At 33.7% G+C, this 70,968-nt stretch overlaps 7 protein-coding genes and 2 long non-coding RNA genes across 11 annotated transcripts; 4 read left to right on the top strand and 5 right to left on the bottom strand.

The window, feature by feature from the left end:
• Positions 1-5,162: 5,162 nt before the first annotated feature.
• Positions 5,163-11,013, bottom strand: LOC105317496 (MORN repeat-containing protein 2). 2 transcript variants are annotated; one of them, XM_011414148.4, is made up of 4 exons: positions 10,938-11,013; positions 8,233-8,313; positions 5,875-6,118; positions 5,163-5,424 (listed from the first exon to the last, which is right to left on the bottom strand). In XM_011414148.4, the coding sequence occupies exons 1-4, from the start codon at positions 10,945-10,947 to the stop codon at positions 5,319-5,321; spliced, it is 441 nt and encodes a 146-aa protein (XP_011412450.1). In that variant the 5' UTR covers positions 10,948-11,013; the 3' UTR covers positions 5,163-5,318. The 2 variants fall into 2 exon arrangements, with proteins under 2 accessions (XP_011412450.1, XP_065941212.1); XM_066085140.1 differs by lacking the exon at positions 10,938-11,013 and adding an exon at positions 8,848-8,965.
• A 144-nt stretch (positions 11,014-11,157) lies between these two features.
• On the top strand, positions 11,158-17,702 carry LOC105317497 (dihydrolipoyllysine-residue acetyltransferase component of pyruvate dehydrogenase complex). The gene is made up of 12 exons (XM_011414149.4): positions 11,158-11,341; positions 13,737-13,828; positions 14,052-14,275; positions 14,569-14,874; positions 15,010-15,144; positions 15,303-15,388; positions 15,580-15,720; positions 15,956-16,037; positions 16,433-16,513; positions 16,717-16,791; positions 16,931-16,995; positions 17,201-17,702. The coding sequence occupies exons 1-12, from the start codon at positions 11,232-11,234 to the stop codon at positions 17,328-17,330; spliced, it is 1,527 nt and encodes a 508-aa protein (XP_011412451.3). The 5' UTR covers positions 11,158-11,231; the 3' UTR covers positions 17,331-17,702.
• A 1,681-nt stretch (positions 17,703-19,383) lies between these two features.
• LOC105317498 (uncharacterized) lies at positions 19,384-23,992 on the bottom strand. The gene is made up of 2 exons (XM_011414150.4): positions 23,710-23,992; positions 19,384-20,903 (listed from the first exon to the last, which is right to left on the bottom strand). Exons 1-2 carry the CDS (start codon positions 23,786-23,788, stop codon positions 19,606-19,608), a joined length of 1,377 nt encoding a protein of 458 aa, XP_011412452.3. The 5' UTR covers positions 23,789-23,992; the 3' UTR covers positions 19,384-19,605.
• Positions 23,993-26,748: 2,756 nt separating this feature from the next.
• Positions 26,749-33,654, bottom strand: LOC105317501 (transmembrane 7 superfamily member 3). Its single transcript, XM_011414152.4, has 10 exons — positions 33,420-33,654; positions 32,096-32,389; positions 31,653-31,948; positions 30,637-30,826; positions 29,391-29,474; positions 28,858-28,938; positions 28,305-28,457; positions 27,885-27,982; positions 27,513-27,675; positions 26,749-27,376 (listed from the first exon to the last, which is right to left on the bottom strand). The coding sequence occupies exons 1-10, from the start codon at positions 33,622-33,624 to the stop codon at positions 27,114-27,116; spliced, it is 1,827 nt and encodes a 608-aa protein (XP_011412454.3). The 5' UTR covers positions 33,625-33,654; the 3' UTR covers positions 26,749-27,113.
• A 62-nt stretch (positions 33,655-33,716) lies between these two features.
• On the top strand, positions 33,717-42,147 carry LOC105317500 (uridine 5'-monophosphate synthase). 2 transcript variants are annotated; one of them, XM_011414151.4, is made up of 11 exons: positions 33,717-33,918; positions 34,307-34,405; positions 34,849-35,010; positions 35,927-36,030; positions 36,467-36,626; positions 37,661-37,792; positions 38,120-38,253; positions 38,445-38,574; positions 39,113-39,197; positions 39,293-39,391; positions 41,813-42,147. In XM_011414151.4, the coding sequence occupies exons 1-11, from the start codon at positions 33,748-33,750 to the stop codon at positions 41,995-41,997; spliced, it is 1,461 nt and encodes a 486-aa protein (XP_011412453.3). In that variant the 5' UTR covers positions 33,717-33,747; the 3' UTR covers positions 41,998-42,147. The 2 variants fall into 2 exon arrangements, with proteins under 2 accessions (XP_011412453.3, XP_065942162.1); XM_066086090.1 differs by lacking the exon at positions 33,717-33,918 and adding an exon at positions 34,050-34,183.
• A 525-nt stretch (positions 42,148-42,672) lies between these two features.
• LOC105317502 (DNA-directed RNA polymerase II subunit RPB4) lies at positions 42,673-50,444 on the bottom strand. The gene is made up of 5 exons (XM_011414153.4): positions 50,147-50,444; positions 45,289-45,346; positions 44,937-45,059; positions 44,657-44,752; positions 42,673-43,108 (listed from the first exon to the last, which is right to left on the bottom strand). The coding sequence occupies exons 1-5, from the start codon at positions 50,229-50,231 to the stop codon at positions 43,030-43,032; spliced, it is 441 nt and encodes a 146-aa protein (XP_011412455.1). The 5' UTR covers positions 50,232-50,444; the 3' UTR covers positions 42,673-43,029.
• A 1,183-nt stretch (positions 50,445-51,627) lies between these two features.
• Positions 51,628-57,153, top strand: LOC136275885 (uncharacterized). The gene is made up of 2 exons (XR_010714391.1): positions 51,628-51,830; positions 54,476-57,153. It is a non-coding gene; the product is annotated as an uncharacterized lncRNA (long non-coding RNA).
• Positions 57,154-59,615: 2,462 nt separating this feature from the next.
• On the top strand, positions 59,616-64,297 carry LOC105317504 (uncharacterized). The gene is made up of 2 exons (XR_010714188.1): positions 59,616-59,857; positions 63,364-64,297. It is a non-coding gene; the product is annotated as an uncharacterized lncRNA (long non-coding RNA).
• On the bottom strand, positions 63,796-68,935 carry LOC105317526 (kelch domain-containing protein 10). The gene is made up of 12 exons (XM_020062871.3): positions 68,647-68,935; positions 68,231-68,375; positions 68,061-68,096; positions 67,802-67,959; positions 67,409-67,526; positions 66,741-66,839; positions 66,430-66,523; positions 66,129-66,209; positions 65,922-66,007; positions 65,575-65,794; positions 64,329-64,468; positions 63,796-64,242 (listed from the first exon to the last, which is right to left on the bottom strand). The coding sequence occupies exons 1-12, from the start codon at positions 68,882-68,884 to the stop codon at positions 63,918-63,920; spliced, it is 1,740 nt and encodes a 579-aa protein (XP_019918430.3). The 5' UTR covers positions 68,885-68,935; the 3' UTR covers positions 63,796-63,917.
• Positions 68,936-70,968: the final 2,033 nt, after the last annotated feature.

Raw genomic sequence — 70,968 nt, forward strand, 5'->3', positions numbered from 1 at the left:
GGGCGTCACTATATCATCGAGGTCGTCCAATAATTAGTTCAGCCAGTCCATCACTAAGTGTCGTAAGTCAGGTAAAACGAATTTCCAAAGCCATGTAAACAAAAATGTGCATTTTTCATAATGCAAGGGTCAATCAAAACTACGAAAACTTTTGCCATAGCTTGTTTAGTAAACATTATATCATCATATAATTGGTAGACGTGATTATTAAATAATTTCGATTAATTTGAATTTTAAAAAATTAAATGTATCCTTTAAAGGGACTTGGACATGATTTTAGATCAAAATTTTCTTTTTCTTTTTTATGTATAAAATAGTGTACTTGGTCATTTTGAATGATTGATCAACATTTGAAAAATTTGAATGTTAGAAGTCAAGTAATAAGAGAGATACAGAGGTAAGAAATCATTGTTATGTAAACAAAGCTCGAGTCTTATATTTGTTTACAAATAATGTAAAGTATAGAACTACCATCTCATTGACCAAATGACTCGTGGCAAACAAGGTAAACTGATTCAATGTGTTCATAGATAATATGATCAACAGAAAAAGGAACATTTGATTGAGACTTATACCAATAAAACACATATGTAAACCATAACAAAGCTCGATCTTTGTTTACAAAACAAAAGATTTTCAAACTCTGTATCTTGCTTATAACTCAATATTTGACTTTCAAATTTTGACAAAGCATTATCAGTACCCATATCAACCATTTTAAACATTAAAATTGGAAAAATAAATTTCCAAATTTTGAGCTCAAATCGTGTCCAAGTCCCTTTAATATCGGAAATCATTTCAAATTTGAGCCTGCGAAAAATGATCAATGTAAATGCGAATGTAATACATACATGTATCTACAAATTGGGCCTAAGACCCAATTGGGTAGTGTAATGATAATATATGAGCCAAATAAAGGAGGAATATTTTGTTTCGTTAAACAGAAATCATTTACTAAGGATAGGTAGTCTTCATTGAAATTGATTAAGAAGATGAAGTCACTGGACGTCATCAACCAGCGAAATGTGACAACAGTTAAGGTTCAACGGGGATACAATTTGTAATCAAAGTACTGAAGTACTGACGGGAGTTGATTTTATCGATTATTTATTTTAAAATCAATTTATCTTGCATGGCAATTAGTTTCTAGTCTGTATTTGAATTACGCACTTTTTTATTATATGAATTTTAGACTTTTCCGACAAGAATTTCGAGAAACTCCATATGAATCATGTTGTGTAATATTTAAAGATAGATTTCAAACTATGTATAAGTAATCGAAGCAATTCTAAAATTTCTATGGATCAAAGCACTATTGATATCGAACTCTAGTCTCGTTCAACCAGACGCTCGGCTGTCTCCGTTAATCTCCGACAAGCAAGAGAGCCTTTCTGCTTGTCGGAGATTTACGAAGACAGCCGAGCGTTTGGTTGAACGAGGCTATATTAAACTCTGGCGTAGGAATACATGTGATATAAAAATATCTTAGTTGTTCGTATTATATAAAATCTGACTATTTTCAAAGTGTTTATTGATAAGTTTTCTTGAAAACAATGCTTCAGCAAACATTACTTTGAATTTTTCTATTATTTTCAAAAACTAAGTCTTGTCAGCGGTGATGATTTGTGCTTAGGTCCAAACACTTTTTCACTTTCGGTTTGCCAGAGTAACTGCATAGGAGAGCTGATTAAAATCAACTCCCAAAAATGCAAGATGTTGCAAACAATTGTAATCTGCGTAAATGTGTTTGGGGTTTTTTTTTTATAAAATGCATTTTGAGGATGGTAAAAACTGTAGTTTGGGCATCAAGCAGCCCGAAAGATGATATATCACCAGTAAATATTTTATATCTCTTATTCAAAACGATATTTTTCAATGTCTGTACAACATAAAAATGTTCCAATATTTTAAGGGTTATTATGTCGTTTAAAGCTTAGATATGAAATTTTAAAAATGTGTTGCATGCGCAATCAAAACTCTTCTTAAGATAAACATAGTGGTATAGATGGTTTGTTTGTAACATTTAACCTCAATACCTATACTTATTTCATTTGTATCAGCTTGAAATTTTCTTTTTGTACAGAATTGTGTTTATTAGATCATAGCATGTGTGTGTTTATGTGTGCGTGAATGCATGTATAATATTGTAAAAAAAAAAAAACATACTTAGTCGAAATATTTAGTAAATATATTTATTCAATGATCTAGACCCTGTATGTTTTGAATATCTATAAATTACAGAATGAGATCAAATAAATGGGTCATTATCAAAATATGCAGACTTTTGAAAAATGTAAAACATGAGAAAATTATTGCTGAAAAAATTACTTTGATTGCAAAAAACACATTAAATTTTAACAAACAATGAAGTATAACATCTAAAAATTTGCAAACGTTGGAATCTACCATTTGGTTGATAATTAGACTGAAATTTAATGAACTGTGAAAATTTTGTCAGTGGTGTAAAAGGCATATAGTATAGAAAAATATTCTTAAATAAAATAAAATAATTCTTTTAGAATGATGGACATAAAGTTTATATCAACAAACTTCATTTAAAGTTATCAGAATTAAATAACAGAAAATATTTGACACATTTACATAGTGACCAACATAACATTTGAGACAAAGTCTTGATGTTACTCAACAAATTTTTAATTTGAGCATTAAAAAGAACACAACTGGATTTTTCTTTTAATGGAGCATAAAAAAGACATTACTATAAATGCACTGGTGTTTTCAAATATACAAGTATTATTGTCAGTTAATTTCATTTGGAGAAAAATGTACATGTTACACCACTGATTATTATGTTTTACCACTGACATAAAAGTTGCACCACTGACCTAGCGATAATAAATAAGAGATAGGCGTGTTAAATTTTGTAAAATAAACTAATTTCTATTTTTGTTTGCATTTAAAACATGATAAATTTCTGATCTGAAATAAAAGTTTTCGTGCCTCATTCTTTCATAATCTGAAGATAGACACACTGCTTCACCACTTATAATCAGTGTTACACCACTGACAGACAAATGGCATGCAGATGGTTTTTTTTTTTACATGAATTCACTCATTCTTTGTGTGAAGATATTGTAGGTTAAAGACGTTGGAAAAATTTAATGACAACATAAATTCACTGAAATCTCATAACAAATAATATTTTTTTATACTTTAAGCAGTAAAATTGTCAATTTATTTGTTAAAAAATAAAGGTTAAAGTTTCTAAAATCCAATGGTACTGTATATATTCCCCAGAACATTATTTTCCCCCCTTTAAATTGACACTGACGCAAAAGGCTGCATATTTTGATAATGACCCCATTATACACAACAATAGGATCCCCTCGAGCTTTATCGATACGCTGTAACTGATCATATAGAATTTATTATAATAGAACGTGTATATCATTCATCGCGTGCACAGTCTGGTCCCATCAGGGGCTGTCTATTGTTTTCTTCATGTTTTCTTGGCTTTCTAAAGATAAAACGACAGAATAAACACTCTGTCAATAACGCCCATATAGTGTATTGTGGTTGTAGAATGCTGTGTAGAGGCATTAGGTATTTGATAACATCTGGTGCAGAAACTGAAGCTGCTAATGGTTTTAAGCACGAATAGAATCAGCAACCATTCACAGTGTCTGGACAGGAAGCTACGTATTTGATTTCAAAATGTATTGATTATTGGTCGATATACATGTAAGGAGAATTCTCCCATAACTGATATTGAAGTAAGTAAAATCATTAAAAATAATGGGAGTTCAATACCTTTGGTTAATATAAAAAAGAACAGAGCTATGATGATCGTTTATACAAACTGATAATTTTCGTATCAATCTTAAATACCCTGATATTATTCTGACAGATAATTATTGCTGAGTTTCATTTTTTAGATTTCAATTTCACTGTTCGGCTGACAGCTGGCAAGCAAGCATCTTGGTCTGTATCCCTTGTCCTACGATTTAGACGGGGCATCCAGTGCTCTCCTTTGATTGTGGAAGGTGTGTAATTATAAGCTAAAGCTAATAATCCCAACGGCATCGTGCTGACAAAGCTATGTCTATTGACGAGGCGTAAAGAACGACTACACTAAAATGTGACAGCATATAGTTCTGTGTTACACTAAAATGTGACAGCATATAGTTCTGTGTAAAGTTTACACAGAACTATATGCTGTCACATTTTAGTGTAGTCGTTCTTTACACTGTAAACAGATGACTGTTTCTATGACGACAGTCCCTCATTTCATACTTTCAGCTATTTGGCAACGAACGCTTTATCCGAGTTAGTCGGGTCCCCTTTGCGGTGATGTTCCTTAAATAGGAAGATAATGACCTCTCTCATCTTTAATTTTTGTACCATCTAATATGACATGTTCATATTACATTTCGTATTGACCTTCATGTCCTTAACTTTGGTGGAATTGGTTTTGACCAAAAAAAAAACCTTTGGCTTGCACTACACTGTGAAACATCTAAAGATCAGCAAAGATCACCATAAATAAACACCAATATCAAGATTTTAGAGTAGTGTCCTTTCTGATATATTTCATTTATTCAAATCAAATATACAACATGACAAGTAGTCATGATGTATATTTGATTTGATATATGAAATATATCAGAAAGGACAGTGGTGTGCTTGGGGCCATCCTACATGGTACTAAATTTCTATTTCAAGCAATCTAGATACATTAAATTTCTCGTTTCTACCCAAATTTCATCATAAGGAGTCTGAAATTGAATCGTTTCCGTTGATATTTACAACGGACTGAAAAAAGCGTTGTCTATGTTTAATCTCAACCAAACTATCTAGGTGATCTAAAACATGGCATCATAAAGTAAGTATAATTATTTCGAAGTTGAGATGTTTTAGTTTCAGAGAAGACGCTATTTTCAGCCCAATGCATTAATAGCAACGAAAAGACCATTTAAGGAGGTGCGTTTGTATTGAATTATCTCTGTCGTTTAAATAAAACAGATCAGCAGAAGTCAATCAAATAAAAAGTGTTACCCCGACTGGTTACACTCTCTTTCCAAGAAGTCAACTGAGCCGAAAGTAGAACTGTCAATCTTTTCTTCAATTTAATAAAATGACTCATTTCCGTTACATATTCGTCTAATTAGATAGCATGTATAACTCAGATTAAAGTATGCATGTACATGTATATTGTTTATTTTCTGTAAACTATCTTTCCAATCTAACACATTCACACAACATTTAACATAATAATGAAATATTCATATATATCAATAAACCTCAAACAATAAATGAGTAGGAGTGATCAAGCCTTTCATACACACACAGCGGTAGAGTTAGTTCATCTTGAGTTCAAATCTGAGCCCCGGGGCGGCCTTGTAGCGGAACGTCCCTGTCCACATCTGTCCCTCGGTGTCCGTAAACTGACCGGTCCCTTCCATTCTGAAGCAGAGAAAATACGGACGTCTCAACGGATGGAGATATGGTCAACGACCCTTAACTCGTGTACAAGTCATGATGTGATCTACTTAGAACAGCTCATCAATGTTCGACCTTAACATGTGCTTCGATTTGCTACATGTAATAGTCTCTAAGAGATACTTTAATTTAATTGTTAAAAGATATTTTCTCTCTATTTTCCTATATGTTGATTCTAGATGTTTTTAATTAAGTGTTACGTTAACGTTGCATGTAGCTTTTCATAAATGTTGATGATTTTTTCGTTACGTTCATAGTGTCTGCTAAAGATAAGTTTAATTTTTTCATATAGATTCATTTGATATCGCTTATATATTTGTGATGTAAGTAAGAAATTCAATGAATTTTTAATGCGACAAATGTTGGGCTTGTTCAGTGAAATTGGAATTTTTTTTTTTAAAAATCACATCTTACTTATTTTCGTTGAACTGTCCTTCGTAAAATGAATTGTTCTTCCAAGTGTATTTTCCTTGGCCGTGAAACTGATTGTTGACAAACTCTCCCTCGTACAGCGCGCCTGACGGGTGGGTGAGCTTGCCCCTCCCATTCATCTTGTCCCCTTTCCACTCCCCCTCATACACGGACCCGTCCGTCGTGGTGTGGACACCGTAACCGTTCCGCTCCAGTGAACCGTCACTACCATGCTGGTATTCTCCATCTGTAACAGGCAAAATAGAAACACAAATGAATCGTTCTGAAAAACAGTAACTTGCCTATTTTAATTAAAGCTTAGGTATCACGGGTAATTGTTAACTATTCTCAACATGGAAGTTACATTTCATAGTTGATTACGGGGTAAGTAGTTTTATCGATCGTAAACTACCGTAAATTATATCTAACAATTAAAAACTGTGTCCGAATACCATAATCTACATTTCTTTTCCTGTAAAACTATGCAAATGTTTTTGATATCAGTTTTGCTGATTCATTTAGATTCAAACACGTAATTAACTAAAATTTATGTTTCTTAATTAACTTCAGTTGTAGGTTGTTTATAAAGGTTTCTGAAACTGTTAAACTATATTTATCAGTTTTACGTTTCTTAATTATAGTTTTCGGTCATACTATAGATAGTTGTCATATACTTTACAATGCAATTTATGTTTCACAATTGTTAACTATACTTCGCGGGGGTGTTAAGGAAGCATATGGGCAATTTAGCGTCTTATTTTGACTGTAATATTCAAAATCGTGGAATAAAATAATTATTTTGAATAAGGTCAAAAACTTAGTATTATCCTTTAAAATAGATGTCAGTGCAATAAAATCGGGTAGTACATTACTGCCACATTAGTGCATTATCACGTGACAACTATAAATAGCTTACGTATATTCCTTAACATAAAATGAGATGGAACAACACTACCCCGCAGTTTCCAAAATAAAATAAACATACCAAGCGAAAGCAAAACATATCAGTGTAATCAAAACCGCTGCTAGAATCCTATGTTTTTCCTTATTAAAAAGTTATTCATCCGGTTCTTGTAAAACCTTCCCAACTTTTATATAGTTTGCACGGAAAACGGCAAATTGCATCAAAACAACACACAACATGGGATTCTAGCAGCACTTTTCAATTTAAGCATTGATCAAACTAACGATACGTATAAAATTTCAAGTTCAATATATACGGGGTAGTGTTGTTCTAGTCGGATTTTTATATCGTAAACAACGACAGAGGAAAGCCTGGCCGAGAAAGAAAAGCAAATTTACATACCTTTTAAAGAATGATTGATAAAACTAACATCTCCCCCAGTATTCTTATGTTCAATTTTCAATAAATCACACCACAATACTTTATCAGATTTCTTAGGTAAGTTATATTTTGAATATGTTTACAATGCTTTCCGATCAAATTCACACGACATTCAACTTTTAGTCATGACGTCATCAATGTGTAAATCTACGTAATACAAACTAATTTCTGGAAAAAATTGTCTTCAGTATTTTTTATTTGTTTTTGATCTACGTTTCGTTGCTTAGATATTTGAATATGTACATAATAATAAAGATTTGTGATTTCACAGAATTACATGCAACACAGATTCCATATGCTTCCTTAACACCCCCGCGTTTGAAAACAAACATTTTCAACTTCAAGCATATTACCCGGTAGTTTATCTGATAGTTATCACGATTTATTGGGTATGATTAACGAATGTAACCTAAAGTTTTTGACTAAAGACTTTTAGGCGGTGAATTCACAAAAGGGATAAACTGCGGTAAAATGGTTTATTAATGAAAACTGTAAGACTTAGTGACGATCTTGAAGTACGGTTTATACATGTAGTTTGTTAATTACATGTATAGTTTAATTATACGCACGGATGATGTGAACTGTTGATTAACGTCATAGAATAATATAACAGTTACGGTCCGTAAACTGTAGTTTACAGTCGGTAAACCTTACCACCATACGAAGAGGGTATTTTGAGGATCTTGAAACATGTTCAAATAAACTATTCTTATTGATGGTTAATACAGTATACGTACTGGCTATTTCACGTTTCATTTCATGTATCTGAGATTACAAATTTAGGTAATATGTAATGAATATGTAATGAAACTACACATTTATATATATAATATATAGATACAGTTTGTTCAGCTATAAACTATTATTTAGTGAAGAAAAAATTCATAAATTTATATTTTTATTTTGGGAATTTTCCTATGTTTTTAACAAAGAGCTCTTCTTTCAAAGGAGATCAATACAGCCTAAATATGGCCAAGATTACCGAGCCCTCTTAAGTAAACTTGTACAATACTAACCATATCTGTCTCCATTGGGGAAGATGTAAACCCCTTTGGTAGGGGGTGGGGGTGCTTCTTCTTTCTTCTTGTCTTTTTTATCTGCAATGAATACTCAGAAGCTATAATTTATCCATCCATTGTTTGGAAAAAAGAAATTGCTTTCCGTTATTAAAAATTTCACATATGAAAATCTTATTGTATCTCTTTTATATGGTGATGAAATTCTCTCTCTCTCTCTCTCTCTCTCTCTCTCTCTCTCTCTCTCTCTCTCTCTCTCTCTCTCTCTCTCTCTCTCTCTCTCTCTCTCTCTCTCTCTCTCTCTCTGTTTCTTCATTTACACACACACCAAGTACCAAAATACCAAAAAACAAACCCAACAATTTCTACGACTATCTACTGTGTTAATGACTTGGTTTCAAAGCTGCGGAACCTTATCATGTTTTACCAACAAAGCCTTCATACATATGCACTCTATGATAAATAAGCACGGCAAAATGCCGACTTCAGATCCGTATACAAAGCAATTAAACAAACAGCACCAAAGACCTAAGAATCATGTTTCATCTAATAAAAGATGAGTGCTTTATCTCCCTTATATAGGTCATTGTTATGACGTCAAATCAAATCCCTTACCACTCTGATCACTGTCTAAAGACTCTGCAAAGTACAAAACAGATTGACATTTTTGACTGAATAACAGAAAAAATGAAAAAGATTTTTGCCATCTTGATATCATTTGCTAGGCTTTTATAAACCAATCTCAAAAAGAAGTTTTGAACTGTTCATATATCTCACTCAGTATTTTATACGTAATATTGCTACAGTGCACCCCTCAAAACTTTTCAAATTAATTTTTGTACAAGCTAAGAGCCTGTGGATTTTTCTTCCAATACATCTACATTCAACTGTTCTGTGTATGGTGCATTGCCAACATAACACAATTGGCACATTGCCGTAAATTTATATTTATGTAAAAGCGGGTGTCAAAAAAAGATTGTGTGACATTTAGAAGACCTTCCCAGAGGACAATTCACCGGAGACAACATCACCCACACATTGAGTTTACAACAGTCATAACGAGTACCAGGGCGTGGATTTAGGTCAAAGGTCACAGTCTTAGCTCCTTTTGAGTGGGACTCATTGACTACAAAAATGAAATGCTAATATATTACTTTACAGATATGACAAGACTTGGAATAAACAGGATTAGTCTCTTCAAATCACATGTGAGTCAGATCTTGTTAAAGTTTGATCAAGGGCTGATCATTGCTGGTATTGGGGAATAAGTTTTAAATGATATTAAGGTTAGAAATGTTTGTTCCAGTGCATACGTTTTTCAAGGACATAAAGTCAATACCAGTAAATTGTAGTCATGTTTATGTTCCTGCAAGCGCATCCAAATCAATAGCTAACTTGAAAATTCTTATATCAATAATATTTAATCAAGTTGCAAATAGCTCAATAGAATGTAAGGCTAATCCTATTTTCAGACAATATTACATTAGAAAAAATTACAAAAGTTATTAAGTCAACAACTACATATACACTTACATGATGACCTATCTATATTACGGTACATGTTTTGAAATGATAAATAATAGCCAAATAACACAAAAATGATCATTTCCAAATGATGAATTGTTCAGTATTACTGCTTATCATGTAGTTTAATCAAGTAGAAAAAAAAGCAGTAAGGAATAAAAGCAGAAACTAAATAATGCCATTTAGTAATTTGAAGAAGGTGAGCTGGAGTCAACAATTCAATAAATCCAGATAATAAAAAAAGGTTTTATAGATCTGTATTAAATACAAAAGCCCAGTTAATGAATTAGAAGAATGTCATAATTTCAAAAAAATATTAATTTTATTTCTTCATGTGTTAATTAAGCTGCCCAAACAACCCTGATAGCAATATCCTATATACAAAGCTTTTATTTGAGAGAAAAAAAATAAATTTAGAAAATATACATCAAGAAGTCAACAAATCTTTCAACAACTTAAACCTGAGAGAAAAAAAAATGTTTATGAATGTTTCTTGTGTGCCAAAAAATAGAATTTTTATCTTCAGATTGTTTTTTTTTTTCATATACAAAAACCAGAAATCTTTCTTTGTTAATCATAAGAAAAGAGTCCATCATGTCATATTTATGACAATCCTTGCTATAAAGTAACATACTTAAAAGATTTTGTCAAAAAGACTTGGTCAATTATCACAAATGTACATGTAAATCAAATTTGACTGCCTATCAAATGCACTCATGTATGCTACTAAATCATGCATACATGTCTTGTTTGCTCAAGAAGTCACATTAGTTAGGAAGAGTTAAACCCAAACATATTTTATTATTCTTACCAGCTAAATTTTCTGCAAAACAATGTTAGAAAAATATGTTCACATATAAAGATAAGTTCCTGTCTACACTTAAGGCCTACATATACATAAATACATTTAAGACGCCTTTTTAGAATGACACTTTTTAAAACATGTGTTTCTACTTTTAAGAAATCTATGGTATCTATTATATATCGAAAATTTTCTAGCAGCTCGATATTTTGATTGTTAAAGAAAAAGAAATTCATTAATGTATCAAATAATGAGGCTATGTACGATGCCTTTCCCGTTATAATGATAAATCAACATGCGTCTTTGTTATAATTTTAACAAAAACACGATCAAATAAATAAGTTATTGTTGATCATAACAATAAAAAGCTAATGCATACCAGTCGGCATTTTCAGTGTTTACGTTATATGGAGGCGGCCATTAATTTATTGGTGACTATGGATACCATATTGGCTGCACATTTTCGGATTTCAAAATTGATCTCAAATTTATTGAATTTTTAATGAATAAATTATCTGATTGTTTTATCTGATATTATTTGGAAATTATTACTGAACAATTTTATAGCATTATAAATCAGTCATTAATTCGAAACCTTCGTATCAGAACAACTTCCGCTGACATTGAGTATCTTCTGAGTTTGACGGCGCTGAGACGGCAATCCGAACTTGCCATGCTTCGTCCACAGAACCTTACACGGGTGTTAACAAAATGCAGGCGATCAAGTTCGTTGCCGTTAAGGACGCTCTCTTCAAGATCGGTTGTTTTCACAAGGGGCATTAGGTAATAAATGTAAAAAGTCAACGGTAGCTGGGTGCAGTGGAAAGTTATATGTTATCAGGTTATGGGTTAGGGCTATCGTTAGGATCGTTATTTCAAATGAATGAAGATTGATAGCTTGTAACCGAAGTACATTGTAACAGTTTGTAGAATAATATTTATTCTAACTTTAAATAGAAAGTGCTCAGTACCAAAGTCTTGGGGCTGATCTCTGTGGAGGTCACACATGCAGGCACTGGTTTCTGTAAAAAGAAAACAAAAAAAGTACCCTAAAGTACCAGTATAATAACGGAAGAGGCGAGTTAGTAGAACGAGTGCCTGTGAGCGCTTGCCGAAATTTGTGTTGTGGGTATAGGGAATTTAGAAGAGCGCTCGCGTTCACCTGCTCTGCCGAAAAATGTCAGGTGTCTATATTTCTGAGTTCTGTGATTTAAGTGCCTTCCGCCCATGTTTAAATTATCATAAAAGAGAATGGGACTAAAAACTTGTTCGTTGCTTTACCATTGAAAATGAAAATGATTGCAAATCACAGAAGGAAAACCGCAATCCACTTAATACCTTGTGTTATTATTAGACTATGGGGTAAACTTTACCACAGGCACCAGTGCCTATAGAAAGTCTTTGAGCCATGTGATGTAAGACCTATCAAGTATCAAGTATCAATAAGATACTCAGAGTATCTGGTTTAAAACTTCTTATTAAAATCTTGGTAGGGATTTGATTTGGCTATATTCACCTTCATTGAATCTCCAGATGGTCCATATAAGAAAATTCTAACCAAACATTGATCACTTGAAGTTGTTGCAGTTTAAAACATCATATCTAAGAGTCTTGCCTGCTACAGTTTTGCAGGCCAGTCTTCCTTCTGACAAGTTTAACGATTTTTTTTTAAATTTTCTCCATTATATAAGGTGATTCCAAGAATTTATCCAGCTGATGGGTGTTTTTTTTAAAAGGAACTTCTGTTTTTGTAACTTTTGAAATCAACGGGTTCCACTTAAGTCATTTTAAAGTTATATATCAATATACACTTCTGTGCACCAGCATCAAGCTTCCTGAGAATGACAAGTGAATATACAAACTCTATAGGTTTTAGGAGAATCACTGTGGATAAGAAATGCAGATTATATTTCATAAAATAATTTAAATGATGTTTTTATTGGAAAAGTGGAAGCTGGTGAGACACAAAAACATGGCAATTTTATCTTTGACAAGTGGGTGAAATGGGGCAGAAATTCCTGACATAAATTATGAAGAACTAACATTAAATTCATGAAGGATCAGCCCAAAAATCAAGCTTAGTGAAGATTACAAAGTTTATCTGAGTGTAATGCACATTATATTATTGGGTGTAATGTCAGGGCATGTCATTAGAAAAAAAAGAAGTTTCCTTTGACACCAGTTGACATGTTATATTCCTCCACTTAATCATGTTTATGTTATGATTATTGGTTGTTTGTCACCAAGAAGTTCTATTCTAAAAATAAATATGCATCCTGGTGAACATTTTATTAAGGAAATAGCCACATCCCTGTCAAATTTAAGTTAAGAAATGATATGACGAGATGCTATAAGATTTCAACCTTGACAGAAAGTTGGTTGGTTGGATTTTGAAACATGCTTGTCAATGTCCTTCATGGTGCTTTTAGAAATGATGAATACATCTCAAGTTTTCAACAATAACATCATAATTTGAGGGTGAATTAATTACACCAGGGGTGTGGAGAATTTTAACTTTTCATTTGGGCATGCTCTTGGAACACTTCAAAATATTAAATAATTTTTCAACAAATAGTTTAAGCACCAGGTGACCTGGTAGATGCATTTTGATGTTCATCACTTATCTTATAATTACTTAAAAATATTAGTAGATGACTTTGTGTAAAAGATTTATTGTTACATACGTGATGGTTGTGGAGTAACAACTAGTATAAATATTTCTCCCTGAGACTTGCATTCTGATCTTGCTGATACTTTTCTAATCCATTGAGGATTAAATGTTTTCTTTTTACTACAAAGTTTATCTATGGTATTAACTGTATAGCAGATTAAATTTGTTTGTTGCATCTTTTGATTCCTTTCTAGTCTTCTGTTTATTTTCTTTCTGTATTAGATCTTCCACAGAGCAGATTACAAGATGAGGTGCTTTATATTTTTATCAAACCTACATTACTGGTACTTGTGATGTCTCGCACATCATCAAATTTAATAATACCATGTACGTTTGATACCGATAAAATGGTGATTGTCAATTAGTCATGTTTGCTTCTGGGTTGTTTGAATGCATTTGTTTATTTCATAGACTTATTCAACACGCTTTTTGTAATAAGACTAGATTCTAATCCATCTTGAATGTAAACAACTAAGTAAATTCTATCTTATTTTCCCTTATTTCCAGCAAACTGAGGGGTTGTTCTCAAATTTCAAAAGGAAGTAATCTTTTAAGAATATCAGAGAGCAATGTATTCAACAGATATTACAGCTCCGAAGGTAAATAGTGTTTTCTACAAATCCTATTCTCTTTCATTAATCTTTTACCTAGTGATAAGCATGGCGGTGCATCTGTTTCATGTACATGCATATGTATTGTATTGATAGTAGATACTGGATTGTATTATCTGGAAGGTAAACAAAGAATATACAGAGTACTTGTTCTTTAATTTTAATGTATATATCTGATTACGAGATGTACTAGCATGTTAAACTCTTGTAGATTTACCTAGCCATGTTAAAGTAGTGCTCCCTGCCCTGTCCCCCACTATGGAGACAGGGACGATCAGTAAATGGCAGAAGAAGGTGGGGGACAAGGTGTCAGAGGGGGACCTGCTGGCTGATATAGAAACAGACAAGGCCACAATGGGGTTCGAGGCATCTGAGGAGGGATACATTGCCAGGATCTTTGTAGAGGAAGGAACTAAGGATATTCCTATTGGAAAGGTATTATAAATGAACTGATAAATCATACTTATGAAATATTACAATTATACAATCAATATTCCAAGCAAATTGTTTTAATCAATCTTTGCAGATAATTTTTATTAAAGAAAGAAAAGATAGATATTAATTCTTTAGCACCATTCCAGAGCTCTTTTTAAGGGCTACTTGACCATTTGAAGTATATTGTACCAGTAAACAAGTGCTAAATATTGTTGCATTAATTTTGATATCTATTATTTTAGTTTTTGGATTTCTATGTTACACATACCTTCAAACATGATATATATTTTTAGCTACTGTGCATAATAGTGGAAGAGGAAGGTGACGTGGAAGCCTTCAAGGACTACGTACCAAAACCAGAAGATGACCAGCCACCAGGTGGCCTTCCAGAAGCTTCTAAACCTGCCCCCACACCACCCCCTCCTCCAAAGGCAGCACCCCCTCCACAACCCCCCAAGGCAGCAGCCCCACCCCCTCTCCCTCCCACCCCCCAACCACCAGCCCCGGCAGCAGCTTCTGCACAACCAGTGTCAGGGGGTGGCATTCCAGCGACACCATTTGCTAAAACACTGGCCGCTGAGCGAGGGGTGGATCTTGCTGTAAGATAGTTTTTTGTCTCTTAATAAATTGTCATGGTTGTATTTTTGTGTTTATTGTAATGTTTGTAATTGATAAATCTTTACAGGACAACTTCTTATTTCCCCTTATCTGATTGTTGACTGTGATTGTTGTAGATGGTTACAGGAACTGGTCCAAATGGAGTCATTCAGGCGGACGATGTCCTGCGATTCCAAGCACCTGCCGTACCCTCTGTTGTAGTCACACCTGGGGCAGAGTACACAGACATTGAACTCACCGGCATGAGAAAGGTAATGGGTATAGCCTGTGTGGGAAATTGAAATGGAGAATGAAATTTAATAGCTTTCGGGAGTAAAGAGTCTTAAACTGGTAAAATTACCAGCCGTAGAAAATACCTGTTTTACAATTAATCATTGTCTGAAAGGTTCACATTCATTTTCATTTTCAGACAATAGCCAAGCGGTTGTTGGAATCTAAACAAACTATTCCTCACTATTACCTCACAATAGATGTCAACATGGAAAATGTCATACAGTAAGTTAACATGCCAAATATTTCTTTTTTGCAATTGATTATTTCTGCTTTAGGAGAGGTCACAAAATATCTGTTTCTAATACATTCATTGAATACCAAAATAAAAGAAATCCAAAAGAATACCATAATGTATAAATGAAATGTATTTATGAAGGATTTGTTGTATTACATTCTCTTTTTTTTTTTTACAGATTAAGAAAAGAACTAAATGAGGTTCTTTCGGGAGATAAAATTAAGCTTTCTGTAAATGACTTTATAATCAAAGCCTCGGCACTGGCATGTAAGAAAGTACCGGAGGCAAACTCCGCCTGGCAAGGGGATTTCATCAGGCAGTAAGTAACACCAAGCTTTCTCAGGCTGCTCCCATATAACGGGCAAAGTTCATTATCATGATATCTTCTTTTGTCTCAACTAAACAATTGTAAACACTTTAAAAAGAAATATCATTAATGATTTTAAAAAATGAAGAGAACAGTGCAAGCTTACTGTATATACATGAAAAGTTTATCATCCACTGTTGTATTGAGATTATATGGCAACTTTTGAGTTTCACTTTCTCTCTAACAGATATAACTCTGTGGACGTCAATGTTGCCGTAGCTACTGATGCTGGCCTAATTACCCCAATAGTTAGCAGAGCTGATATAAAAGTAGGTCACTTAGTATAAAATAGTTTAAAGTTTTCTAGAATACAAACTTTACTTAGTTATTTAATTAAGCTCTAGATGACCTCTTGATCTATTAGAAAACTGAAGTTTGCTCTTCAGTAGACTCATTTAAGAACTATCTACAATGATCTTTCAATGATAATTAAAACCTGAACAATCAAAGTTATTATTGAGCATTTATACCAATCCATGATAAGATAAAGTCATAAAGCAAAGGGAAGTGAAGAGCACAGATAACTGTTCAGGCAAAAGAATTCTTGACTCCCATTTGTGGTGATATAAAATGTATCTACACACATGTGTCCAGGACATACACAGGAACTTTGGAATTTTCCACCAGACTTTTGATTACATGTAACTATTGAGTTCTCTTTTAGGGACTTTCCAATATCAACCAGGATGTCTTATTATTAGCTGCTAAAGCAAAAGAGGGAAGGTTACAGCCACATGAATTTCAGGTAAAGTCAAATATATAGATTTAGAATACATAAAACTCTATTGAGCAGTATATATTAAAATATATCATTCTAGTACTGGTAGTTCATTTGCTAGCACGCACATCATTTTTGTCATTATATTAAAAAGACTTCGTAATAGGGATATTTCCTCCCAGTATAATTAGCTAACATTTTATCACTGATAATATTTTCTTTTGAGACAGGGTGGAACCTTCACAATCTCTAACCTAGGAATGTTTGGCATTAAATCTTTTTCGGCAGTCATCAATCCTCCACAGGTAAATGAAACAGTTTGTTTTCAAGAAACAAAGTGCCAGATTAGTACCTGCAGCTGGTACAGATGGATATTCCTAGATATGAAGCAAAATATTTCTATGTCTACTAGGATATAAACTGCTTTTTCAATTCTATCAACAGGCATGCATTTTGGCTGTTGGTGGAGCAGAAAAGAGACTCATTGTTGATGAAGACAGCAATACAGGGTGAGTTGCTAACACATTTTCAATATAGTTTCAATTAATTGATTAAAAACATTTCTCTCTCCTGAAATTTTTTAAGAAATAATTGAAATTTTTCATGCCACAAACCAGATATCTTTATTTGTGTATTAATTAAATCTTGCGATAGACCATGTTATTCTCTTATTTACATGTACTGATGGGTATTGACTGTATTTTGCTACCACAGGTACCGCGCGGCCAGCATGATGTCAGTAACCCTCAGCTGTGACCACCGCGTGGTAGATGGTGCAGTTGGAGCTCAGTGGCTAGCAGAGTTTAAGAAATTCATGGAGAAACCAGAAACCATGCTGTTATAGCTGCCATTAGTGAGAGGACTGGAAGAATCATTGTAGTGCTAGGGCCCCCTACATCTAGGAGTCCTTAATACTCTAACAAATTTTCCTGGTGACAGAGATTTAACATGCTGTACACAATCCGTGAAGGAATCTCAAATGAAAAGAAATTGTTGTTGAACTATGTTAAGAGTTTTTGTTTTGTTTTTTAATCAAGTGCTGTTGGAGACCTATATATACATTTACGTGTATTTATTTCATTTTTGTGTCTAAGGATGAATAATGAGTTTGAGCCATACAAAGTTGAGTTATGGTCAAGCCATATAGTATTTACTCTGCATTGTTTTTATGTAAAATTCATGGATAAGTAGAAATTAATAAATGTACAAAATTGTTGTTCTTATCTTATGAATTTTTAAAATCCTTTTATCTTTTTGAAAGAAGAACCATTCTAAATATGACTTGAATAGAGCTATAGAAGTATTATTCTATAATGTTATTCATAGTTAAAATGAATATGATATATTGTTGATGGCTATAATATATTGATAAATACATATCAGTGGTAATAAGCTTCCCTAATTGTCATTGGAGCTCACTGAAAGATTTGAATAGCGGTTTATTTTTGGAAACTTCACCTGAATCTCTTAAAGATGACGTGAATTCATAAGAGGATAAGGTAACAAATTTATTTTCCACCACTCCTCAACTGCTACTAGGGTTTATATGCAGGTCCAGAAAGCTTTCCAATGACGCATTCAGGTTGCGTAATCTTTAATTTCATAGGTATTTAAATTATCTGGTACTGATAGTGTTGCCTTACTTCACGTGTATATCGAAAACGTGTATCGTTCATGCAGAGTGCACATCGTCTGCACCATGGCATAGTGCAGACCCCGGCACAACATCCAACATAGTAAACAAACGATAGTCAATCCTAAAGTAACAGCGTGTTGTCATTTTCATTGGTTTCTACATAACTCCCTTACAAGAAAATCACGAACTATAAAAAACATTTTTTACAACGTCTCTTAATTAACTATCTCAAAGTAAGCAACGCAGACTAGCAATTGAAAATATGGGTTTGGTTAGAAAGAATTTAAGGTGGTATGGGACATTTGTCAATATTAATGTGGATTAATTAAAGTACATTATAGTTAAAATACTTTCAACATTTTAGAATTTTCAAATTTTACAAAATTTCACAAAAAATACGTTTTAAAAATTTTTGGTAGAAAGGTAGAAATTTTAATATTCGAACTCCAGAGTGAAACCTCTAACCCACTGCGTTTATAGCTATAAATATCATATCTAAAAAATTAAGAAAGATTCGATGGCTATTATTGTTGACTACTCAGCCCCCTTAATTACTTATGTTCTAGTACTTTATAAGTTCCTACCATGTTTATGTTACAAATCCTTGTTTTATCCTTGTCACAATATTGTAATTTTTCAAGTTACATTCTGAAGTCGGTAGACCAACAAAAACAGGTCACCCGATACTACTTTTAATAAGGTTCATTAAAACTAGGACTAGGGAAGTTCAGGGACGATTTCTTCCCCCGGGTACATGACAGAAGAATGTCCCCTCCCAAATAGTTCTGTAGCGAGACGTATTTAACCAGATAGCCTCCTCAATTACCGTAATAAATGATAGTATACGCAATTTGAATGATTTATAAAATTGAAGCTTTGAGACATATTGACAGACAAACAACCAATGATGACTTGTTAGGGCATCAATCTCTCATTTACTTGACTGTTACTAATATTTGTCAGGGATACAGATTTGATATTGCTTTCTTTCTCTTTAATTCGTATGTTTTGGAGATTGAAATCATTGGCACAGTCAAGCTTAATTTGTATTTTTTTCTGCAACATCCCTACCTGAAAAACTCAAATTTATTAAATTAACGTATTAAAATTTTCGAAAATAGGCATCATACCCCCACCCATGGAACACAAGATTATCCCCCCTCCGGAAAAATTTTTCTGGATCCGCGCATGATACCCTGATTAACCTTATTAAAATCATTTAATATCTAAATAAATATATCAAGAATTAATTTCAAATAAAAACATGCAGAAATCATTTATTCTTTAAAATCTCGCTAAAAAAACAAGGCAATTTAAAATATTTACAGTAGAACAAATTAAAGGGAAAGTGCCATTCTAAAACTCTACATATAATTTTCATATATCAAATTCTTAAAATATACAAAATTTCAAATGTACAATTCTGTAAAATATAAAAATTTAAGCACTGTTTTCCAAACCAAAACAAATTTGCCATATAGCACTACAAACAGTATTCTTGAGAGCCTCCCGAATCAGTTAGAAAGCCGTACTGATATAATGGAGGTAATCCGAAAGGAAAACCAGTCTCTTCTGTTAATGCTGGGTATGTATAAGGGGAGCTGTGATAAAACGTAGACGACTGTGGCATCACTGCTGCTGTGTACGCAGGCGCCATCCGGTAACTCTCCGGGGTCGAATATGCAGCGTTCATGGGTACCTTTAAAAACTGGGGGGACATTTCAGATGATTCACCCGACAAGATCGGAGATAAATTTAGAGGACTGACATTTCTCAAGTCCGGTAATTCTGGAGTTTTGCGATCATCCTGGTAATCGTTGACGCCGGTATATAAGACATTTGTAATTGGGGATGACGTATGCGTGAGATCACTTCTGCTGAGAAGGTTGAGAGAGTGTTCGATGATGTTTGCGTCCGTCAGCGATAGATCGGAACTGGTGTTGGAAACGAACACGTCAGAGACGATACCACTGTCATCCCTAGTACCACTACTATTGTTCGAACGGTCATCGATCAAATGCTCAGTTTTTGAACTCTGGGACTCATCAATGTTTCCGGGAATTTGTGTTTCTGGCTGTTTGTTTTGGTCTTCTTCTATGGAGACAGTACCAGTTTTCGGCATAGAGATTGCATTCATTTCCAGATTTCGGGCGTCGAAGAAATTCCCTCTTTGACATGCTTCCTCGTGTCTTGGGATTTCACAGAGCTGTTCCTCGAAAATCTCTCCTGGCTGATTACACCTTGAGAGAGATCCTCTGAATCCCGCCATTTTCTTTTCCAGGTAGATCGCCACTTGTCCCCAGAATTGCCCGGCGTTGACGCTGTAGTAGCCGTACTGCAGTGTATTCACCCCACTGCCTCGGTCAGACGACGGCCGATAGTCGCCCCGCGCAAAACTAATGATGCTGGAGGGGACGAGACACCACAGGTAAGTGGCTTTGTGGAGTTTCTTGGTCACCGCGACGCCTCGCCCCACGGAGATCTTAGAGAAACACTTGGTTTTAGACAAGCTGTGCCGCACGGCGTTCTTCCAGTGCTGTCGGCTGGACGTCCGGAAGAAGGAGAAGCGACTCTGGATGTACTTGTAGATCTCTCCGATCGGCAGACAGAAGTTGGGCGACCGTAGGATGGCCAGGAACACCAGCTCGCTGTAGGAGTAGTTGGGTTTGGTGCCGGGGTCGTCGTCCGGACTCAGACGCTCATACAGACGGACAAAGTCCCCTAACACCTGACGTAGCTGTAGCTCGGCGGCCATGAACATCTCTTTGCCGCAGTCGGCATCTGAAAGGACAGGTTAGAACTTAAGCAGTAATTTATGAATCTTGGTGATCCATTTTAAATAAACAAAACTAAACGAATTCGATTCTTAAATTTGACTCGGAAATTTCTGTTCATCTCCCCTAACTGTGAGACAATTTGTCCAGTTAGAGTATTTTTTAACAATACTATTTATTTAAGGTGGCTCTACACACCCACAGTTTATTCCAATTTTCAATAGAAGACCACAAAACATATACTTATCAAATATTAAAATGACGATAGGGATACTATAGGTATTTTTAAAGAATTTTTTAATGTTTTTTCGTGTTTTTGTAAAATATTTTTTAAAAAGACAGCTATCAACAAATTGAGAGAAATTATTTTGTCATATGATGGATATTTCCTTCGGACACATAAAAAAAAATATAACACTTCTTAACATTCAAAAATGTTATTATTGCAATTTTTTTTTAGTATTTCCCCAAAACATATTTTTTCATATTTTCTTACTCTGTTGACAAATCATCTGAAAAAGTTGCTTGATGTTATAAGAAAATGTATTTTAATAAATGTGAAATAAAAAATTGAATGAAAACAATTGCAAATAAACACAAAAAATATTTTATTTGGTATGAAAGTTCCTCATGTAAGGGTTATCGTTCCTAAATCGCAAGGCCCAAACACCTTGGGGACTTTTCATCTCTAAGTTGAAGAAAATTTCCTAAATATAATGTTGGAATGATTAATACATGCATATTTCATAATAGACTTTGCCCTGTATAAGTGAATATATTCGCTTTAGTGCAAAACTAAGTCAAATAAATAAAGGGGAACATTGACTAGGCTAATAGGATTTATGTATCCCAACCTGAGAGAAATTCAAAGCAACCCTCTCATCCCCGTTAGGTGTCGATATTAATGTGCATTAAAGTATATTATAATTGAAATATTTTCACCTATTTAGAATTTTCTTTCACGGTATTCAACCAAAAAATACGTTTTAGAAATTTTTGGAAAGTTAAAAAATTTATTGTTCTCAACGGGAATCGAACTCATGACCTACTGGTTTGTAGTGAACCCACTAACCCACTGCGCTACGGTGTAACATATCGATGATGCTAAAAAAACTCTTTAAAAATTTATACTTGATTTTATTGTTTATTTCGATAAATAATACCACACAACGTGAAGGTGTCACATACCACATTACTTGTAAGTAATGAATTTTCCAATTATCAAATTAAATCTATCCATTTAACAAATTTTTCAAAATAGCGGTTCCCATACAATTCACCTCAGTTTAAATCAGCCAGTACCGGAAATGCATGTTTCCAGATTTACTTTTTTGCGTACTGCGTCATCAAAAAGTGGTGTATAGAGCCACCTTAACAATAAAATCATTAAATATCCGTGCATTCTACATAGTATACAAAAAGAGTTCAAGCAGACTCGCTTCAAAATGTGTAATGATCCCTCACTTGAATTTTCACGAAATAGTTGAAGCAGAGAAAACTGACTTTACACAAGGAATTGGGCATATTGTAGCCACCTAAATAAAAGATCGTATTTAATTTTAATTGTGGTTTAATCTGTACAAACATTGTCTTTGAAGTTTATTTTTAATTTTCAAAACCGTCCAGGTCCCACCAAATAAGGTAAAAAAAAAAAGGCTGAATTTTAACTCCTTAATTTGTTAGCAAAAATATCGTCATTTCTCACGTCAAAAATATACTGCCGGTGATGCAAACAAATGAACCACATATCGTACGTTTTTTTTAAATAACACAAATCAACCCAACTGACCAAGCGGCCGAAACACTCTTAAAACGTGTGATTTACTTGGGTCAAAATTGACTCTTATCATGTACATAGTCCTTTGAATCAGCAATGTATAGACGCGGGAATCGTTTAAACTTACGATCTTTCGAAACTGTAGAGATGCGTTATGACGTTGTGTCTCGGTATTAAAAAATATTTTTTTAAACAAATTTTGTGTAATTTTTAGACGAACTTTCTTTGATGCTATTATTTGAACGAATACATTAGCCATATGACCACAAGACGGGTTTTTCAAGCACTGAAATATGTATTTCAGCAATAAAAATACTTTTGTAATGATTTATACACCATTACAATTTTTAAAAGAGTGCTTTTTGACACTTCTTATTATGTACAGATGTGAATAATTTTTTTCCACATCAAGTGTTAGAGAATGATCTATGAAATATAAACTTACATATACATATACACTGTCATTTACACACAAAAATGAGTTAAAAACAGAAAAAATATATAAAACTGAGTTATGATCTTTCACGTTGATACTTTCTATAGTAAACAGGTACGTATACTTAGTGTGATAAAATTACATGTACAAGCAATATTAATCTGTTATATCTTAGAAATCATTAACCAATTTTCGGATATAAAAAATTAGTGCGAAGGGAAAACACTGTACAGGAAAGTACCGTAGTGTAATTAATGAAAAAAATGGTTTTTACTATAAATCTTCGAAGGAATGACTTTGAATTTTATACAGTTAACATTTTTTCATCATTGTGACGGCACACAAGATTACACATTACATTTTGAACTAGATCACAACTGTATGATAAAAACACACATTTACTTATTTTCTGTAGAGTATCGATATTTCACCAAAAAAAAAAATTAACCTAAATAAAGGTTAAACAGATGTAACATCATTCGCGAACTTTTTGTTGGCATTCACGCATTTTAAACTACCTATCACAATTCATTGAATTCAATATTTCTTCCCCAAAATACTACTTTTTTAATATGAGTAAATATATGGGCTGACGGGTACCTTGTAGTGTGTTGGCGTGTTTGGTAGCGGGTCCCTCAGAATTCCCCAGATCTTGCTCCTCTCTTTTCCGTTTCACCATCGTCTCAAAATGTTCACTCAAATCTAGCAGGCTTTGGCAGAATTCTAGCGTCCGCACATGTCACGGGAAAATTAGATTTTGATTCTCGTTTGAAATTTCTCAAAATATAAGATAAGAATGTCAGTTTTGTTTTCTTTCTGGCCTGAGCTTTTGTTGACACTGTGAGCTCAAATCACGTGGGGGTTACCGGAGCGTGTCAGAATCGTGAGTTGGTCATCTCTTACTCGGTCCCCGCTAACACACTGTACCCTGCTATTGACCAATTAAGAAAACAAAGACGAATTGGCGATTTAATGACAAACAACTTAAACGGCGGTGTATATTATCACTGTTTGGTGCGAAATAGATGATTATTGAAAACAATACCGAAATGTGCGTTTCTATGTATGGTGTTTGTGATAAAAAATCAAAGTGTGGAATGGCACTTGTTAAAATATATGAGAAAAAGTCGACACAATAGCATTTTGAACCTTTAGCTATTGTACTAAGCAATGATCTTATATATGACATTTTTTACTCAAATGACAAATTAATTAAAATAACCACAAAAAGTTCTTCGAGTACTAGAAAGATTTTGTATGATAAATATTTTATATGAATAATTTATAATAAAGGTTTATATTAAATTTGATATAAATATTTATATTAAAGTAAATAAAAAAAACCAAACTAATATAAGTTGTAGAAATTGTTTATCAATCTTTGTAAAAAAAAAAAAGTTCAGTACGAGAAACAAATTGAGACGACAATATATAAATTATATATTTTCTATGCGATTTCTGTGTTAAATAAATTATTTTAATTTTTTTTTAAATATTAATTAAAAATCCTTAGACATAGTTTCTCTCAGATTTATACAGATGCATAATCAATTCAACGCAGGAGTAAAATTTAATGACAAGATTTCGGATAATCTTCCCTTTCAAAAACGGTGCTACGTGCCTTTAGTTATTGCTACAGAAAAATGTAAAGTACTAGTAATTTAAACTCATGGAGTTTTTTTTTTTTATCACGAAATAGTATTCACTCAAACAATGTAATAGATTCTTTGGTGATTTATACTGGAACGAAGACAGCGACATTGCACCCCCCCCCCCCAAAAAAAAATCCCAAAACTACATCAACAAACAAACATAAAACGTATCCATGTTTGCGGGTTACACGTATGTTGTTTTTTTCTGCAATGATCGCTACCTGTTCATAGCCTGCGTGAATCATCTTTCTTTTTAAAAAAAAATGTTGAATTAAGTATAGACAGTAAGTAAAAGTAATTAAATTATTGTTAATATCCATCTGTATGTTAGATAGAAGAAATAGCCTATTCTTTATCAAAATTCAAAAAATTATAATTTCAATGACATGTAAATCATTAGTTTCTATCTATCAGTTTCTATCGAGCATTGAATCATCACTTTTCCTAAGAAATAAAGGAGAAAATACTAAGTGGATGTAAATATGCATATTGTAATTGATTGGTCAGCGATTTTCTGTGATTATATACAATATACAAGGTACATGTACAAAGTTCTACTGAAATCTAAGGAAGGGAAAAAATGTCATAGAACGAGAAAATTATAAATGACAGATTTCTATAGGTATACCTTAATCATAAAACAGCTCAATTAGATTAATTGACTTGAGTGAGTGAGTCAAAGATGTCTTAAATTCAGTTACTGAAAAGTTGTGAAAATGTTAGTCTTTTAAAAAATATTAACTTTAGACATTCTGAATCATTTCTGAATAACTATCTGGCTATTTCTCTTGAAATATGAATAAATTGAAATAGAATTGCTGACTAAAAATATGTGCCCAGTAATTTCAAATGTAAACGCCATTACTAATTTACATCTGAACTACATGTAACTGATTACTCAATTTTTTCACATTCACTTATTGGGACTAAAGATTTTACATGAAAAAAATGATTATCTTTTTAAAGTAAACAAAAAAGTACCTGACACAAAGTTTCTAAGGAATGTACGTAAGTACATATATATCACAAATAAATATACACAATTAACAATCTTTTATTGTGGAAAAAAATGCAGGCAAGATAAAAAGTTCAACATAGAAAATAATATCAACATAGAAATCAAATATGACTGATGATTTACTTGATAACAAAGTGTATTAGTTAAATATAATGTGAAAACTAAGACTATTTCATTTATATATCACAGCTGGAAGAACAGACAACAATGAACAAGACAGACCATACCCTTTGTATTCTACACAATTCAATTTGATTTAATTCACTCACACCATCAATATGACAGTACATGAGGTACATATACTAGGTTTACAATTGTTCATACAATGTTTATAAAATATGACAAATACACTGCATATTTACAAACGTCAGTACCATAACAATCTAACAAAAATAGGTCACTCTGAGAATTGTGTGGAATTAATGTTAACATTGTATTGGTTTTAAAAATACTGTAAATATACTATATTTAACATGTCTGATATTTGGCAGAAATCAATTTTGAACAGAAAATGATTTTTTACTTTTAAACAAGTTAGCTTAGAATTGATTAAGTGCATTCTGGAAGCTATATATTCACACAAATACATGAATGACATATGGGGATGTACTGTAGATTCCTAACAAGTGTGAAGAATTAATATCCACGAAAAATTGTGAGAGGTATATCTCAAGAATTTTAAAATCTCGCTTTTATTTTTCAGGTATATGTTAACTACATGAAACTATGATAAAAATTTGGTGTTCGCAATTTTATGTTCTCGCGATTTGATGGAAAACAGCTGAATTATGTACTCCCGTAAAATAAAAATCTACAATACTTGATTGATTGGGAGATGTGATGTGTTCTGCTAAAAATTGCTGCATAGAATACACAGCCAACTGTAGGACATTAATATTGCATGTTTTGGCATTTGATGCAAGATACATTTGTGTAGAGATGCATATTCTCAAAGCCAATGGTTATGCATATAGCATGTCTTAAAGAGGATCAAGACTAAAAATCAAATCTCTTTATCAATGCATCATCCATGTATCAATTAAGTAGATTTGGTCCCACCGCTATGATGTAAAGTAGGAGTAGAAAACAAGTAATTGGTCGCTTATCTAAGGCCATCCTGAGACACAGACCTGCAAATTCATCGATTGTATTCATTGATCATTGTATTTGTAACATGTAGATATCTGGAAGCATTTGTTAATACTGGCATGACATTCCATTACAAATGTTTAGCAAGTTCCTATGTTAAGTGCCTGAGGTGACCTATAGAAAGAATACATGGCGATGCGTGTGAGAGTGATGTCCCTTGATCACACTGACAATCTGACACCGACTCATGATGGAGGAATCAGCACTCTGTCTCTGTGATGGCCGTTCACTGTGTGTCTGAGGAGTGGAGACCGCTCATCTGGATCCTCCCCTGAGTCCTCTTCAGGATCCACACTGTACCGGGCTGGTACCCTGTCATTTTCTGGTTCTACCCTCCTCCCACATCTCCTTCTACTGGTAGGGAAATCTTGGCGACCCCAGTCCCGATAAAACTGGATAAAGGTTCCCAGAAGAAACAGCAGAAACCAGACACAGGTCAAAATGATCTCTGAAAAAGAGATTACAACACTGATACTGACACGGCCATTACACTCAGATAGAAGATAAAATCAAATGACTGAAGACTTCATCACACAGTACCCTTAGAAGTTAGTTACAATCATATTCAGTGTCTAGATGATTACCTTTAATGGTAAAAGGTGCTGTATTGAGGACATTGACATAGCCAACATCTGTGGAATGTCTGATGGAGGTCAATACAACATACTTCATCCCACTGCTTAGAAACATGTCTGGGACTAGAACTATCAGGTACGTCCCAACGAAGGAACAGGACAGGATGTTGAGCTGAAATATTCAAGAGGCAGAAAATACTGACACTGGTAAATGCATTGTCTATTGCAATTTAATTAATGCATATTTGAAATTAATGTTGAAGAAAGCTTACAAAAGAACAAAACAATTGAAAGAAAAATTGAATTTTTCAATTGTACGTGTGTGTATGTGTGAGTGAAGAGAGAAAAAAAAAAGAGAGAGAAAGTTCGTCTGTTAATTACCGTTTTGGTATAAGCAAGGATAAAAACAGGGATGGCTAAGACTCCACATGTGAAGGCCATGGCATAATTAAATGGTCTGTTCCAGTATGAAAGATTTCCTTTGACAAAAACAAGAGAAAAGCTATCATTGTGAAAGCAAACGTTTTTCTTTTTTGTGAACAGTATCCATAATCCATTTGTCACCCTTGAATTGATAACCACTACCTATCCAGAAAAATGGTATACTCTATTTGCAATATTTCCAAAAAAAAAATGATTAAATCTAGACAGTTTAAGAGCTGATATTTTGTGCACAAGTTCAAAAAATCAAAACCGAAGTGATATATACACATCAATAATATATGTAAAATTGATCAAACGAAGTAAAGAGAGTTTTTGTACTTTGTACATGTGCTTTGAAAATTGTACATTCTAACTTACCAAAGGGCGTATAGAAGACAATACTGGAGAAGAGGTAGCCTGCTAGGAGACCACTGAGCAGTACTGAGATAGTGGCCACACCCAGGAACTCATACATCACCACCCACAGGGTGGCCGAGACCACACTCAGAATCACGGTCACTGACAGTAGTACTGGAAACAAAGACGACATCAACACTAAGATGAAAAATAACTCAACACATGTACAAGGCTCTTAGTTTGTTTAGGTAGACTGAGCTTGTTGCATTATTAGAACCAGGCACAAATCTTTTTCTTTTGAATATTTTATTAAAATAAATACAGATTGATGAATTAATAAATTAAGTAATAAATCTGGCTCTTTTGTACACTTTTATATAATTTCATGTATATAACTCTTAGCAATCCATATAGACATTTACAAAATTAGACTAGAATGCACACGCCTAGCTGGTATTGCCTGGTAAAGATGAATTTTGACCCTACCCTAGTTTCATAATGTTTGATTTATCATTTTACAAAATACATCACTTTAATAAAATTAATTTGATAGGTGTGAATGTCCATGTCATACCTATATAGTTTTGGGTTGAATATAGAGACAACACACTGTAGTAAATAATGCAGAATCCCAAAAAGGCACAAAGAAAGAGACCTGAAAGATAAACTAGTAAATTAGGGGACCATAATATGTACAGGTACATGCACCTGTTAAGGTGGCTTACTACACCGTGAAATATTTTCTCAAATCAGCAGAAAATTACTTGATTTTGATAGATATCATAATGGTTAAGTAGTATTTAAGTATAATAGGCAAAATAATGTGCAATTTTGGATGAAAAATTACATTTTCAAAAATTTAATTCAGTTAACATGAACAAAAGCTCCTAGTGAATTCGAACTCATGATCTGCGGTTCAGAAGCCCAATACTTTAACCACTCAGCTACGACGACATACAACTCAATCGAACGATATAAACAGTTTAACAATTAAACATTTAAATCGCCATCTTGTGACGTACTGTCTTAAAAAGTATAAGTCTCTGTGTAGTGAAGTACCTTAACACAGTGTTATATTCAAGTTTTTTCAAAAGTTTAAAAACTTACCTGTCTTAAAGAATCTGTGTCCCAAAATACTGAGGAAAACTCCAACAACCCCTAGTACACAACAAAGTCCTAGCCATGCTGCCCCTGTACAAAACATCAAAATGATCTCGACATATCAATTCAATTTTACTAAATCTTGCTAAATGCTATTTAAAGACACCTAGACATGATTCAAGATCAAAATCTTCAATTTTTTTTTTCCAATTTATTATATCTAAAATGATCAATATGGGTTTCTTTTTAAAATGCCTTGCCAAAATTTGAAAGTCATTATTGAGCTAAAAGCAAGATACAGAGTTTGAAATTCTTTATGTTGTAAACAAAGGTTGAGTCTTGTTATTGTTTGGATATGTTTTGGATTGGTATAAGTTTCAATCAAATGATGTTTTCTTTGTTATTGACATTATTTATGAGCACATTTACATTTGCCATGAGCCATATTGTCAAAATATAGCAAATCCTTTACTTGGCATTATTTATAAACAAAAATAAGATTCGACCTTTGTTTACAAAACAATGATTTCTTGCCTCTGAATCTCACTTGTATCTTGACTTCTAACATTCAAATTTTGGTCAATCATTCAAAAAGCACAAGTTAACTATTTCAAATAATAAAATTTTGAGCTCAAATCATATCTCTGCTGTAAATCTCACTGCTGTAAATCACTCACCATACACTGTACAGCCAACCCAGTCTGATGTAAATCACTCACCATACATTTTACAGACATCCCTCTGCTGTAAATCATACACCATACATTGTACAGCCATCCCTCTGCTGTAAATCACTTACCATACATTGTACAACCATCCCTCTGCTGTAAATCACTCACCATACATTGTTCACATACATTTTACAGACATCCCTCTGCTGTAAATCACTCACCATACATTGTACAGCCATCCCTCTGTTGTAAACCACTTACCATACATTGTACAGCCATCCCTCTGCTGTAAATCACTCAACATACATTTTACAGACATCCTTCTGCTGTAAATCACTTACCATACATTGTTCACCCATCCCTTTGCTGTAAATCATACACCATACATTGTTCACCCATCCCTTTGCTGTAAATCACTCACCATACATTGTACACCCATCCCTCTGCTGTAAATCACTCACCATACATTGTACACCCATCCCTCTGCTGTAAATCACTCACCATACATTGTACACCCATCCCTCTTCTGTAAATCACTCACCATACATTGTACACCCATCCCTCTGCTGTAAATCACTTACCATACATTGTACAGCCACCCCTCTGCTGTAAATCACAGCTGTAAGTGACCTTGGGAAAGTAGGCTGCCGTGGTAACCCCTGTTGGGGTCTTTGCCGTAACAACCATCGTATAAACCACTCCTGTTCCTGGGTATGCTGCCATCAGGAATTCAGGTTTTTGAGAAATGTCTCTATTTGTCATTGATGAAACCTATTAAAACCAAAGTAAATCTTGATTAGCATTACAGTATACAGTTATGTACTGGTACTTTTTTTTAAATAAAAATAAAATTCATTTGTTTTTCTTTAATACATACTAATATTAAATTACATTAAAAAATCAAGTAATTATAAATTTTATACACAGGTCTACTTCAGACCTGTATCTAGGCTTAACAGTGCCGTTTTCCACAAGATTTGTTAAAGCTGTCAGAAATGAGAAAATAATCAAGTCGACCCTGTTTTAGAAGACTTTTTTCTGCCATGAATAAACTTTTTTCCAGGATTTAGGACCCTATAATAATCAAGAGGCATAAGTCCTCCATTATTTCCAGTACTTTACTTCGAGCCTTTGATTTATTAACACCACAGTTATTATAGGTATCCTGCAAGGGTTCAATGCAAGATTCAATTCTCCACATAATATAAAATATTCATTTTCAAATTGAAGGGAGATACTTCTTACAGTTTCATAAAATTATGTACTTGTACTTCTAAATTTTTGATCATGAAAGCCTACATTATATACAAAAGAAATATCAATATTTCTTTTGTATATAATGAAGGCTTTCATGAATTGATACTAGTATATGTACATTTAAGTATAAATTAAATGTGTCACTCAAAACTTTGTAAACAAATCCATTTCATACCTAAAAGGCTTAACATGGGATATAAATTGTATCAAATACTAGTAGCCATAATATTGCATTTTCTATGTTTGATTAACCTTTCGAAAATTATAGTATTAAATAGTATAAAATAATAACAAGAATAAATTTATGAAACATTGTAATTGATTAAACAAATATTTTTACCTTCACACCATTCTGAATGATATCTTCAGGGGTCAACATCTTTCTCAGTGCTTCAAAGTACCTCTCTGGAGAAAGGTTATTTCCTGGAAGGTATCTAACGTGTATACTGTACTCCAACAAGTCCTGGTAAACTTGGTCCTCACACGTAGGAATAATCTGCCTGGGGGTGGATCTAGGACCAAGAGGGGTGTTAGCCCACTGGAATTCTACAACGGTCTTGGTGGTTGTATAAGAAACTAGAAGATTGGCATCATTCTCCAGAGGGAACTCCAGATTGCACCCACCAATCAAAGGGGCTAAGAGAAAAAATAGTATGAATATTTGAAATTCTAAGCCTAAAAATGGTGATAATCTAGTGATAGAGATAAATGTACTTGTATATTGAATTTACTTTGCCCAATTCATTCATTCAAAATTACGTATACTAATACAAAATTAATTACCATTTCCTGATATTGGGAAAACTGCAACAAGAGCCTGAACATCTTGACTTTGATTGGACATTATGTACCATGTGACTTCTGTTTGATTGGCTTCCAGGACTGTGACCATTCCCAAATCTACCCCAGTTATAGATCTCCCAATCCCCGTAGTTGGAGAGGAAGAAAGTGTTAAGTCCTTTGTTTGTGAATGAACTTGACAAGTTACATAACTAATGTCGACACTCAGATTCCTTACAATCACTGAAGTATTCAGCTGATTTATATTTACAAGAATAGGCTGGTTTGGTTCAATACCTATGGAAGAATCAGCAACAAAATATCAAAATTTATTCTTCTTATAATCATGCATCAAAATTGAACTCAGTTAAAGTAATAAAATTGGTGATTTAATAACATTTTCAGTAAAATTGGTGTTTAAAAAAATATCTTCCTCTTAGTGCATAAATTAAATTTAAAAAACAGAAAAGCATATCATATATACATGCATTACATTTAGTACATACTAAGGGTACTTGCATACATTATGGTATGTTCTGAAATTGATGTTTGCTATGCAAAAACTGACATGTAAATTGTTGCAAAATATTTACGCTGTATGATTGATTTTGAATACTCTTTATACATGGCTACACAGGCAAGAACAAATAAGCGGATCACAGGTCTACATGCACATATAGCAAAATACTGCCTCACCCAAAATTAAAAAAAAAAATTACATAATCTACCAGTTAAGAATTAGAAATCAACTATACCAAAATTGAAAAGATCATGGTTTTTATATAATAGTAAAATATAATTTTGAAGTCAAAATCTACACTTAAACCAGAGTCTTCTGACATACATTACAATCATTTGTGGTCATGCAGGTGGTAGTGTTTATATTAATTAATATGCTCTGCAGTACTGTCACACTCCTATTTCCACTAGGTAATGGGTTTAACCTTTAGCTTATTCAGTAAAGCACTGGTTTTAAAAACAAAGGGTCTTGAGAGTTTAAAGCCTATAGTTGTGGCCATCCCTCTAATTTGCTACACGTTGGGTTTTTTTTTAAGAGTAAGAATATTAGGCGTATCAGAGCATTTTGCGAAGTCAATGAGAGACTATATGCTACTGCCATATTCCCTCCAAATCTAAATCAAGTTAAAATTATTGTCTTCATTGGTCTAGGTCGGATATTATCCCATCTTACATGTTTAGACTTCGGAGAACGCCTAATGACATTTTTTAAATGCATGCAAGATAAAAAATATATTGATCTAAATGTTTCTGACGCTGTCTTGCCTGAAATACACATGACAATGTCTCAGTTAATAATCAAACATACCAATTACTGAACTGCAAACACCTGACAAAGAATATATAAAGAGCAGAATTATATTTAGGAACATCTTGGATATTACTGTCCTCGCATTGCTTAGCAAAATGAAAGTAGGGAGGGGTATTTTTAGACTCCGGGGTAGGAATCCTTCTTTAACAATGTTAACATGCGTCAAACTTTTTTTCAGTTGAATAATCTTTGTGTTCTTCATTTAATGAGAAGCTTGTTTTATTTGACTTTAATAACTTTATTTATTTAGAATCTTAGGGCCAACTTCCCTGTTTACTGTTTTCTATTTCATTTAAAAACAGAACCCCGAACCCGATCTTGTTTTATGAACGGCATGGCGGTAAACAAGAACTCGATAGAGAGCAGGAGAGAGTCGTTAATACTCGAACTATACAAAGTAGAGGCTGTTAAATTTGGGAATTTTAAGCTGAAAAGTGGCATTGACTCTCCAGTCTATTTTGATTTGCGTGTCATCGTATCATATCCAAACCTTTTAGTAAGTGAGATCGTCATAATCACACATAAAATTAATCCGAGATTCCTCTGACTATAATCCCCGCTTTTATATTATGACGTGCAATTCTCCCGCATATGTCATAATCTAGAAGCGGGTTTATAGTCAAAGAAACCTCGGATTAACATAATATCTGCAAGCGAGATATAACATTGAGATATAACATAATTGAAAATAGCTGAAATATAATCTGATGTTAAATATAAAATTATGAAAGAAAATCCATAGGTGTTCTAAGTTGAGCTAGGTATCGAATAACAAAAGTTTCAAAATTTTATGCATTTGTGTATTTACAAAGTTCATTTTCTAAAACCAAGCAAGAAAATTATAATCTTTACTGAATTTAGTTGATTACATTCTTTGATCATAGAATGAAGTTGCAGAAATGACGTGGGAGGTAGCACAGTCTGCTGGTTGTCTGTATGATTCTGTATGTGGAGTCCCCTACACAGCACTGCCAATAGCCACAGTAAGTGCACCATCACAAAAGCAAAGCTCAAATTTGTTTTATGTGTTGTAACAGGGTAGGATGCATGATGATTAGACCAGAATTTAAACACAAGCCTCCTGAATCTCTGGTCAGATGCTCTACCAACTGAGCTATTTGGCAACCAAGAGCATACTGCTTCAACTGTCATAGTAATCCTAATCAGATGGAGAGCCCAAGAGCCCTGCTAGGTTATATGGTCTTAATTGTTTTAATCTAATATGCTTGTTCAGCAGAGCTTTTACTGTGGCTCTAACGTTCAATATTTCACCACTTTTCATATACATGTACAAAGTAATTCTTTATAGCTCTCAAATGAAATTATTAATAATACTATTTTACATGAATTCCAAAATTTAATGTTTTAAATGTTAAAAGTAGAGGACAAAATATGACATAATCAATGGGCATGTTTTTGTTTTCAGTGTTTTTCAGTTCACCATAATATACCAATGTTGATTCGTAGAAAAGAGGCAAAGGACTATGGGACAAAGAAAATGGTGGAAGGTCATTACAAGGAGGGAGAGAATTGTCTTATCATTGAGGATGTTGTCACTAGTGGGGGATCTGTTATGGAGACAGTGCAGGTAAGGAAATTGTCAAAACTGGCTTCTCTTAACCAATTAAGAAACAACACAGTATACCGGTATATCAGTAAATGAAACAGAAGCTGTTGTATTTCAGACACTGCAGTCTACATCAGTAAATGAAATGTATGTTATTAATATAATGTAGACACTGCAGCCTATATCAGTAAATTGTGACATGCTGTTGTCTTTCAGACATTGCAATCTATATCAGTAAATGTAACAGATGCTGTTGTATTTTAGACATTGAGTCTATATCAGTTAAATTAATGTAACAGATACTGTTGTATTTCAGACACTGAAGTCTACATCAGTAAATTGTAACATGCTGTTGTATTTCCGACATTGCAATCAATATCAGTTAATGTAACAGATGCTGTTGTATATCAGACATTGCAGTCTATTTCAGTTAATGTAACAGATGCTGTTGTATTTCAGACACTGACGTCGTCTACATCAGTAAATCAGTATTTCAGACATTGCAGTCTACATCAGTAAATGAAATGTATGTTGTTAATATATTGCAGACACTGCAGCCTATGTCAGTAAATTGTAACATGCTGTTGTATTTCAGAAACTGCAGTCTATTTCAGTAAATGTAACAGATGCTGTTGTATTTCAGACATTGCAGTCTACATCAGTAAATGTAGTGTATGTTGTTAATATATTGCAGACACTGCAGCCTATATCAGTAAATGTAACAGATTATGTTGTCTTTCAGACATTGCAGTCTATATCAGTAAATATAACTGATGCTGTTGTATTTCAGACATTGCAGTCTACATCAGTAAATGAAGTGTATGTTGTTAGTATATTGCAGACACTGGAGCCTGTGTTAGTAAATGTAACAGAAGCTGTTGTATTTCAGACATTGCAGTCTATATCAGTAAATGTAACAGATGCTGTTGTATTTCAGACATTGCAGTCTATATCAGTAAATGTAACAGATGCTGTTGTATTGCTGGATCGAGAACAAGGTGGCAAGTCTGCTCTAGAGAACAAAGGAGTTAAACTTCACAGGTAGGTCACATGAAACAGAAGATGATAAACAAAGTTCAGTAATGGAATGATACTAGTACATGTACTTCACAACCTTATGAAAAGCAGACACAAACAACTTTTCTGGCAGAAAAGGAACAGTTACAGTTAACAGGCAGATCTTAAAAGCTACTTTGAACAGCATTCAGAGATAAGGTAAAGGTTAAATTACCAAGTTATGTAGCTCAGAATATAGCCACAGAACAAAACACAAGACTTATTTTTCAAAGGGTACAAGTAACATGAAAAGTAGGCAAAATACTCTTGCAAATTATGAAAAAGACTGTCCTGGTATTCCAGTATATGCACTAGTATCAGATTTATATATCAATAAAACAAAACAAAACATTTCAACCAAATGAAATAATTCTTAAAATGATTGATTGTAAATTATACTTGTAGTTTTCTAAATTTTCAGTGTTTGTTCACTTTCTATGGTGCTAGAGGTGTTGGAATCCAATGGAAAGTTGGATAAAAGCATTATTGAGAGGACGAAGAAATTCATTCAGGAAAACAGATTTGATGGGAAAGTTTCGAATCAAAATGTTGATGATTCTAAGAAGAAATCCAAACCAACAGTATGATACCTTTTTATAAGTATTTTTAATCTTGTTTGTCTTTTGCTAGTAAATGTATTAACTTACTCATTAGACATACGTTAGCTGGTAGTAATAATATTATAACAGCTTTGGTAAACAAAAGAAATGAAAACAATTTTGATATTTGAATAGATTTTTAACCTAGCTCAAATATAGTAGGCCTTGAAATGCAAAAAGATTAACAATTTACATAGATTTTAACATCTTCACTAGCCAGGGGATTTTGGTTTATTCCGCTCCCCATAAATCCTTGTCAGATCTTATAATGAAAACTAGTTAAGAAGCTGTGTTTTATAATTTACTTCAATTTCTTGTGTCCATGATGATACCTGGTTTTATGGCATTAAAGCTTTCAAATGTCAGCAACTTTTCACTCTCTGTACAGGCAAACCTACAAACACTATAAATAAAACATTCCTTGGTTTCTCTAGGTTATATCTTGATTCCTATAATGCTGCAAATTCCTTATTTTATGCCAGTATTTATTCTGTGATTCAACTGTTTTGCATCAAATTGCAAGTATATAATATCCTGGATGCCAAATTTTTATCATACATGTAGTTTCATTTAGTTTACATCAGTTCAAAAAATAATAGCGAACTTTTAAAATCCACGAAATGTGCTTCCTGCGATTTTTATTTGGATATTAATTCGTCCTGTTTGATTAGGAAACTACAGTAGCATTGTAAGTTCTATTCCAATATTATGTCGTAACGTGAATATAAACTGTTGTTTCATTCAATTAAAATGTAAATTTGCAAGGAGCACAGCTCAAGTTGTTTGCTAGATAGCACCAGTGCATCACCAAGTTTTTGTATTGAGATCTGCCAAGGGTTTATGGGTAGCGAAGTTGACCAAAAACCCTTGGCTAGTGATGATGAGATTTTAAATGGCAAATCAGATTTAATATACATGTACTTCTCTGATCTTTTCCTTGTCATTACACTGTATATATACTTACCATATACACTGGCTGGGGTCACTGGTGTTGATTTCTGCCCTACTTCTGCCAGGTTTTCAGTCACACAGAGAAGATGAAGATGTGTAAGAATGCGGTACTTTCTTCTCTGTATGGAATCATGGACAAAAAGAAAACCAACTTAGCAATCTCTGTAGACCTCACTACCTCACAAGAAATACTCAAGGTAATAAACATTAACTTCTAAATTAATTTATAATCAGAATGATATATGCATGTATTGACAATGTTGACACTTTTTTCCTGGTATTACACGTACTACCGGTATTTTCCTGTTATTTCATGTACCATACTTCAGTTTTGAAACTTCCTGATTGCAGAATGGAAACTGAAATACCAAAAAAAATTGAAACAAGATTTTATCATTTACCATGTGATAATATGATCTAACCTCAAGACAAGTTCAACCAATATTAGAACATATTTAGAGATTTAAATTTAAGCTGTGATAATCTGATAGATAATAAGTACTGTAATTCTATTGTTCTTTTAGCTACTAGATGCAGTTGGGCCTTACATATGTATAGCCAAGACCCATGTTGACATCATCTCAGACTTCTCCCAGAGCTTCATCAAACAACTGACAGAACTAGCCAGAAAACACAGCTTCCTTTTGTTTGAAGACAGGTTGTTCTTTGTCTAGTTAGAACAAAATTGGTGAAATTTATGCTCACTTGTTATTTATTCATGAGTAATTTTTTTTTGTATTGCTGAATGGTTGTAATACAGACAGTGAAAGATATTTATGTATTATAATAAAGATAATTTGTTTATGCAGTATGTACTAAGTATTTGAAATTGATTATGGTATTTTGTAGAAAATTTGGAGACATTGGGAACACAGTCAAACATCAGTATGAAGGAGGGCTGTATCAGATTTGTTCCTGGGCAGACATTGTCAACTGTCACCCTGTCCCTGGGGATGGTGTGATACAGGGTCTCAAGGGGGTAAGGAAGGGCCAATTTTCATGTATTGTGTAAGGGTGTGCAGTGACGTTGAATGATGTTTTGTCAAGTGTAAAGGCCATATCAAACCATGCAAAAAAAAATTTTCAGACCACTTACATGTACATGTATACTCTCAACTTAACCCTATTTGGCTCATACTTCACATAAACAGAGATTTTGGGTTAATAGTGTGCATTGACCTTAAACCAAGTCAATATGAAGGTCAAAGCAGATTTCTTTGTATTAAGTTTTACACCATAGATTATTTCCAATTTGCCTAATCTTGCTCAGATTGAACAAAAATGCCTGCATGTAAGGGGTAATGAGATTGAATTAAAAGTTCTATGCCAGCTGGAAAATTTATAAGTTATAAGTCAAGGTCAAAGCAAACAAAATTCACTGAATTGCTTTTCATCCTATAGTCCATTATTTAAGTGGGGCCCTTTCAGATGATCACCATCTGAATGATGTCTGGTTTGTTTAAATTTCATTACTGAATATTCCAAGACACAGTAAGATTGTTTTCTCTGTCTTTCAGCCTGGCCTCATTTCCAACAGAGGGTGTTTAATTGTAGCAGAAATGAGCTCAAGTGGAAGTCTGGCTAAAGACGAGTACACAAAAGGTAAGCAAAATGACAAGGTTTTTTTACAGAGTCCAAAGATACCGTATTAAAGAGAGAGTCATATAGTATTAGATTTTTAATATCACTTGTTTTAGCTGCTGTCAGCATGGCAGAGAGAAACAAGGACTTTGTTATTGGATTCATCTGTCAGTCCAAGCTTACAAACGACCCTGATCTTATCCACATGATGCCAGGTTTGTACACAGCTAGGCCCTCGAGAGATGCAGTTAACGAGGTCGGGTCTAATTTGTTCTGCCCTAGATTTTTGAATGAAATTTTCTACATGAATTCCTACTAATATAATTATTATTTTAAGATAGAAAAAATAAGACATTTACCACACCGTTTGTTTAAGGGGTCATCTCAAAGTTTGTTAATTTTAACATAGGGCCCTATGGGATTTTGCTTGAAAAGTATCAATTTTGCACATTTTTCACATTTTTTCAAAACTTCTGCCCTAGGGATTTCTTTTTCTGTTCTACATATTAAAGTTATTGCTAAAAGGCATCAAATGGTCAAATAAAAAAAAACCTTTTACCTCCTGGTTTGTTCCAGGGGTCTTATCAAACTTGTTTTTTGTATGCCCAATTTCCCAGATTTGTCAGATAATGGCTATTTTTTATTCGATAAAGGCGGAAATGGTGATCCTTATAGTATTATTAAAACATTCAGACATATTTAAGCAATAAATAAATATATAACATCAAATATTAAGGGTCTTTAATATAAAATACATGGTTACTGTGTTGAAATATATGAATTATAAGCTATATTTAGACAGGTTAAGAAAACGTGACAGAGGGCTAGGCTTGCTGAACCCCCCTTCACCTTTTTGAACCGAGCCCAAATATAGCTTATACTTAGAGACATTTATGTTTATTCCACAATATAATATCAATTTTACGCATCAAATAAGCTATTTTCAAAAAATTTCGCTGAATATCTGCAGTTGAAACTATCACGCCATGGCGTCAACCAAGCAAAAAGATGACGTCACAATACAAATGAAACGCTGCGCGGAAGTATGCGTACTCAATCTGTACTTGGCTTCGTTAAAGTGTGCAGATTTCATGTAGTCAAAATACAGTGTTATGATGGAGAATACATATATATTATTTACATGTACACTAAAACTTGTTGAGTCCAGATGCTGTGCATTCTGGCATGTTGTCTAATCTGGCTAAATGATTCAGATCCTTGACATTTTCTTATCATTTAACAAATGTTGTGAAATTTGGATCTTGCCTATTCTGTTAACTGATCGCGGCACATTAGAACAGACTTCTTATATAAGTGAGAGCTATCTGCTGTAATCCAGCGAAGATTTAGAGGCTTTATGTGTGGTCATTTCTGCTCAATTGTCTGCATTTTTATACCCCCCGCAATAAAGTTTGGGGGGTATATAGGAATCAACTTGTCCGTCTGTCTGTCCATCCGTCTGTCTGTGCAATCGTGTCCGGTCCATATCTTTCTTATGAAGAAAACATTGGAAGTTCTTACTTCACACAAAAATTGCTTATGACCTAAGGGTGTGTCAAGACCTTGACCCAAGGTCATTCGGGCAAGGTCAAGGTCACTGGCAGAAAAAATGCAAAATTTGTGTCCGGTCCATATCTTTCTTATGGAGAAACATTGGAAGTTCTTAGTTCACTTAAAGATAGCTTATGACCTAAGGGTGTGTCATGACCTTGACCCAAGGTCATTCGAACAAGGTCAAGGTCACTGGCAGAAAAAATGCAAAATTCTTGTCTGGTCCATATCTTTCTTATGGAGAAACATTGGAAGTTCTTACTTCACACAAAGATTGCTTATGACCTTTGGGTGTGTCATGACCTTGACCCAAGGTCATTCAGGCAAGGTCAAGGTCAATGGCAGAAAAAGTGCAAAATTCGTTTCCGGTCCATATCTTCCTTATTGAGAAGCATTGAATGTTCTTACTTCACACAAATATTGCTTATGACCAAAGGGTGTGTCATGACCTTGACCCAAGGTCAATTGAGGAAGTTCAAGGTCATTATTTCAAAAATGCTAAAGTTTGTCTGTGTCATGTCTTGTATTAATGGAAATTTTAGAAGCTAAAATTTGACACAAAGCTTGCTTGTCTCAGGCCACATAAAATTATTTTTAGATTCTCATCCCCGTCTCTCTGAAAATGGCCTGCCCCGATGAAGTTTTTTGGGGGAAAAATGTGTGGAAAAAAAATTTCGGAAAAAATCGGGCTCAGTATACCAATAATTCAAAATGTTTAAATATTAAATGGCTGCTTGACATGTGGATTTCCTTTGATTCGAGTCATGGTTGTTAACGGAAGGATGCAAATGTCCTCATGCATTAACAACTAACTTAAAAATAAAAGGAATTAAAAGATAGAAATTGGTTTGTTTACTCCTATTAGCATTAACAGTTTTAAAAAATAGAGCAGTTGTTATTTACAGAAAATGGACAGTGAAATAGATTCATCCAATATTTTCTATAATAACAAAAATACACGCGTTCTGATTTTTTTCTTAGCAGGGGTGTCAATTGTGAGCTTGCTCACAGTACCTCTAGTTTAAATTTAAACAACGGATAACTGTAAAATGTATTTGAATATTTATGTAACATTTTCATTGAAGGTGTGCAGATGAATGCAGGAGGAGACAATCTGGGGCAACAATATACCTCTCCGGAAAAGGCTATCCAATCTCATGGTGCCGACATCATCATAGTAGGACGAGGCATCACCAAGGCTATGGATCCTGTCGCTACAGCTCAGCAATATCAGATAGCGGGATACAAGGCTTACCAAGAACTCTTATAGCTATTACAGCAATATTTATCATCTGTTATCATTAATCAGACTTGACTTGATTATTTTGGTGCTTAGTGCTGTGTTCAAATGGTATTGTCTTGTTTATAGTTCATTTATTAACAAAACACCATTATACATTGGATAGATAATTCCATATATCGGGTTTGTGTTCCAAGGTTTTTTGTTATTATGTACAGTAGTTAAGTATCATAAAATGAGCAGCTTTATCATTGCAGCCAATTCCATATGTACATGTATTAGCAAATGAAACTGGTCTTGATAGCAACATTTTCATGGTAATTGATTTTTTGTTCATTTTTCAAGAAGCCTAAGAAGCTTGAAATAAGTTGTGGATAAAAGGTCCGAGTCAAAAGTAATATATTTTCTGATCGATCCCATTTGACTTTTAATGATACCTCAGAAACAATTGTCAATCTACTATGTATATTTGCATTACTCAGAGTCCAATAATTATAATATACATCTAAACTAAGCAGCATTTCAGTACAAATCATAATCTGTGTACTTGATCTTTTCATGATCTTTTTCAATCAAATAATGATTTCATACCAACTGGAAAATGTTAGATTAACTTAACATGTACATGTATACACTCGGTACTATGAACATCAAAGTATATGTATTCAGAAATTCTGAGGTTTTTTAAAAGAAGCGACATAAATGTAATTTTACATATTTATTAAAGTACATGTTTTATAAAGTACGATCATCAGACCATTGCTCATGGTTGATTGAACAAATGAAAATAAAATGTGTTCAAAAAGAACTGTTTCATATTCATGCCCCCCAAAATTATAATTTCTTTACAATTGTACATGCCTCCCCTTTATATTTCCTGACAACCTGAGTGTCTGCAATGGAAGCCTACAGTGATCAGCATACATGTGTGTTTGACATGAGGAATCCGAATAAGTTCAATGAGGCTTTTAAAGCAAGTCGGAATATCAATGTCAAATGATCAGTGTCTATATCTGCTGCCTGTCGGAAATCATTCATAATCCAAATGAAAAGTAATCTTCCTCAATACTGGAAACTTCTCTTGGTCTTTATATCTTCCAGTAGTTGTTGTAATTCTTCATCTTCAAATCTTCCCTCTAGACTGTAAAATGTCAAAAAAGTACAATGTATTCAATTTATTATTGACTCAGGGAAATTGTGAGTTATGATATACAGATATTGACCCACTTGAACAAAACCATGGACTTTTAGTGTTAATCATCTATTCCATGTAGTCCTGTATGTTACACTGTTGACCATTCAGTCACGGCAGTAGTAGATAAAGAATTCAACAACATCTATTCAACTCTCATGAGTGAACTAATAGTTACATCAAGCCACTAAACATTGTACACTTTAAATATAGACTATTAAAGTACATGATACATTTTGAAACTATTTCATTTACAATGTATGTTTATTTATTTAATCTCTTTATTTCTATTAATACAATGTTTTGATAAATTATATATGCAATCCTCTTACCGTAAGAATACAAATGAGGTTTTGATATTATGTTGCCCCTAAATGTGCGCATTTGAGTACTGGTGTAATATGTCATTCCTACACGTATATACGTTTATATCCATGCATGACAATGTTTTAACACCATATGATACCAGCCTCTGAGACAAAATGATATTGTTACCCTCCAAAACAGGCACTATTTATTTAATTATACTGATTGTCTTAATTTTAAATAAAACATTGAAATTCATGCTTTTATATAGGAATGACGTGAATTCTATGGCGAACTGTACACGCATAATTTATGCACGTGACAATTCGTTGTGTTACCCATTGCCAAGTGTGTTACTAACGCTGAGGGTAATAGAATGGATTATCAACTGCATCTAAACCAATCAGATTTCAATATTTAACATGAAAGTATAATAAAACTATTACCCTCAGCGTTAGCAACACATTTAGCAACGGCTGTTTTGGAGGGTAACAGTTCAAATTGACACCCCAAGGTAACCATTGTCAACCGACGCGAAGCGGAGGTTGACAACGGTTATACGAGGGTGTCAATTTCAACTGTTATCCTCCCAAACAGGCACTATTTATTTGATTATACTGAATGTCTTAATTTTAGAGAATTTTTTTACTGCTTTTTTGTAGAAATAACTTGAATTCTAAGGCGAACCGTACATGCATAATTTACGCGCATGTAACAATTCGATGTGTTACCCGTTGCTAAGTGTGTTGCTAACCATGAGGGTAATAGAACGGATTATGAACTGCATCTAAACCAATCAGATTTCAGTATTTAACATCAAAGTACATTAAAACGAATTGTTACATGCGCGTAAATTATGCGTGTACGGTTCGCGGTAGAATTCATTTCTATATAAAAGCAGTATATTTTCTTTAAAAATAAGACATTCAGTATAATAAAATAAATAGTGCGTGTTTTGGAGGGTTACCCTCCCAAACAGGCACTATTTATATAGTGTTACCCTTTGCCAAGTGTGTTGCTAATGCTGAGGGTAATAGAACGGAATATCAACTGTGTCTAAACCAATCAGATTTCAGTATTTAACATGAAAGTATTGTAATTTAATATACTGTACAAACTTGCAGAAAGGCATCTTATAATGCTTTGCTGATGCATCATTGGTAATGTTTATCGACTGAATTTTTATCATACCTTGGAATAAGTGACTTGGCCTCTTCTGCATTATCTGGACACAAATTAGCAAGTGCTGCTAACTCAAACTTATGCAGCTTCTTCTGCATCAATACACTGCAAAGTACATACAATGTGATAGATAAAATAACCTTCATTTTAATGACTGAGTCAGATTTATTTTTAATTTCACATTTTGAATTTAAGAATTAGAATCTTAAGAGAATCCATAACAAGTCTAAGGTGAAGGATTGTCCTCAAAGGAATACAAAGGAAGAAGTCAAGTTTGTAGTGTTTGTACCTGCGTATGGCAGAAATGGTTTCCCTGTTCTTGAATTTGGAGAAACGACTGGTGTAGTTCAGAGTTTTCATGAAAACTTCAGACAATTCCTGCTCTTCCTCAGCGCTCTCGTTCTGTGTTTTTCTAAAGTTACATTCGCAAAATTAACATTGCAAACTCTTAAATTGCTTTTATAACTATATATTAGATAAATGCTCAGAATTTCTAAACATTTCTTTTTCGCAATTGTCAATAGCAAAGTGATAAATAATAATAGAATGAATACGAGTTTAGCCTGTTTTAACATATATTCTGCTCATTGACAAAATCCCTGGCATTTTTACATATCGGACTACATGTACTGGAAAATTACCTGTGTTCTAGTAGCATCTGAACTTCAGATATCAAAAGTGTCTCCGCATTTTCAAATTCTAGATTGGATTAAAATAAAATCAGATATTAAATACAGATCGATTGCTGAAGAATAACTTGTCCTCACATGCATATTTTTTTCTAAAAATATGATTCTGTCTAGATTTAATACACTCATCTACACTACCGAAGGGTTTAAGATCGGCTCCTTTATAAACCCTTGTAGCTAGATCTTGGGGTTTTTGAATATTATTGAATGAACATTGTTTGAATCCAGAGGTATATATATCAATATAGAAAAATTTAAGAAAATGTGTGGAATTAATCATCTCACTTTCCCCACCTCTCTCTCTCTCTCTCTCTCTCTCTCTCTCTCTCTCTCTCTCTCTCTCTCAAAAGTTCTGTTTATTCTATGATCTTTTTGTAAGCACGTAATTTTTTTTATGATATATACAGCTGTGTTGGAATTACAATAAAAATGTTTATTAATAAAAATAACAACTTTCGGAATAAGAATGATATTTTATAGAGTATGATCAATTTGTAAGCATGTCAATTTTTTTTATGATAAAGATGTGCTGAAAAGGTACAATAAAATTTTTTTAAAATCACATCTTTTTGAATTAGAATGATATTTTATCAAGTATGATCTTTCAGCAAAAAAAAAAAACAAAACATCAACTTATCGAATACAAAAAATGTCTTAATGAATAAAAATCGTATGTTAATGGCTATGAATATTTAGCAAAATATAAACAAGAGGCCCAATGGGCCACATCGCTCACCTGCGCAAAACTGGCTTTATATGGGCGTTCAAAGTATATTGTGCCATGTGACCCCTTGGTAGATTAACCAAAAACGAATATCCAAATTTTACACTTATTTTTGCATATACTTAATTTTTGACATATTTACCTTTATGGAATACCATTTTTACCAAAAATAAGATCATATGCAATATAAATAACTAAATTTTCAGTTGGTGTTCACGGTTAACTTCCAGTTCCCTTTATTTTAGTCCCCCCCCCCCCCCAATCACTTTATAAAACGATTAAAATACATGAGAGCATAAAGGTACATTTTCTCCCTCCACTACTTCCAAGTTATTGTATTTAATTTTTAAAAAATCCTATATGTGAAAGAAGAAAAGTGTACCTCAATGTACCAGAATCATTTTGTATGATGTTTCATATCCTTACTCACTTGATTGAAGAATAAACTTAACTGAAAAATGTTGTCACATATGTTAAAGAGCTATTTTATAATAATTCAAATTAATGTATTGGCAGGCATGTCGTTACATTGTACCAAGGCCCACCCATTATTTTCATCTTTATTAAAAAACAACAAATGTCTACAAACAAAGCTGATTTTCTGTTGCAATAATTTTTTAAGAACACCGATAATGCTTTACCCAAATAATAATAATGTGTCAGGAGACTCAGGACTATGGAAACTGTTTAAAAGGCGTCATTTTCATTTACTTGTGTTCGAAAAATTATCAAAAATTTATGTGGATTTTATGCAATTCATCGTTGAAGAAGGAGCACCAGAAAGTAGTTACAGCATATCATCTTTCCGTTTAGATTGAAATTGCTGAGCATCTTAATAAAACATGTTGCATTTATCAACCATTACGTAGAGATCGTACCGAATTACATGCATTAACATAATGAAGTATTCTATAATATGTTGTTAGTGCATCAGATTTTGCGCAGGTACTTGTAAACAATCAGCTGTCTGATTTACCAGTTTACACGTAAAATAAAGACGATGGTTCCTCTCAAGTTAAAAAAATGCTAAACGAAAATCAAAAGATGCTAAAACTACTGTCACAAATGAAAATGTCAACGCACTGAAATATTTAACCTCAATCTATTTCACATAAATGGCACAAATATATTTTGGATGTTTCAAATATTCTCTTCGCACATAAACTGTTGCACAACAACCAAATTAAATTCATCTCCGTTCAACTTCAAGATGGCTGCTTCTAACATAGACTGGTTCTCTAAACTGGTTTTCGATATATGAAATATCGAGCCCGAGGTTAAACTGATTCTCTCTGTCTTATAATTTTAATGTAGATTACTCAAATTTGAAACAGAGTTAGCCCTTAATTTTTGCAATTTATATTTTCCTTCCAATAAGGATGATTTATGCTAAATTACGTTGAAATTTGAATCAGTAGTTCTTGAGAAGAAGATTTTTTTAAAATGCACCCCCTTTTTCTACAGTTTCGATGTTTTCTCCGCTTTGAATAAAGATCGGTCTTTCAGTTTTGCAATTTATATTTACCTTTCAATAAGGATGCTTTGTGCCAAATTTGGTTGAAATTGGCCAAGCGCTTTTAGAGAAGAAGTTCAAAATGTGAAAAGTTTACAGACGGACGACGGACAAAATGTGATCAGAATAGCTCACTTGAGCTTTCAGCTCAGGTGAGCTAAAAAAAACTTCACTGATCAAAGTGATGGACGTTTTACATTCCATATTTAAAATACCTATTAAGTGCCAAATGAAATTATATTGAAACAAAACTAAATGGATTTATTCATGAGTTTGTGTTTCCCACTTGGTGTGAACGTTTATTTATCTTCCGCAAAAGAAGGGGTAGGGGGTTGTACTTTATTATTCTAGAACTAAAAATTAAGTAGTGATCTGAAAATTTTTATTTTAAAGTTTGCTGTAAAATTTATTATAACTGTAATAATAATTGTTTAATTTGCTTGTGACAAATTTTTACGTGAAAAACTGCTGCATAAAATTCTGAAAAGATTTCTCAGAATAATTACATGTGATGCATTAGAACTAATGAACCTTCAGACAGTGGGCCTTCGGACCTTTCAACCTTCGGAATAGAGGGCCTTTGGATTAATGGGCCTTTGGGCTAATGAACCTTTGGGCTAATGGGCCGCTAATGAACCTTTGGGCTAATGGGCCTTTGGACTAACAAACTTTTGGACTGATGAGCCTTCAGACCTTTGGGCTAATGGGCCTTTGGACTAACAAACTTTTGGACTGATGAACCTTTGGACTAATGGGCTTTCGAACTACTTTTTACTAGTGGACTGTGACCGTTCCCAGGACTGAGGTCGTCCATCAGAATTTTTTTAGACTGGGAACTACCGACCTGCAGCTAGGTTTTGCAAGATTTTTTTATAACAAACGTACAGTATGCAAGATTGATTCATAGGGTGTCTGCATGAATCTATTTCTTTAAACTATTAAGGAATCAATCTTGAACCAGTTTCTGACAATAAATGTTTCATAGGGTGTCTGCAGGGATCTATTTCTTTTAACTATTAAAGTATTAATCTCACACAGGTTTTTGACGATAAGCTGTTGCTGAAGTTTTGGCAAATGTGCTATAACGTGTTAACTGGTTAACATTTGGGTCCCACACCCCCAAATTGGCTGGTGTATATGAATCAATGGTTGATTTATCAGTAGAGACTTACACTGTTATAAATGTTATTACCGAGCGCAGCTAGAGGCGGGCAAAGCCCGCCTCGCGAAGCGAGGATTAATGGTAACACGTATATATAAGAAAATCAGTGAAAAATGAGAGTTGAATCAGGGGTACTAAGGCAAAAAAAATTTCTGTCAGCCCTGGGCGCCGCCTTATAAGCAACCATTTTGTTTTTAAAAAGTTAGGTTGATCATTGATTGACTGGCACTTATCGATGTTTATTGCCCTTAAACTCAATTAAAATGTTCCAGTCCTATAAACAAAGGTAAGTTGAATTTAAAGAAATAAAAGAGGAAAACTAGATAAGTTTCAATAGTGCTTCAATCAAGAAACACGACTAGTTCTACATATGTCCAGAGACATAAATAACAGAGATTGGCAGCTGATCCAAATCTTGCGAAATCAAGCCATCCCTATTGTAAAGTGTTCCTAGGTAAAATCAGTATACCTTTCTAATAAACAATTATATCATAAAGATATCATCAAAATATAAACAACTAAAACCTATAACCAAAACATTCAAAATATGATATCTTAATGATTTTTGTCATATAAACAATATTTAAAGAGGAGTTTAAGGAGGCAGTTGACTACCTGTCATCCGAGATTTTGCCGATGTTTTATAGCTGGCCAATATATTTTCCATATTTTAATCTAATTTTCAATTTTTTGTTTCAAAAATGTCTGAAATCTTTGCATACTTTTCATTAAAAGAATATACTTTTGGTTTAAGATCATTATCTAAGTTCACTAAAATGTAGTTCTCAAAGTAAGTTTGGTCCCGTACCATTTTTCAACAACAAAACACGCTAGTGGCGAAGTTGCCAATTTCTGTTTTTTATGTCTCTGGTATGTCTTATGAAATGGAAAATAAAAACATCAACATCAAGGAAATGATCTTTCAGATACTGAACAAAGTATTCAATTTTATTACCGCGGCTTTTATATGAATTAAATTGATAAACAATGAAAGAAGAAATTAAAAAAAGTTTAGAGTAACGTAATCCGAGATTCCTCTGACTCTAACCCCCGCTTTTATATTGTGACTTGCGGGGGAGAGTCTCTCCCCCGCAAGTCACAATATAAAAGCGGGGGTTAGAGTCAGAGGAATCTCGGATTATTTATTTATTAATTTTTTTATAGGAGTAACGTTACTCTCTTCGGCTATTTCCGACGACAAAATGTGTACGTTTTACGTCTGAAACATGACGTCATAATGTAGACTGGGCACCCGACGTTTAGTTAAACTTTGGCTAATGATTTGAGTAGACAACCAGGCAGATCAAACTGCACTGTGTTAAATCTGCGCTCGGTCCAACGGTCATACCGTTTACATATATAGTTATGTGTTAGATTATGATCCATCAAACGTCTAATAAAATGTTTTTACCCTTGGGAAACTGTAGTTCCGCCGCATCTTCTTCTGGTGCTTCACTAACGTTTTGTTGTTGTGCAGATGTTCCCGACGCCATCATTGCGGTATAAGGATAATTCGTATCACTGATAGGTCGTATCCCGGATAAAGAGTTCTCTCTTGGAGAACGTATCGTATCTAGAGAATCCAAAAGTAAACCTACAGTGGTTTATCGATTGTCAAACTGTTATGCTCATTTTTTGTGAATTTGGCATGCCATGTACAATAAAGTATGTACTGTGTCATTATATGCTTTTTAAGTCCATTTGGGTAAATTGGCTAACCTGGTTTTGGAGGCCTTCCGAAAGGCAAGCTCGGGTGCGTCGATTTACCCAAATGGAACGTAAAATGACCCAAATGGACCCAAATGAATCCAAAGGGAAATCAAAATGGAAACAAATGGACCCAAATGGAAACTCAAATGGAAATTGAATGGTATAATTGAAGATATTGTTTAATGAAGAATCAAAATTTTTATATGAATTCTAAAACGACAATTTTCTTGTGTTGTTAATGTATTTTATTGATATATGAATTTATATATAACACTGTTAATATAAGTGTTGATATATAATGATTTTGAGATACCTTTTTAATTATAACAATATAATTCAAATATTTATTTTCGATATTGGAAGATAAAGTACCATAGTTGTCTTCTAAATATAGATGTATATATATAAGTTAGTCAGATGGCAAATTCTTGTTATGCATGTTAAATAATCTAAATGCTGTAAATAAAGTGCTGTTCGGTTGTTTCTTCTAATAGGGCATTTAATAAAATAGTGGCTCAAACCAATCATGTAGTGCATGTTTTGATATGATGTTTATTGTTCGCTTATACATGTACAGTAGGTGGTTCATTTTCCATGCATCAAATTTTGAATTACTTTTTTGATTTTTGATCGGTGTTTGGGCTGAAATTTTTTTTAAGGTCATATGAAATTCTAAGTTACTATTAATTATTTGAAAAAACATATTTTTTTTAAACAAAAAAATCTTTTTTTGCTCGGAAAATATCATTTTTATGTTTAATTTTTCAATTTATTCTTTTGGCTTTAAACATTTTTATTTCAAAATAATGGCTCTTATTGGGATGGCCTCAACGTGGCAAGAGCTGGGCAACGTTATACTACTTAGAACGGCGAACAATCCGATAAATAGATTCGAAAAAAAAGATATTTAAATCTTAAAACTAATTGATAAGGATACATTATCAAATTCTTTTTCCATTTGGTCATAAATTGTTGTTTTATTTGAAATTTTTCAATTATAAAAACCCATTATATTTAAAATAATGATTGGAATTATTAAATAAAATCTTCAATTATGCCATTTAATTTCCATTTGAGTTTCCATTTGTTTCCATTTGGGCTCCATTTGGGTTCATATTGGTCCATTTGGGTCATTTTACGTTCCATTTGGGTCCATTTGGGTAAATCGACGCATCGGGCAAGCTCTTCGGAAGGCTTCTGATACCAGACTATCCCTTCGTCGTATAGCATTCGCAACTTCTCGGATTCTTACCAGTTACAGTTAACTAGGCGAACCAGTCAAAATGTAACAAAGAGCAGACCACAAGTTTAATGTATATACACATGAACATAGCCAGTTCAAACTAGATTTGTTCAGTTACATTTTTCACTGGAATTTTCGGAAGGTGGGTAAGGACTTAGGACATAGTTTCATTAAAGCACAAGTTGTGGAGTGTGTAACAGTTACGTTAATGATAACACAGTCGTTTGCACGTATATTTGTTGATAAAATTAAATTAATTTAAGGTTTTTTTCAGTTTTTATCTCTTTGTAATTTATCATATGTTTACCATCAAGTTTATATTTGTGAAATGTTGATTGTAGTGGTTGAATACTGCTGATTTTATTCCTTACAATATGTTCATAATTATAGCACTCCTTTTATGATTTTAGAATCTCCTAATTAAGATATGATTATTATGATTTTATGTCTTTTTTAGTGTATTTTTTTGGTTCAGGCATATATGTACATTTTATTTGTATTTCATAATTAATTTAACACGATAAAAATATATGATGTTCACAAGAATTTTTAAAAAATCTATAGATTGGCTAGATGGATACTAAAATTCAGAATTTACAAGAAATAAATGAATTGGTCCAGAGATATGTCTCTGATTGGTCCTATTTTACGTTTTTTTTAAACATGGTAAATGATATGTACTTTTCTGTAGCACAAGTTTGTTTAATTGACTGAAGTAGGCCTATATTGTTAATATATTTCAGTTACATTTTATTTTACAAATATAGACTCATTTATCTTATAAAATTATAAAATGTTAAATTGAATTTATTTGGCAGCAGTTGAGGGGGTAAATTTCATGAATAAATAACTAACAGTAACTTTAATAAGCTTATAATTAAAAAAGAATTTGAAGGACTTTTTTTCAAAACTTGCTTTTTCCTATATTTTATCAGATTATTCACAGTCAAATTTCTCAACAAGGTCTGCTATGTAATATGTGGGTTATCCTTTTGTGATTACGGCTCCGTGCACTTTGGGGCATCGAGGGGATATACAACATTTTTGATAAAATAAATTTTAAATGCTATTTTTCACAAATTTATATGGGTATCTCTTTATGATTCAATCGGATATAAGGTTTTCCTTTAAAACTATATAGACTGTATTTAGAGAAATATCTAATAAAATTACCAGATGCCTCTTTTGTACCCTCTACCTCTGTGATTTTGATGGCTCAGCATTTTGCAAACAAGTTATTTAAACCAGTTTATAACCAATCATTAATGTACACACTTCCCTATGTTATAGTGATAGGTATTCAAATTAGTCCCTTCAGAAGGTATATTTGTCATATACTAATCATATTTGGTAATATAAAAATATAAAGTTACAATATGGACACTCCTTTTTGGAAATGTGCTCTCTTTCTTCGTTTTTTATCCAATCAGATTGCTTTTTCACAAGACACAAGTCTCGCTCATACTCTCGTTCTTTAGGTAACTGTGCAGTGTAATTTGTAGGCTTTGCTTTTTTTAACTGCTGTGTAGGCGTTTGAAATGGTTCAAGCACATGTTATATACTTGAATCACAAAAATTATTTTGTTGGTTTAAAAAGATATTGTTCCAAAAAAATTTATTACATTTCTCACTGTTTTGTATTAAAATTCTTATTAAATGTACCTTATCTTTCTATGATTTTGATGGCTTAACATTTCATTTTGATAACAATATTGATAAATCCCAACCAAGCTTTACTTTATGAATTTGAATAATATACCCACAGTCCGGCATTATTATTCAAATAAGCTGCCTCTTGTGTTATTAATCCTGTGTTTCTTGACCCAGGAAATTGAATTGCATTAAGGTCAAATACAGATAGAAGTCCTTTAAACCATTGTAAGAAGTTCACAGTTCAAAAGTTCAGGGAACTGTATAGTAAATGTGAAAGGTATTTTTAGTGTTGCGAGCTGTTCTTGTTTCTGTTTGAATAAACACAGAGGTGAGTGAACTAATGGAGTGTTTGGCAACTATTTTTTGTCTCTGCCTTGACTGAGGTTTGTCCTCGGAGCTACCCAACAGTTGAAGGAAGGCCATGTCCTGTAGAATGTAACAATCTTGGTAGAAACAAACCACAGGTACTAGCCAGAAAATTCCAGTTTGCTATTTTGTGTATTGGCCTTTATAAAGGTTTATATGTGTGGGTCCAGAAATGAGTTCATTAAACACCTAACTTACTTCCTTTGCCAGGGAATGGTTGTATTCCTGAAAATCAATGCTCTTAAGGCTTTGTGTCTGCAGTGTTTTTCATTTGCACAGAGAGCAATAGCAAGTGCAAAAACAAAATTCTGATCATTCTTCATATTGTCTCAGCTGTGTGTGTGCATTTGATGCTTGACTAGGAGTTACTGGATAATTGTCATTCCCAAATAGAAAATATTATTGATTAGCTGGACATAACTAGGATAAAGGTATTGTAAATAATTTAGATAATCGGTCACTTGATGGTGTTGTTTAAAATTTGTTGATGTATGCACTAACTCTCACAAAGTTGAATACATGTATTCAACTTCAATGGGGAATTAATTTTGACAGTATCATGTGTAGAGTAGTATATATGAATAGATTGTTATATGGTACTCTGCTAGTGAATGTATATGATGCAGGAAGATGTAAGTTTGTCAGAGTTTGTTATTAAATGTGTACTTTCACATGACTCATCCAAATGCACATTGTTACTTAAGTAATGTAAGTTGTACTTTGGAAAATGTTTTAAGAGGGGTTATAAAACGGACATTTTTTTTTCAGAATATTATAGAAATGACAGAACAGATGTCATGATGAAAGTTCAGTGGAGAAAAATGCCAACGTAAAGGTGGAGAACTTTGATAACCAGAAGTATTTGGTGTTGTGTAAACAGATAATAAGTTCCAATACTAGTACCGGTAATACAAATTCAGACATTTTCGACATAAGTGCCAAGATGTCGCCTTACTCAGGTGGCATGAACTCTTACAAAGAAGAGGATGCAAAATTGATTTCAGGGGACTCCTCCAGCAATAAATCCGACAACTCTCTCACAAGAAATGTATCCTTCAACAAGTTCAAGCCAACGGACGTCACCATCTTCATTGATAAAGAGAACGAAGTTCTTCCTACTCTACACAGCAATGTTACTCTCGTATCAGAGGAACCAAACAAGAGGGCACGGCTTCTGTTTATTTTAACCCTCCTGTTTATTATACTGTTGGTATGTATCGTAATAATATCCGCCATCAGACAGTTCTCCTCAACAGAGGACGAACCCATTGACCATGAGCGAGTAGAAGACGTGTTTAGCATCTCTTCGAAAAACCGGACTGTGTTCATTTCTTCGACCACTGAGGTTATACCGATTACGCAGGGCAGTACTATGAATGTAAGGTAGAAGGACCAGCTGTAGGAAAATCATGTAGGCCATAGGAACACGTGTCAGGACATAATATAAAAAATGTGATACTTCACTTAAACACTCTAAGGGTACCAAATATTTCAACTCAAATTCTTTTTCTCATGCTTATATTTATAGTTATTTAGTTTTCTGTGTAGAAAAACCCATGCTTGCCAGTTTCAATGCATAAAGTTGTGTGTTTGAATTTTCTGTACAGCTATAACTTATATATTTTGATTCTGTATATAAAACACACCATTGTCAATATTGATAATGAAGTTGCTTTTCATCTTGTGTTGATGGAGATATTTTCATTCAATCATTCATTGCCATGCGATAACAAGTGTACTGTATGATACAGAGACCGTGTATTGAATGTATTGGGTACATGGATACATGATGTGTTACTACTGGGTAGTTTCAATCTGCTTCTTTGAACGTCCAATAGGATGCATCTTGAACTCTGGCCCCAAAACCATTAACTTAGATTTGGACATACTCATTTAAATTGAAATAAATATTAAAATTTGATGTAAGACTTTCGTGAGTCATAGATTTTATTCTATTTAGAGAAAAAAGCAAACAATCATGCAGAATATTCATTTATTTGATTCTTTTAAAATTGCGGTATATGTATTTAAAAAGTTATATCAATTTAAGATTCCGAGACAAGTCATTTCTGTGGTTAAGGTTTTGGTGCCTGGTGTTAACTTATGAATGTGTACTGAAAGGTCAACAAAGTTTCCCTCCTATGTGAAGGCATACATAACAATGCATATTGCAAGATATATATTATTTTTCTGTTGTAACAGAGTGATAAGATATGGGATTATATGCTAATCCTCTTTTTCAATCAAATCTGTGATTGACTCAATACTGCAATTGATTATACTTGTTGCCATATATGAAAAAGCATAATATACATTGTGTATACTGTAAACACAAATATTTTTGGGTTTCACCCCCAGCATAGAGTGCTTAAAAGCTTTGAAGTATTTTTTTTTTGTTGCATATGAATTTCTAAAGTATTTTTATTTTACTTTTGAAAATCCATATTGATCTGAATGAGAAGTTTTGTTATTGAATGTCACCTGATAGTGCTATTTTATATATACTGTATCTCATGTTGTTTTTTCTGTTGTTCGTTTTGTTTTTGGTTACTTCTGGTTTTATGGGATTTTTATGTTGTTGTGTTAGCTTTTAGTCACTTTATTATCCAGCTTTTAAAAGATATACAACAATCAGGGCACAGTGTGTCCATGTTCTGTCAATGAAAATAAAACGGACTTAACAGGGTTAATTTTGATGTAATAGATCTTAACCAAAAACAAGTTTTGAAGCACACATTGTTAAGAATTATGTTAAAGATATATTTCTTGTTTAAGATTTTCAGGTTTTACTCCTACTAGAAATCTGATTGCTCATTCACAGAAAAATATAAAATTGCAATGCAGAACGAGAACATTGTCACTCTGAGTAAAGTGCTTGTGATTTAGTGGTAGGGTATATGCTGGGGTATTTCTGGTCCCAATATTTACTTAAGGATAAGTATAGAGTCCTTTAATCATGCATGCATGGAATTCCTTCTTGTATAGTTTGAACATTTATTTAATTATTGATTTTTCCAGTACCAAAATCCAATGTGATCTTTTTTTGAATGGAGCTATTTATTTATTACAATATTACTCTTTTTATGCAATATATAAAACTTTACATCTTCATGTTATACAGTATATTATGTGTTATTGAACAAAGATTCAGGGGTGCATTTTAAAAGACCTGATACAATTAAAATAATTTATAGCCCGAGAAAGAACTCTGTATGTTGATTTTATTGGTATTGAATTGAAACAAGTGATGGGTACTGTAGTATTTTATTTAAATGAACACAAGTTCTTTATTTGAAATGATGTCCAGTTAATGATCAATAATTGGTTAGATCTTGTCATACACACAGTACTGTCTATGTCTACACACATTTCTTTGGTCTGGTGGTTTTCAGAACGATATGCCACTCATGATTTTGTTGAAATAAATTACTGCCTTGAAGCCAAAACGATTTATGTAGTTTTTTAGCATAAAGATGATTTGAGGAACAGAATCGATAAATTGTTGCTGAGTGAACAGACTGCTTTTATATTGTTATAATTCCCATGTGAATCAAAACAGGAAATGACAGTTGAAATTGATATGTCTTTAACCACTGCCTTTTAGCATATTAAAGAGGAATAAGACGGATTTTTAATTGGATCAAAAGTATTTCTTATTTATTGTGTACTTCCTATTCATAGAATAACATTAATGTTTGGATGAAATGACAGGTTGTAAATTTGAAAAACAAATGGCACGACAGTAACATGCCTATCTATATAGTGGACATTTATAAATGGATGCATTGGCGTCGGAAGCAAATTGTAAGTGGGGGGCTAGACTGATCCTCAGAAATATTGAGAGAAGAAAACCTAATTCCCAAACTCATGTAAATCCTAATCTTGGGGAGGGGGGGGGGTGTAAAGTAAACCTATACTTCCAAAAGAAAAAATCTAACCTACCATAAAAAATTTTTTTTTCCCAAATCACGAAATTCCTAATAGGGGGGGGGGGGGGGTGCGGCTAGTATGCCTAAGACTCCAACTTCTCAATCTTTCAAGGTGCACTAAGCAACAATTATATTTCCTGCGAAAAAAAGGGGGGAGGGCTGAACCCTCTATTCTGCTATGTGCCTAATGGTTAGGTCTAACTTTGCAAAAAAAGTGAGCTAAGCCCCCCCCCCCCCCTCCCCGGTTCCGACGCCTATGGGATGTGACTTTCACGACGCAAGTTCCAACATTTTAGTAAACATTTCCTTACCTTGAACTTGAACCCAGCAACGGTCATTCACCTCCGACGTACCGTGAATGTCAACAATGAGGATAAATAGACATGTATATATTTATATATATTGCACAATTACATTATTTACCTAGTAGTTCAAAAGTTCATTGACGGACCAAAATATTACAATATTTTTTTTTTTTAATTTTTTTTTTGGGGGGGGGGGGGGGGGTAATGTACGACTAGAGCTTTAGGATATAAAAATATTATGAAACTGCACATGCAGGGGAACATGAAAGGTACACATTTTTCATGGGTTCGTTGTCTCTTAGTGTTGGGAAATCCAAAGCTTCTTGGTAACAAAAAAGCCAATGTATCTAGGCAACTGTAGACAGATTTCGAGTGAATTACATAAGAGGTGTAATCCATTAAGCAAGGTCGTTTGTTTTTTACTTGTCCGAGGTCAAAGACCACGCAGAGCATTGACCTGTTCGGGGAAAGACACCAGCTCCGTGTATACATTACTATAGCATATAGTTATTTATCCCAGATCTAAATATGTTTTTACATTTGTTTGTTCTTTTTTTAAACCCTGTGGAATACCATGCTTAAAATGCACATTGGCCATTATGTAATAGAAACCCGTCAAAACAATGAAGAAAACACGAGAACAGGACACATTTAATTCTCAAAAACTTTGTAATTATTTGCACTTAGCATTCGAATGGGGGGGGGGGGGCATTTTTCTTAAATTTTGAAAAAACTGCCCTCCCTTCTCCCCACACACAATTTTGAAGCATGTTTGCACTACTATCCCCCAACATTAATTCGCCAGCACCTAGGAATATCCTTTTTGCGAATATTATGGTTATTTTTTATATTTTTTCGATTGTCGAGATTTCGGTTACACATACCCCCCCCCCCCCCCCCCCGCCCTTTCAAAAACCACGCACCGTTCCTGACTTGTACAAATCTTTTTTTCTCGCTGGTCTACTGAGTTCACGTCTTATGCCTTGCCGTTTTAATCCCAATCAATATATCGACCCTGGATTGTCGGAATGTCGTTCGCTGTGGTATTGTTTCCTGCGATATCTGCATAAAACGGAAGCGTAGGGCGGTTTGTAACCTGGTTTATGGACACGATCAAACCATTGCAGAGTGCACAAAAAATAATTGTAACACATTATACAGAAATATGGAATGTTTTTTTATTATTATCATTTCGTTGCTGAAAATGATATTGTACTTAAAAACAAATTAAGCCTAAAAAGGCTTTGTTATTTTATAGTGCAAAGAAAGCATTTGTTCTTTAAAATTGAACAAAAATCTTTAAAATAAAAATTTATATAAAGTAAAGTTCAGGGGATTTTTTTTAATGCAAACAAGGCATTTGGGGTTTTTTTAATTGAGGAAAGAATATCATAAATATTTTTAAAAAGTAATTAAACTATATTAAATAGAGTTCAGCGGATTATTTTAATGCAAACAAGGCATTTTTTTTTTTAATTGATGAAAATATATCGGGGAAAATAATTTTAAAAGAGTAATAAGTTATAAAATAGATAACATTTTCTATACGAAATAGAGCTCAGGGGATTATTTTAGTACAAACTAGGGATCTGATCTTTAAAATTTAAAGATAAATACAGGTTTAAAATATTTTTTCTGCAAAGTTTAGTTTTTATGTGTGTTTCATTATTGGAATAAGGACAGATCCTTAACACATGGATCTGCCCCACATCGAGCGAAATTCGATCGGAATCGGTCAGTGTTTGTTATGAATTCCCTCTGTGCAAATTTATAATGATCTGATTTTATGAAATGTAAACGAAATTGCAAAGAATGAAAACAATATCAAATTCACGAAGGGCTTCACATTACAATCAGGGATAAGGTAGTAGATCGGCTAATCTAGCACGAGAGAATGGCTCACAGTAAAGAAGGCAGTGAGTAATTAATTTTGTTTGTTAGTTATTGTTAATGATGCTATTGTTCTTAATCCCACAACAGTACAATAATTTATATTTTATTGACGTTTTATTGTTACTCCATCCAATCCTCAATTATTTTGTGTTTTTAATTTACATTCGATTAAAAAAAATCGGGAAAAGAATATAATTACGAAAAATATCTCGTGGAATATATTAATCACGATTCTAGGTACAAAATCAAACCATTAAGAATTAATTACTTTGAAAACAGTCTTACTCTGACAATGCATTTCAGACCGAGACATGTAATATATGCACTGCAAGTGTTAAAGCTGTTTTTTAGCGAAAGGGCGTATAAATGTGAACATGGTCTGAGTCATACATCCAGAAATAATAAATTACATCAGGATAAAAGGCTCCTCACAATTCATTGTACTTAATAACCGCGTGTTTATCTAGCTGCTTGGCGCACTTCCGGAAATCCTTGAACCCTAACACCTCTCAGATCGTTTTTTTTTTAAAAATTGTTACAAGTGAAATACAAGTATTTGATCACACTATAAAGCCTATTTTACTTTACGACTATGAAATATGGGGAATTTTTAATGTCAATAACATAAAAATAAAACAGTATAATGAAGAACTTATACTTGCTGAAACTTTACATGTGTCTCAAATTTTGTAAAACCATATCGGGTTTGAATAACGAAAGTATGAACCATGGTTCACTTTCTGAACTAGAAAGATATCCGCTTTATCAAGATATTGTCAACAGATTACAAAAATATTGCAACATATTAGAAAATTTAACAACATATTTTTCTTTATTGAAAGATGCATTTTTATGTAGTAAAGAACTTCATCTCGCCCAAAATACAACTTGGGATTCCTCTATAGAAAAGTTGCTAAAAATCCTTAATAATCAAAACATTATGACATATTCTAAAAAGTACTTTGTTATTTCTTTAAAACAATCTCAGACTAAAAAATATCCGATGGATTTGCAGTACACGAAACACTTAAAGATTGCAAACTTGTTATCAACTTTATTACGACCTGAATACAGAAAGCCAATCTGTAGACTGCGTATATCAGCGCATAGACTATATATAGAATTGGGCAGATATAATAACACATCATGCGCGGATCCAGAAACTTTATCGGGGGGGGGGGGGGGGTCCAAGGCATATTTGCGATAATTTTACTATGTAAATTTAATGAATTTTCATTTTCACCCCCTCTCTAGATCCGCTCATGCACCACAGAACAGAAAGAATATGTGAAAATTGTACATTGAATAGAATTGAAAATGAAGAGCATTTTCTTATCCAATGTAGCAAATTCACAAAAGAAAGAGACTAACTATTTGATTTAATTTCATCTAAAGTAAAACATTTTACTAGTTTGCCAGATAAACAAAAAAAGTGGATTTTAAACTGTGAAGTATAAGGTATATTACACTCTTTTGGTAAATTTTTACAAAAGACTTTGCCTTAAGTTTTTCTGAGTCAAATATTGGTTTTCAATCATATGATCAAGTCTGTCCTACCTCTTTCAATCATCCAACTCTTCCCTCTTGTTGAAATTGTATTACAAAAACAATATCTATTCCAGAAGCAGAATGATAATTGTTAATAATTCGTCATGGATCGATAATTAATATTTACTAATGCATGATTTGTTGAATATTTCATCATACATAAAATGAAAACACGCAATGGTGTGAGCATAACACTTTATTGCAGTCTTCTTACACATTTGTATAATGATAATTGTAAAGGAAAACTTAAAACTTCTTGGGTTTTTTTAAATTCATTTATGGGTGTATTTGTTAAGTATGATCAAATGGTAATTGAAATCCTCTCCCTACCACTAACGATTAAGGAGGCTTTATGGTCATCAAATCAACCATCAGATCTTCCTTAATTTTTTTTTTTTGCATATAACGTTTTTAGTTATTACCTTCTATGTAGCAAAATTGCGAAGGCGAAGAAGCGATTCTACTATCGCTCCTTCGCATCTTCGCACTCTCGCCCTCGCCTTTTTATAATTGTGGAGCTCTCTATCGTTTAAAGACAATTTTAAATGTATAAAATGACATCTGAGGCAGATTTTGTTTTAAAAAACATGCGCAGAACAACCTGGGCAGATCCATAACTTTTTCCGGGGGGGGGGGGGGGGGTCGATAAAAAAATGTATTTGTCGGGAATAATTTTATTATATAAAATTACATTTTCCAGGGGGGGCGGGGGGTCCGGACCCCCCTCCCCTTTACTGTGTGAAATTATTACCCGCTAATGCGGGTTATGTATTTTTCCTGCAATGTCGTTGCCTTCATATCCCGAATGAATCACCAAAGAAAGCATTTTATTGTTTAAATGAATAAGGAATAAGGAATCATTCTTTGAATATTATGAGGTGATAATTTTGGTCGGGGCGTGATCGATCAAATCCAATAAAGCCCGAAGGGCTTTATGATAGATTTGATCACGCCCCGACCAAAATTATTTGGCGTCAATTTCAATTTGGCGTCATTTGTATTATGGGTTATATAGTACAAAATCGATACGTAGTGTTATCACAGGCAAAGACACTGGATAATGTAAAGATACATTCATAGTAAGCACAATGGCCTAGCGCATATCATTGATTAATCGGAAAACCTTGGCGAGTACGGTGCCTGCATCAAATTCTGTGCAATCGACCGAGACTTGCTGAATGCAATCAAAAAGGCAAAGGCGAAAGTGCGAAGTTGCGAAGGCTTAGAATTAGACGGTTTTATAAGTCTAATTTCATACTATACCAGTGATGAATTCATCCTTGAATTTTTTTTCATCTCCTAAAACATGTCTGTGATTGTAGTTATTTGTAAATTATTAATAAAACAGGAAGAAGACAAGATCTGTATAATTTCTATATTCTGCAAAGCCGGTGTTGTAACATTTACAGGGGGGTCAAACTACACCAAAAAGAATCAATGCTTTACCACGCCAAATATATTAATGTAATTTGTCTTGTACACTGCCCGCCTGTGCAACGACTTTGATAATTACTAGTATCCAAGTATCTTATAAATTATTAAAAATACAATAATAACATAAAACACGTCTAAATGCACTTTCCTGCTTTCATATTATTGCTTTTACTTTATTCCAGATACGATCATTTTTAGATTGAGTATTATCAATTTCTATGCTGTTAATGTTTTTGTTTATTCTCATAAGTTTTGAGTTTTTGTTTTTTGTTGATTCTGAGCCCTGTCTCGATGCATTTTTAGCTAGGATTGGTGGCCTTTTTACGCGTTTGCTCGCAAGTCTGGGATAAAAAAGCCAAGTAGTAAAGATATATTTTCAATCAAATAGAAAATGCTAAATAACGGTGTTCACAATCAATTCAAAAGTACTGTCGAGATACTTGTTCAATGTAACAATTGTTAGACGGTTGGTATTTTTTCTTTTTCAATTTAAAAAGGGTTCAGATTTATCGTGCTTGACATTTGTATAAATTTTTAATTCTTTTAGGAGAGTTTTCTGCGGGTCGAAAATGCCATGCAATTGTTTTTGAAGAAAAGCCTTCAGAGGCACCTGAACGAGGCCCTTTCACCTCCATTATCTCCAAATCTCGTCTGCTCTCTAAGGGACCATCCGAGAAGTCACGTGCCCTCGTTTTCGCTTTGACCATTTTGGTTGTCACCATCACGTGCCTGGTCTTCCTACTGGGGGTCAGGGTCATTCGTGGAGAGAATCACATTACGCAAGACGAAGACATTGGGAGAATTCTGGAACAGATTCTTGGACCCAATTTTGGACACTTGAACATATCTGACTCGGATGTTCAGAATTTCACATTTACCCATGGGCATATTTAAATACAATCACATTATATTTTTATTGAATGTACACTAGTCTGTATATGTCTCACGCAAAGGTAAAGGAAAATAAAGATATTAAAAATGAAAAAACTAAATTATTTATTTTATAACTAATGTGTTAACATAAAGATAACAATGCCTTCATATAATCGTTATATATGATTCGTTATACAACATTATATGGGAAACAAAAATGAAACTGTTTTAAACGTGCCCTTCGGCCATTTTAGGCTTGTAATTATGAATAGTATTTTCTGAGCCGGGAACGAGTTCAAGAAAATCTTTGGGTCTCTTTCTAAATTTTAGGCAGTCCTGGAGAAGTTGAGAAATGACAAGAACCATGACGACGATACCAAGGTAGACAAACCAAACAGTCCATGCCACGGGGCGAGAGTTCGCCACGAACACGCCCAATGAAATGTTTGCCAGAGCTAGCAAAATGGCCGACTTCCCGCCAATATAGTGAATCGATTCCCATATTACTCGATGAAGTGATTTTTTAGATTCCTCATTCGGGTGTTTTGGTCGACTGGAAGTAATGAAAATACAGCTATAATGAAAAAAAATCTTTATCGTTTTAAATGTGTATGAGTGTATTTGTATTTCATTACTTACAACACTGCATTGATCGGCTGTAAAAGTCCTAGTATTACCACCAGCAGCCCGATAATTCCATGAGCAAAGCCAAAATGTCTGGACTGGACGGAAAGGACTGCCATGATAAACCCTGCTAAACTGCAAATCTGCCCAATGATCTGTAGGGCAATGAAAGCATGGCATGTATTTTATCATGCTTCTAACCTGGGCAATACCTTACACCTCTACATGTAGGAAAAATGTTATACTTAAAAAAAAAGTTCTTGGTTAGACAATTCAGAAAAATAATAGTTAGCATGAATTTAATTAAGTGCCATTGTTTAATTTTGCTAGTGGTAAATATGTAACTCATTATAAGTTATAGTGCTTAATCCATTCTTTCTGTATGGTTAAAGTACCAGTTATCGGCTAAGACCAGTTATCGGCTAAACTGAGAGGTCGGGTTTATAGCACGCGACTATCTGAGATTTTTCAATTCAGTCATCTGTTTCGAATAAAGAAAAGTAAGTTTGCTTGAAATATTTCTTAAATATGATTTAACCATGAGCTTGAACGATCATTGTTTACCGCTGATTTACATCTTTGCACTTTCAGCAGTGGGGGAAGTGACGTAATAAGTGAAAACTAGATTATGGCATCTTTGTGATACGTTACCATATACCTTCTTTGATTTGACATAATATCAATACATACCGGTATTACATGTACAAACAAAAGGAATTTATTAAACTCTAAGAGATTCATAGCGCAGTTGTACGCCTGATTGCACAATATTGTGTATTGAAAAGTCAGCGATTTTGTGTATTACCGTATGATAAGAAACGAACAATTTTATGAGTTTTGTTAATGTATTATAACCCTTACTACCTTTAGTCTGGCCCAAAAAGGGCCATAATTCAAAGTACATTATGCAGAGTATCAAATCAACATGTACAGGGATTTTACTATGTTATAATCGCAAAGCCGATAACTGATACAGTAAATTGTAAAGCATGGCAAATTCGGGGCATGCTAAAAAGCACAAAAACAATATGTTTTGAGTTCTTAACAATGATATAATCTAACAGATGGATAAACAAGGAAATCACCATTTAACGTATGTCAAGTTTTATCCAAAAATATCAAGAAACAAAGAAATACGGAAAGAAAACGTTAAATTTAGCGGATAACTGGTACAGTGCCAGTTTGGTATTAAAGTTATGCACGTGTTGCGATGGGTACGCAGAATACACTACTATAATTATAATGTGTTCCTAGCTCATACTTGTAAAATCAGATGGAGGTAAAACCATGTGTCCCCCGATGATTTGAAATATCTAGCAATATAGGCTCCCCATACGACGAATATCCCCCATCCTATCACCATTAGACAGCCATGCGCCAGTATAAAGTTGGTAAAAGATCGCGGGCACTCAACCGTGACGCTTCTTTCAGCTGTCCACGAATCACCTCGAAGCAGCCACAGGTCGCCTAGCAACGATCCACTGAGAAATAAAACGGATCTTTTATCAACAGCTGAATACACATTAACGGCATTAATGAAGAAATCTCAAGATAAAAAAGAATTAAAGAAACACATTTATTGCCGTATTTAAGCTTTACTCCTATAACCTGTTGATATCGTATCCTCCAAACATAAAGATTCCATCTGGACCTGTTACCATGGCAACTGATGCCCTTAGTGGAGGAAAGGATTGCTGTGAATAAATGCAAAATCAAAACACTGTCATCTATGTTGACATTGTTATTTTGTTACAAGTATTTGTATCGAGATGCACTGAAGTTACATGTATACTATGGTTGTCTATGAAGTCTTACTTTGGCCGTTGTCATGTGCAGCGACCAAATCTTGTTGACCGGGTCAAACAGTCCCACCATGTCCGCTGGTGACCTTGTCGTCTTCAAAATGTCAAGTTAAACTTTTTCATTAGGATTACAGGATTCTTTAAGAAACTTTTAAACAATTATGAATATCGAGAAAAAAAAATAATCATTTTCCTTGAAGCATCACTTTTAAGAATGGTTGTTAGTTATCGTTTTTATTCCTAAATGTATTCTATAAGCCCATGCATCTGATGGCCTTAAAGCAACCCTGGGTCGATAGTGGCATACTAAGTACCTGAATGACCTGTGGCGTGTCTTCTATTCCTCCATACAACACCACTCGTCTCAGACCGTTCCCTGGAGGCAACAGGGCCATACCGCCATAAACCCTACATATCAACCCAATCATTTCAGTCTAATGTTTTCCTACAGAACGTTGCTGGTATTCATTTTTACTATGTACATGTAAATATACTGTTGTATTGACCTTAAATCAAGCTTGAATTTGCCAATTGTTGCTGACCTAAAGTATTCTGAGAATGATATAGCGATATACAGAAGATGTACGCCATTATAGAACCACACGATGTGCAGCTAGTTTGTTACCTGGGAACGGGACAGGTGTTCACTTCCGCCCAGATTAGACTCTGTGCATCAAATACCCACGTGTCTCCGGACGGACACTCTCCGCCTGTATCCACGTACCTGAAACCAGAACCCGTGGTATAACACAAACAAAGAGGTATTTTACTATGGACATTATTGACATGTATTACAATGTGGGACAACACAAAACAAAGGTACTATGGACATCAAGCACTGTAAACCAACTTTTATTCGCTTGCGAGAATTTTTCGCGAGGATCGCGAAACCCTCATCGTTGCCAATATTTATCGCCGCAAACCAGTACTCAGATGTCTTTGGTATTATACTTTTTAGATTATTCAGTAATACACTAAATCGCGAAAATTAATCGCCACAAACCGGGTTTTCTTCGGTCAATCGCTGAATAAAGTCGTCGTGAATAAAAGTTGTTTTATATTACAATGTGTACATGTACACGGTAGTTGTTTTATATTACAATGTGTACATGTACACGGTAGTCTTATATTACAATGTGTACATGTACACGGTAGTCTTATATTACAATGTGTACATGTACACGGTAGTCTTATATTACAATGTGTACATGTACACGGTAGTCTTATATTACAATGTGTACATGTACACGGTAGTCTTATATTACAATATGTACATGTACACGGTAGCCTTACGAGAGACATCCACCAAAGATGAGCAGACTGTTGGGGCTAGTCAATGTCCCTGCATGGTGACATCGGGCGTGGGGGTAGTACGGAGTGTAGGCGTTACACTGGCCATCTTTACAGTCAACTATAAACATTATACATACATGTAAACGCTATGATCATATATAAACGCTGTAGACAACAGATTTCAATGTTGTGAGAGGTACCTAAATCTTCAACAAAAATGAGCATCCAGGATTCTAAATCATGCACGTCATTTTATTTTACCAAACTTTACAATGTCAAAATATTAAAGAGGCGCATTCAACACAGCGAGAGCTCACAATGATTTCCTACACCTGCAACACAAATTTTGGCGCGCGCAAGCGCTCGCTCTGCTGGACACGCCTCTAACGTTACCAACACTCCACTCTTCTGTGTCAATGTCAAATATGACCGTGTCAAAGTGACTCGTATCCGAAATTCCCTGATGGACGAAGAACTTTGAACTCCCGGGGTATACCCCTCCCGATGCCCCAGACCGAGGCTTGGGATAATAATCGTCTTTCAATTGTTGTCTGCAGTTGGAAACATGATTCTAATATTGTAAATGAAAAAAACATCAACATTTTTTTTTTCAAATGAATACCAATGCGTATTTATTGATAAAAACTGTAACCTATTGGTCTTGCCCAACTCCTTCCATTCTTCAGTTCTAAATAAAGAGAACAAACATATCAAAGCATAGTAGTTAAAAAGGACTAGTGATAAACCCGGTAAAAAGTCAGTTTGAACGATTGATAAAAGATTTGTGCATAATGTATCAAACAGAACAATTGGAAAGCAAACCTAATATCAAATTTCCAGATGTCATTGAAATAATTGCTGTTTCCACCTTCTCCAGTGGCAATATAGAAGAAGTCATTGCTTGATCCATAAACCATAGCAAACCTGGCGGTGGGGTGTATGCTCTTTGTGACGTTACGCCACGACCCTGTGAACAAACAGAACTACATGCATCTGTATCCATCACATGTACAGTCCGTTAATCAGGATCCACATGCAAAGCTATGATATAAACATATTATTTGGTATTATTTTTTTCGCGAGTAATGAAGCAATTCAACAATTCAACGTTTTGGAATTACGATAGCCCTACATTTGACAGTTGTTTGATATTTCCGATCGAGTTTTACAGCTGGCTTAAATATTTCTTTAGTATGGAAAAACAGTGTAATACAAGGAAAATTAACCAGATCGCTTACCATTAAAACTTCCTAGGCTCTCAAACACCCAAGTATCATGCAGGATTTCATTCGAGTTTGACCGTCCCCCAAACAAGATCAGATAACTCGTGTTGCCCGACATGACCAACCCAAGGGCGTGGTCCCGTCTGCTGGTTGGGGACACGGAAGCATTGTTTGCCAATGACTCCCACTGCAGTCCCCTAATCAGTGGAGAAAAAAACAAAATCAGTGAAAGTGACAACAGGGACAGCGCCATGTTAACCGCCGGCTGACACCATTTGCACGCATCACTCCGAGTTTCCGTGAGTTCTATAGATAGCGCGCTCTACGTCATAAGGTGCTCGAATGGATTTACCGAAAGTTGTCTTTCAATGTATAGAAAAATTTGTACATCAATTACTAGTGTTTATAAGAGCCTTTTCTTTGTTGTTACTAATTAAATACACTGTTTATAAATAAATCTCATGATGCAATATATTATCATATGATTAACACAAGGAAGGTAAAGTTTTAATTGACGCTTTTTGTACATTGCATTTTTAATTTTGACAATAGCAATCTTTATGTGCATGCCGAAAGTACTACGATGAAAATACAGACGATATTTGCGGAGTCAAACCACACATACTAGCTAGTTTTAAACTATAATCTTTTTGAATGTGTCTTCATGTATATGTGAAATCAGGAACTACATGTATTTCCTGAACTATAGGAAATTCGTGAAATCCCTCATGATATATGCGTGTGTTTACAGATATCAACTAAGAAATACGTGTGTTTACTGGATATTAATTTTTAATACATTTTCTCCCACTTATTTACTGACGATGGTTCATGATGATGTACCGTTATTTACCATGACAAAAAATATACTACTACTGTAAATTCCTTATTAAGCGCGAGGAATTAAAATCTGCATAAAATCACGAGAATCAGATCAGCCCTCGCGAATTTTAAAAATCTGGCTTTCATCTTTCAGACAGTTTTGAGCTATATGAAATTATAACAAACATACGTGAATCAAGCAAGAGACTATTTATTATAGATTGCCAGAATAAAAGACTCTCTCTCTCTCTCTCTCTCTCTCTCTCTCTCTCTCTCTCTCTCTCTCTCTCTCTCTCTCTCTCTCTCTCTCTCTCTCACCTCATATATATAGGATCAAATTTTTTTTTGGTCATTGGCAACGAAAACTTAAAAACTAGCATTTTTTAATTTCAAATCTTAAATGTGGAATGAATCTTCTTGGGCTTCGAAAATTTACTTTTGGACCTTGCATACAACTTAATCACTCATTGTTATTATATATTGAAAAGATAACATTAAAACACGTACGCAGATTTTCACTCTTTAATGATTGCAATGATCAAACGTATGCCCATTCGTAAGACATAAAGAGCCGGTGTAAGGTGCGATTTATCAAACAATCTTGAGCTTTTGTCTCTAGAGGTATCATTAAAAGGACCGCCGGGTCCTATCCCTACCTCCCACGTCAACTCAAAGTTCTTGGATATATATAGAGCCTAGAGTGCACATGGCCACACCTGGCTTCCGTTATTCAAGAGCGAACCTCCTCACTCTTAAAATTCTCATATTCTTAATACGCCTCAAAGACTCAAACTTAGGGCATGTATATATACCTATTTTTAACAATTCGTTGGAAAGTTTTAACGTATACACAAAATACGAATTAGAAGAATACACATTTTACATCAATTTATTCTTAGTAACCAAAAGGAAAAATGTGTTTATTTGTTTAAAGATGAAAGTTATTTAAACTCATCACTTTGTTAAAGGAGTAAGCTGTCATGTCTCTTATCGTTAAAGCAATGAAGCTGATACTCAGAAGAACTGAACTGAATGAATTATATCACAATGTTAAACATATGATTATAAAAAAACGAAATAACGAAATATATTACCGCTTTTATTTCTTTAAGTTTTCGTTTACGATGATTTATTGCTGCAGAACTGTAGCTCTATGGGAGAATTAGGTTGATAAGCGTAGAACCAAATTTCCTGTAGAGCTACAGTTCTGCTGCTAGATGATTTACAAAATATGGTAAATGCATATATACATGTACATATGCAGTAAAAGGTCTTCAGAAACAGGAGTAACAAACAACGTATGACAATCATAATCTCTGAAAAAAAGAAGGAAGTTTTTTCCCCATAATGTTATGTATATTGCATAACAATTATTTTTGAAAGTTCTGAACACTTAATAATTGAATAATTATGTAAACATTTGGTTTCCGCCAATGTTACATGTATTTCTATCGAATTTCTTTACACTGACGAGTGACGACACTTCAAGACAAATGGAAACTCATAATCAATATC

The sequence above is a fragment of the Magallana gigas genome, chromosome 5 (genome assembly GCF_963853765.1).
Source record: "Magallana gigas chromosome 5, xbMagGiga1.1, whole genome shotgun sequence".
Lineage (NCBI taxonomy): Eukaryota > Metazoa > Mollusca > Bivalvia > Ostreida > Ostreidae > Magallana > Magallana gigas.

What these genes read in the sequence shown, in the direction of transcription:
- LOC105317496 (XM_066085140.1), bottom strand. Translation starts at nt 8,950, where the DNA reads ATGATATCAAGATGGCAAAAATCTTTTTCATTTTTTCTGTTATTCAGT. An exon ending in TTTAGACAGTGATCAGAGTG is followed by an intron (nt 8,314 to 8,847) that starts GTAAGGGATTTG and finishes TATTCATTGCAG; the next exon opens with ATAAAAAAGACAAGAAGAAA. An exon ending in GGACAGTTCAACGAAAATAA is followed by an intron (nt 5,425 to 5,874) that starts GTAAGATGTGAT and finishes TCTCTGCTTCAG; the next exon opens with AATGGAAGGGACCGGTCAGT.
- LOC105317497 (XM_011414149.4), top strand. Translation starts at nt 11,232, where the DNA reads ATGCTTCGTCCACAGAACCTTACACGGGTGTTAACAAAATGCAGGCGA. An exon ending in AACATGGAAAATGTCATACA is followed by an intron (nt 15,389 to 15,579) that starts GTAAGTTAACAT and finishes TTTTTTTTACAG; the next exon opens with ATTAAGAAAAGAACTAAATG. An exon ending in CAAGGGGATTTCATCAGGCA is followed by an intron (nt 15,721 to 15,955) that starts GTAAGTAACACC and finishes TCTCTCTAACAG; the next exon opens with ATATAACTCTGTGGACGTCA.
- LOC105317498 (XM_011414150.4), bottom strand. Translation starts at nt 23,788, where the DNA reads ATGGTGAAACGGAAAAGAGAGGAGCAAGATCTGGGGAATTCTGAGGGA. An exon ending in ACACGCCAACACACTACAAG is followed by an intron (nt 20,904 to 23,709) that starts GTACCCGTCAGC and finishes CTGTCCTTTCAG; the next exon opens with ATGCCGACTGCGGCAAAGAG.
- LOC105317501 (XM_011414152.4), bottom strand. Translation starts at nt 33,624, where the DNA reads ATGAAGAACACAAAGATTATTCAACTGAAAAAAAGTTTGACGCATGTT. An exon ending in GGGTGGCTGTACAATGTATG is followed by an intron (nt 29,475 to 30,636) that starts GTAAGTGATTTA and finishes TGTTTTGTACAG; the next exon opens with GGGCAGCATGGCTAGGACTT. An exon ending in AGCACCTTTTACCATTAAAG is followed by an intron (nt 27,377 to 27,512) that starts GTAATCATCTAG and finishes TCTCTTTTTCAG; the next exon opens with AGATCATTTTGACCTGTGTC.
- LOC105317500 (XM_011414151.4), top strand. Translation starts at nt 33,748, where the DNA reads ATGAACGGCATGGCGGTAAACAAGAACTCGATAGAGAGCAGGAGAGAG. An exon ending in CAGCACTGCCAATAGCCACA is followed by an intron (nt 34,406 to 34,848) that starts GTAAGTGCACCA and finishes TTTTGTTTTCAG; the next exon opens with TGTTTTTCAGTTCACCATAA. An exon ending in TAAAGACGAGTACACAAAAG is followed by an intron (nt 39,198 to 39,292) that starts GTAAGCAAAATG and finishes CACTTGTTTTAG; the next exon opens with CTGCTGTCAGCATGGCAGAG.
- LOC105317502 (XM_011414153.4), bottom strand. Translation starts at nt 50,231, where the DNA reads ATGATGGCGTCGGGAACATCTGCACAACAACAAAACGTTAGTGAAGCA. An exon ending in GGAACTACAGTTTCCCAAGG is followed by an intron (nt 45,347 to 50,146) that starts GTAAAAACATTT and finishes AATCCAATCTAG; the next exon opens with AATTTGAAAATGCGGAGACA. An exon ending in GCCAAGTCACTTATTCCAAG is followed by an intron (nt 43,109 to 44,656) that starts GTATGATAAAAA and finishes GACATTTTACAG; the next exon opens with TCTAGAGGGAAGATTTGAAG.
- LOC105317526 (XM_020062871.3), bottom strand. Translation starts at nt 68,884, where the DNA reads ATGGCGCTGTCCCTGTTGTCACTTTCACTGATTTTGTTTTTTTCTCCA. An exon ending in ACACGCCACAGGTCATTCAG is followed by an intron (nt 66,210 to 66,429) that starts GTACTTAGTATG and finishes GACATTTTGAAG; the next exon opens with ACGACAAGGTCACCAGCGGA. An exon ending in CAGCCGATCAATGCAGTGTT is followed by an intron (nt 64,243 to 64,328) that starts GTAAGTAATGAA and finishes CATTACTTCCAG; the next exon opens with TCGACCAAAACACCCGAATG.